General features: G+C 37.9%; 1 protein-coding gene and 1 long non-coding RNA gene across 2 annotated transcripts; both read left to right on the top strand.

Moving 5' to 3' along the window:
* The first annotated feature begins 15453 nt into the window (after positions 1-15453).
* On the top strand, positions 15454-68172 carry SHC3 (SHC adaptor protein 3). The gene is made up of 12 exons (XM_005423569.2): positions 15454-16463; positions 31765-31835; positions 43883-43946; positions 46596-46715; positions 49821-49874; positions 54016-54067; positions 58015-58141; positions 59203-59356; positions 60337-60433; positions 61296-61490; positions 63606-63901; positions 66941-68172. The coding sequence occupies exons 1-12, from the start codon at positions 15924-15926 to the stop codon at positions 67067-67069; spliced, it is 1899 nt and encodes a 632-aa protein (XP_005423626.1). The 5' UTR covers positions 15454-15923; the 3' UTR covers positions 67070-68172.
* Positions 36055-39025, top strand: LOC115948166. The gene is made up of 2 exons (XR_004082017.1): positions 36055-36629; positions 38511-39025. It is a non-coding gene; the product is annotated as an uncharacterized LOC115948166 (long non-coding RNA).
* Positions 68173-72089: the final 3917 nt, after the last annotated feature.

Below are 72089 nucleotides of genomic sequence, written 5' to 3'. Positions count from 1 at the left end.
CCATGAACGTTGAGAGAATATTCTCTTTTCCATAAAATATGCAGTAAAAAATCTGTCTCACAGCAGGATCAGCAATGCCCTTTTCCCAAGTAACTAACCTTTCCTGAGCTAAGCCCTGAAATGAACCTATCATGGATATGACCAGCATTTTATGACCTGGCCATGATAAATGGAGAATTAGTCCTATGTTACTCTTCTATTCAGTTAATCATTTTTCAATTTTGAAACAGCAGAGGGAGATTATATTACATTCTTTATTGACATTAGGAAAGCTATTTTCTCCTGAGTAATGTCACACAGTCCTTAACATCATACAAATGTGACGTTACCTAGGAGCTCAGTAATCTTGGTTCCCAGCATTAATAGTGTTTAATTATATAATATGATTTATTGCAATGTTGATTAATTTCCTTCAAAATGTAAGGCAAATGTTTTACAACAATGGTAACCATTCGTACTACATCATTGGGACACAGGACAATTTTATGTTCTTTTGATTAATTACATCTCATGTTGTCCTGTCCTGTCCTGTAGCAATATATTTTTGTACTAGAGTTTCAGTGAAGAGGGTGACCAATGAAGAGCACAAAGGACAATCTTTGCCATTTTCAATTTCCTACTTTATGTGCTCTCCAGTGCCCTCCTTAGCTTTAATAAAGGTGGAGGAGAGGAGGAGTGACCTGCTATCCAAACTTCCATGCTGTTTCCTGAGTGTGTCTGATAGCAGTGCTTTTGAAAAGACTATTCTCAACTCTGAGAGCTTATCCAGCCTCTCTAAGTCTGGCAGTAGGATAAAACACTTGGTGTTTTTCAACAAATTGCTTAATGTGTTTTCTTGAGGACTTTGCTATTTTCAAATTTACCAATTATTTCTAAATTAAATTTGTCCTATTACAACCATTAATATATATGTACAGATATCTGTTTTTATTTTCTTCTTCTTGACTGCCTAGATACAATTTTCTCTTTTCATACTGGGAGGACCTTAACTCTTTTTCTCACATGCATCCATTTTTCTCTGCAGATTTTTTTCTGTAGAATTTTGTGTATAAAATATATATATTTTTTAAATTACATTATTTATATATTTAAATTACAGGGGTTTTAGTTTTTAAATCACTTTTGGTTATTTTTCAGTTTCTTTTTTGGTTTGTGATAAGAAACGAATTAATTTCCCTCATTCCTGTATGGTTGAAATCTGTGGAGAGTTCTGTTTTTGTGTAAAAATAAAATGAGTTTTTATTCTGATAACATTTCAAACACCCAGATTTGTCATTAGGGAATTCTGCAGCTTTCAAACCTTTCTAAAAGACCATTATTTTTCATTATAAATGAGAGTTAAAATCTTTTGTGCCTATGCTTGGATATAAGATTTGAAGCTGTTACATCTGCTACTAAGAATGATGTAACTGATCTGGTATTTAAAAATGCCAGAGTGAGTAGGTAGTTGTGGGAGATGATATGAACACTTCTAGCAGGTGCCTTGCTTTCCAGTAACCGTGGACCTTAATGAATGTTTATAGATACTTGAATTTTTAGCATTTATGGGTTGTTTTTTTTCACTAGAATCTTGTTTGAGTTTCACCTTTGTATGTGGTATACAAATATTCAAGGAAATAAACAATTACATGTAAAAGTAGTTATTTAACAGGCATATGAGGCATCAAGCCAAAGATAGAATTTGTAGTGAGTTAACATGGTACAGGAATAGCAATGCGAAGGTGGAGGAATCTATTTTGGAACAAGGAGTTGTTCTTGTGCTTTAAAAACCTTCAGGAACTTATAACAGGCTTTTTTGAGCTTCACAGCTAAAATTGCTTTGTAGATTTTACACCTTCCAGTACTCACTTTATTGAGATACTTTGTGTCAAAAGTTTTGTACCACAGATACTACAAGGCATTGCATTTGTTTTGCTTCACCAATTAATGAATTATTTTGTTTGTTGGCTGCTGTGAGTTTGGATTTTTTATCTGGTAGTTGTCATTGACATGTGGGAGATACATGCTGAAAAGAAACCAAAAAGGTCCTTCTACCTTAAGGCTAATATTTGCTACTTTTACTGCATCAAAAGGAAAATATTCTATGAGAAAAAGTATTTTTGTGTCACTCTAGCATTAGTCATAAGAGCCAAAGCATTAACCAAAGGCTGCATGCTACACCTACAGTGTAGCATTTTGCTCTTCTGTGCTGGTACTGTTGGAGTCCTTTCCTCATTGCCTTGAATGCCTTGAATTCAGCACTGGATGCTGCAGTCTTCTATTGTGGTGCAGGTCACGTAGCAGTGAATGAACAAGGTTGCATGAATAATGTGCTTTTTATTCAGCGATTGGATAAAAATTAATGCCCTCAACACCTACGTATATCCAATCTCCACTGCTTCCTGTGTGCTTATTCTTCCAGAAGCTTTAATTATTTATCCTTGGAGAGAATTTGACAGTTACAAGTAGTCACGACTCAGCAGATTAACCATACAAACACCAGAACCAATCTCCATGTCAAGTACACTTGAATGTCTCATGGAATCAAATGTTGATTTTGAAGTGATGTGACTCCAAATTAAGAGGCAAAAAATTGGCATCCCTAACTGCTGCATATTTTTTAATCTAACATTGTCTTTAATTAAATTAAAGTTGGTTTAATATTCTTGCTAATTTCAAGAGGTAGTTTGAAGTGTGTGATATGTTCTAAATATTGACACAGGCATTCTGCAATGGAAGTATATTTTCAGGAGAGAATTGGGGGAAGTAACATTAATTAATAAGCCAAAATATGTGCATGGTTTCCCTTCATGCAGTATCGCATGGTGATGAGGAAAAAATGAATTACATAAGATACCTGCAGCATTTGCTGCTTAATCTTTACCAAATATGTTCAAATTAAAGCAAAACTACAGGCATAGTAGGAGTCAGTATAGCTATGTACACTAAAAGGAGAAACAGCCTTGCAAATAAACTGTAACTTCTTTATACTAGCTAGAGACAGAGAAAGGGAGAAAAGCATATGTGTGCATATGTGTATATATATATATAAAATTAAATCTATAAACATACTTGTCTCCTTGCTTTGAGTGCAAGAAGATCACCAAAGAAACAGTAAGATTATTTTTCCTGTGACTTTTTTTAATGCTAAAAATATGATGTGGCTGTATTTTAGAAGGCAATTCCAGAAAGGCCAATATTAGACCACCTTGCTGCAGCTTGTTGAATAATGCTACTGTATTATCTGACTGGACTGCATGAATCACAGCAGGTGGGAGCAAATCTGTCTGCATCATCAGACTGCATAATGTAGGAGTATGCCGAGCACTGGTAGCTACTAATGATTGATTTAAGCCTTAAGAATTACCCAGAAAGACTATACCTAATACTGACCTTATTTCCCCATGCTAGGGGCAGACTCAAACGAGTAATGTGCAGTGGTTTTCTTTTGTGCTTTTGCTTACAAACAGTAAGCAATTGGGTGACTGGTTATAGCAGTAATTCGCCCAGAGTTGTGACAGCCTCTCTGAAGTTTTAATAAACACCAGCTATTTTCCTTGAAAGTAACTGACTAGTTTAATGAAGAATTCACTCACAGAAGACATGTTCCTTGTGTTAAACAAAAGAATAGAGGAGACACTAACAGCAGCTCCTTTTTACCTTTTGTTCTAGGAATTGTTAACTGTTAAGCTTACTTCAAGCCAGTTGGTAAACTGCAAATTGCGCAGTATCATATTTAGTTCTATTGAAATGAATGTGCAGCTGAACATCTGGATCAGTGGTTGAGGTTTGCCTAACTAGTGAGAAATCATGTGATGTTTATTCTGTCTAGGAACAATAATCATGATCATGGTGGGATGAATATCTGAAGGATTAACTGAACTCATGCTAATTGCTTTTGTATGTGGAACTTGGCAAACTCAGATGAAAATTTTTGAGTGTTAGCTTGAGAGTTACTAGATGAGATAACCATAATAAAAGCAAGTGTGCTGAAGTATGGTGATGCGCCGAGGTACTCTCAAGTGCCTCTTTTAAGAATTTGTCATAGGTTTATCCCAAACTGCATGAAGATATGGGTGACAGGCAGCTTCACATACTTTGTGAGGTAGATTAAGGGTGTTATGAACAATCTTGGGATTTTGGAGAAAGGAAAATGTGTAAAATTTCAAACTTTTATTAGAAAATCGTTAATGAGTTTATGATTCTTAATCACAAATGTAAACACTGCTGTGTGGCATATACAAAATCTTTTTCCTCCAGTTAAATGACAGCAAAACAACTCCTGCTAACCATGTGGGTTATACTGCCAGTGTTTTGACATTTATCTGTGAAGTTTTGTGATACTGGTAATACCTCAGATAATATGTAAAGCACGTTTATTAAAAATATTAGCCTTTAAGAAATACAGGCTAATACTATGATGCCTCCCTCTCTGGAGACATCAGTATAATTTTACCTTTTCCTCTTCCTGCTTATCCCATGAGTGCATTGTTACTTAACATCTTCCAAACCTCCCCTTCTTTGTAGTTTTTGGCTGAATTTGGTCAGTGGTTCCATTGGCTGTCAATGTAACAATGATAGAGGATACTGAGCAGCTGCAGAGGTTACCAAGGAATGGAAAAGAGGCTAAAGGGTCATGAATCTCTTAGTCATGGTGTATACGTAAAGGAGGCTTTTATGGTAGATGTTTTTTATGCTAGGAATTAATTGTAATATTCTTTGGCCGAAGTTCTATTCAAAGTGAACAAATTAATGATAGTTTAGAATATCAATATCTTTCCCAAATGAAAATACTTAACAGCTATTAAAAAGTATTTTCATTTGGTGAAGTTCAGTTACATCTCTAGTGATGCCAGATGAATATTCTGCTGGTTTAACCCAGTGCTTATTTATCAATAGGATTAATGGCATCTGTGGTACTGAGAAGTTTCAAGTTTTTTTAATCTTGAAATAAAAATTTAATTATAAAAGGGAAAACCTGAAACAGCCTCTTTATTTTTGATTATCTATGCTTCAGGAATTTACCTGAGAGGTTTTTCAGTCATCCTTTTGATCTATTTGCAGTTTTCTGACTACAAGATGTTTTTTTAGGCATAATTACAGAAAGACCAGCCATATGATCCTCCCTACACTGCTGATATTTCATGTGCATCACCTTTCCTGGCAATAGATATCCCTTCTTTTCCTTAAGTGATGGAGAGATAATTTCTGCTGCAAAGAACCACCCCAAACGTGAACCAAGATGGTTTATCAACTGATGAAATTTTATATACTGCTTTCTTTCATGAGTACAAAAAGCTGAACCAGCAATAGGAATTGGGTTGCTGATCATTACTATGTGCTTCTGAACAGATGAGACAGGCAGGACATTTCTGCCCTTTTAAATTGTGATCTTACTTTTTGATGAGATACCACACTCACTTCTTGCTGCTGTAACACGATGTTGTGGTTTAGCCCCAGCCAGCTACCAAGCACTACACAGCTGCTTACTTGCTCCCCTAGAAGTGGGATCAGGGAGAACTGGTAAGGCAAAAGGTAGGAAACTTGTGGATTGGGATAAAGACTGTTAAATAGGGAAGGCAAAAACTGTGCACACAAGCAAAGCAAAACAAGCAATTAATTCAATGCTTCCCATGGGCAGGCAGGTGTTCAGCCATCTCCAGAAGAGCAGGGCCCCATTAAATTTAATGGTTACTTGGGAAGACAGACACCATCACTCCAAGCATCACCCCCTTTTCCCTTCTGTTCCACTTTATATCCTGAGCATGATGCCACATGGTCTGGAATATCCCTTTGGTCACCTGTCCTGGCTGTGTCTCCTCCCAGCCCCACATGCCTCCCCAGTCTCCTCAGCAGCATGGATATAGGAAAAGCAGAAAAGGCCTTGGCTCTGTGTGAGCCCTGCTCAGCAGTAACAAAAACATCTCTCCATTATCAACCCTGTGTTCAACACAAGTCAAAACACAGCCCCATACTAGGCATTGAGGTGAAAATGAACTCTACCCCAGCCAAAACCAGCATAGGTGACCTTGCAGAAACTTTTAAGTTTTTCATTCTCCTTATTCCATTTGTGAGTGTGATTTGCTGGGAGGTTGTGTAGCTAGCTGTTGATGCTAATGCTCTAGAGAGAATTAATGTGCTCTGTAGAAAGGAAGAGCTCCTTCCAGCTTTGTTTGCATCTTGGACAGCAGAGGGCAGGTGTTAGTTTTGTGTGACTGAAAGCTTGTGTGGAATGGTTGTGTGTGCACATTTCCATCTGCATACTTGAAAGGGTTAGGAAGATGTAGTATAAAGCAATTAAATAGAGATTATGCTTTTTTGTGTATATAGGAAGTGTTTTTTTAGCAGAATATTCTTTTGCTTTTTCTTAAAAAGCCCAACTATTGTTTTGGCCAAAAAAAGGTAAAAACAAAATTTAAATGGTATTGGCAAGGTAAGAAAGAGTATCAGTCCAGGAACATTACCATTTTTGCATCACTATATTGAAACCTCCCAATATCCTCCTGTTCTGTCATTTGACTCTCATCGTGGTGGTCTGTATATGTATTCCATTACAGAATACATATGTATTCTGGTATAAAATTTTATGTAGCAGATTTACTTTTGCCTTAATTGTTGACTTTTCAATTTAATTGCACTTAAAGATTTTTTTGCTTCATGAAGTCCTCATGCTTGTAGCTAAACAACAGATTTCTTCTGGTTTAGATATTCCAATCAAGCATATGTTGGTAAGGTGCTGTTCAAAAGCAGGCTTAGTATTTGCACACTATTGGATGCAAAGCTGTGTTTTTACTGGTAAAGTTTCTTGCACTTGGTTAGAGGACCAGCTTTAGTAGGACAAAGCATTGCTAAGACACTGTCTTGGTAGTCCTAGACAGATAAAGTGATGCTAGTTTTCAAAATAAACCCTTAGTTTAAGGATAATTGCAGTTCATTGTGATCATTAATAACTGTTAGAATAGACGTGTAACATGTTGCTTCAGTGGCACATGACAATTTCATAACAGTATGGATCCTTACTCTTCCATATGCTAGTCAAAGTGAATAATAACAGCAGACAATCAACAAGTATGCAATGCTAACATTGACTGTAATGACAGAGTGCAGTCAGTCTCAGATGTGCTGCTGCTTAAGCTTGAACTAACTGGAGACAATAGCACTACTGTTGCCACTGGGTAGTAAGGCTGTTTTCAATGCACTTGGTAGGATTTTTCCTTCTGCTTTACTTACTGTTATAGCAGACCTGAGGCTGCCTGTGGCTTCAGCATCCCTTTTTCCTCTCTCTGTTCTGGAGCTGTGAGCTGTGTTTGTCTCTGCCAGTGGTATTTCTCCTCTACCTCTTCATCCTGGCACCAGGGCTTCATTGGAACCCAATTCAAAGTGGGCACTGGGCAGTTCTGAGATTGGGCTGTTGATGTAAAATTTCTCCACAGACCCTCATAGCTGACTATTTTTCCCCATTCCAATATCTCCTCTGACCTGCATACCCATCAATTACTTCTTGTTTGGCCAGTGGCTTTGGTTTCTGCTTGTCTGTGCAAGCACTTACCATGTTTTTGCTCCAGCCTTTCTGCTGTACGTCCTTGCTACATGTCTTTGCTGTTACTGGAATGTGGTCTTAGTGCGTATGCCCAAAGTCCTTAGGAGAACTGCTGACCCTCGGAATACCAACAATTTTCATACCACCTCAGCCTTAATTGTACTGAAGCTTGTCAGGGGCTTGCCCTGCTTGAGCAAACAAAACACATTTTCTGAGGGTACCTAGAGGAAGTTACTTTTGCTACAACAAAAATATACTTTTGCTACAACAAAGAAATATACAAAGAAATGGCTGCTGTGTATGACAGTAGGGTGCTAAACACATGTTTATCTCCATTTCTCTGCCATTCTAAACATCTTTTAATCTTGGAGACCCTTTTAGAGTTCAGGGTGCTTGCCTCCCTACTGCTCTGTTTCAGTTCATGGAGCTTAAAACAGAATTTCTCAGTCTTCACATCTGCAACCATTTCACTTTGTGCCTTTCCTTACATTACTAGCAATGTAATTTGTAAACTTCAATCCATTTAAATAAACATTTAAGCAGATGTTTAAATCCCTCCATCCAGCCCTCCCTCATTATCATGTCTTTCACCGATTTGCCATCCTGCTTTCCATATGTATTGTTGTATCTAAGGTAGGCCAACTCAAATGCAAGGAAGAAAAGCACCCCGACTAAGAAAAGAATGCATCCTTAATACATGCAGGCATGTGGGCATGCATACCTGCACATATACACTTGTCAGCAGATGCCTCTTCCATTTGACTGTGCCCAGAAAGAAGTGAACCATTACTTCAGGTCAGATAACAAGTGGCATGGGCATAAACAGGTATGGTGATTCATATCATCTATGATATGCAGAAGTAGTCCTTCTTTTTAATTCACTGGGAATGAGTGCTGTGAGTGCTGCTGTGAATAACCCTCCACTGGTGCTGTTATCCACTACTGCAGAACTGCCAGAATTTTTTAGTACTGAAGCTGATCAATAGCAGCTCTGCGTGTAGCTCCATGTTTGCCAAGAGCATCTGTATCATTTGATGACACAAGTTAATGGGTACTGTTTCAGGGTGAAGTGGATGCGAGTGGGTATTAGACGCTTGTCCTGCCCTGTGCAATTCATTTCCTCCCCCTCTTCACTGTTCATCCACTGAAGTGATTTGGAGTCTAGAACTGATCTAGCTGAAAGTAACCCCCGAAACTCCCCAACAGTTTTTTCTGTGTTATTCTTCAGCCAGGTGCCAAACACAGCATGCACTTTGTGGCAGTGTGGCAAAGGTGATGCAGTCTGAGCAGCTCTGCTGTCCCTAGATTTCTACACATGCTGCCAGAATTTTGGTTTGATGTGTGACCTAAGACAAAGATGGTAATTTATACTCTCTGTTGGTGTTTGGTTCTTACAGTTTTGATGATAACCTTTTAATTAGGGGAGGGGAAACTAATGTGTTTGGGAAAGTCTGTGTTTTTTAATAGACTGCTGTCTGCTCAGATGAGGTATAGTTAGCCCTTCCTGATGCCAAGAGTTACAACAAAGTGCGCTATGCCTTTTTTCACATATCCTTTTCGTTGCTGCTCTTCTTGCCAGTATTTAGCTATCCTAACAAATGAGTAGATACTAGAGCATAATTTTCTTATGGTGGTAAGGAACATATTTATATATATACTGTATAAGTAATAAATAATTTTTTCATGTTTTTTAAAAGCGCAATATAAATAAAGCCATAATTTGCATTTTCATAAAAGTAAACATGCTTTATGAGTGGCAAACAGCCTAAGAAGTCTCGTACAAAAAGTCAGACACAATTAAAATTCCCAGACTTCCATTTGGATTTGGAAATGGAGAATTTCATTAATTTGAAATGAAATTTGACTCCTCTTGGAATCAATAGGAAATTTGTGAAGTCAGATTTCATATACAGGAGGTTTTAAAAATCAGCTTTGCAAACCACTTCTAGGAAAATAAGATATGAAAAATATAAAAATAAAATACTCAAAAAACCTATCAAAACTTAAAAAACAGACACCTTGTTACAATGTAGAAAAGAAAATTATTGAATGATTAAATACATTTCATGAATGTATTGATGGTTCATTCATGAATGAACCAAAAAGGTGCTAGGTTAACAAATAAGTAAATAACTAGCTTTCAATATGAAGAAGAAAGCAAAAAACGTTGTTGCATAATTTGTCAGTGAGCTAGGTTGTTATTTGCTTTCTCCTCCAAATCACAGGTTTTTCTGATTCTTTAAGATAGAAACACTTGGAGATACATGGACATTAATGCCTGTATGCCCAGAGGAAGCATCATTTCCATCCGTATGAATGGATCATGGAACCATGTTATGGGCCTCTCATGACATTACTCACAATGCAGTACATTTTGTACACCATGCCACAGTTTGTGGACAAAAAAGAAAATGTGACTGCGATGTATTTCTTAGGACAGAGACTCTCTCTAGGATGAGGCTCCAGCTGGAGTGAGGTGCCTGGTGCAGAAGATGGAAGTTTGGGACAGGGAGAAAGAGAAAAAAAACATAGAAACAGGATCATTTAGGTTGGAAAAGACTTGTTATATACAAAGGTTTGCAGAAGGTGCAGGCAGCCAAACAGACATGGCAGAGCTTTAGATTGTTTTTGGTTTTTAGGATATTCAATTCTGTTACACTGCTGCTAATTATCTAGTTTCAGTGTCTGGCTGAAAGAAAAGAAATAATTAAAATTGGGGGATTTGTAAGGGTTGATTTAGTGTTTGTAGATTTTAATACATATCACTGTCTGATCCTTTCTCACAAAAGCTCAGTGTCCTGTTCAGATTTGGGTATTATCTCAGATCTGTCTTTTCTGTGAGCTTTTGTAGCGTGTTGACTTTTAAGAGTCAGCTCAGGCACTACAAATGGAGCAGAAGGAATTGCAAGTTCCGTTTTCTTCCAAATATTTAATGTCATATTTCAATGGGTGAACATGTCTTACAATAAAATTGTTTCAGTATTTCCAACTAACAGAAAAAACAGCCTCCTGAACATTGTTTAGGGTCTGCTTCTGGCTCAAAATATAAGCATCTGCTCAAAAATTTGTAGGCACATTTGAGACCTTGATTTTATACTTCACTGATGTAATTTTAGTTGGAAGTTGATCATTAATGATTAATAATCACTGATCTTGAATAGTAATATTTTCAACAGTATGATTTTCCAGAGAAATAATTTGCAAAACCAGATAATGCTCCTATTTCCTGGTGCAGCCCACCCTTAGCAATAATGTTGCCACGGAAACAGCAAAACTCTGATCCAGTGAAAGAGCAGGAGTGAGGATGAAAGGGAGATGGGGACAATTTATAGTTTTTTGGTTTTTTGGTTTTTTTTTAATAAATTAACTAGAATTTGTTAGAATAGTTTTGGTTTCAGGTTGGGTTTTTTTTTTGGGAAGGGGGTGTTCCTTGATTTTGGCTTGGTTGGTTGGTTTTTTTTTCTGTAATGGGAAGATGGCACCCTTTACCTACATGCCTTCAGGTTTTTTTGCATAGGACAGTAAGCTGAGGTTGAACTCATTATGAAAAAGAAACCTAAGCGATGTGAGCCCAGTCTATGCTTTGATTCCTGAAAATTGTTTTGAAGTAGAAGTATATAGTCCTGCCACTGAACAGGAAGTACAGTGCCTTTCAATAATTCTTGCCCCCCTTGAAATCACAGTAGGATGTAACTCAGCTCTGTGTGCAGGTAGATTAGAGAAACAGAGGAATACAGAATATGATATGTTAAGTATGTACAAACAGAACATACAGAATTATTTAGCAATATAGTTTTTAAAATTAAAATTCTTAATTCTTAAGAAGGTTAGATCATAATGCCTTTTAGCTTATCCTGATGTTATCTTGCTTTTCTTTTAACTACATCATCTAAGCTTGTCTCATATAAAGAAAGCTGAATGAGGCTGATTAATAAATACATGGGTAAGAGATTTCTGATATAAGTCTATCTTGTGTTGTGCAAAGAATGCTGATATTTTCTTAATTATCAAGAGAAGAAATGTCCCCACAGGATATTAGAAATCTTTGTGTTATAGAAATGCTATATTTTTATTTGAGGAATTGCATTTGTTGATATTGAAGATTCACCAAGAACATTTACTCAAGCAGATCATTAACACTTGTGTCCATCATATTTCAATGTAAGGAATAGCATCCTGTTTGCTGATGGCTTAATGTTACATCACACCAACAGTAATTGTTTAGGACTCCTCCTAATTGTCATAAGGAGGAATGTTAACTATGATGCTCTATGGCTATATTTTGTGAAGTATTAAAACTCTTAGCAACATCTATATTTATGCTTGTCTGACACTCAGTGTTTCTTATAACTTAGCTAACCCAAATTTCACTTGGAAGGTTTTTTGGTCCAAAGTTAAGGTCTTTCTCATTTGTCCTAAATTCAGTTTAGCCTGCAAGCAATTTTACTGCTACCAGGCAACAACTCTGAAAATGCAAATATTTCAGCAGAATTTCAACAGTTTCTAGCACTTATTTGTTGTAGAGTGCGTACTTGACCACAGTGTGTTACTGGAATGACGTATTTTTGCCATCTCTGATTATATGTTTAATATTTCTCTGAATATTTCTCTGAATATGATCACTGAAAGTCAAATCTTTGCATTCTGTGAAGTTTTTTACTATAGGTTGGGGAACATAGAGGTGATATTTCCTGTGGTTCCTCTTTATGGTGGTCACATCATCCTACCTGGTTTGGCTTGTGTATTGGCAATGTCTCCTACATTTGCAGCAATTTAAACCTTTTAAATCTCAGCAAAATGTACTTTCTCTAATCATGCCCCCAGCATAATTTCTTTTCTTAACCTTTATGGTTAATAAAAATTAGTACGTTCTGAAATACAGGCTGCAGAGGTAGCTTGGACATAGAAGTAAAAAGGTGGCAGCCAAGAATAAGCCCCTAAGAGCCACTTGGCAGAAGTAAAGGACATGAAACAAGAACTGAATTAAAGCTGAAAAAAATATCAGGAAAAAAGATCAAAAAAGCAAGAAGGGTCTAAAAGCCAAAATTACCAGTAGTTTGTAAGAAATGCTGTATTTTGTCAGAGGCAGTGTACACTCCCTCACTGTGTATGTATTTCTAGGGTTACACATAATTTTTCATTTACTGACATTGAATTTCCACCTGCCATTTTATTACTGGGTCGACAAAGGAGTAATTGTTCCATGGCCATTTATTAATCATGTTGTAGTGTCTGGCTCACAGGCCTGCAAAAAGAAAAAAGAAAATAAAAAGGCTCATTTTCAACCTGGTTGAAATTCAACGTGCTGACTTAGCACAAGTTGCTAAATAGAAGTAAGAAAAAAATAGTGCTCTGAATGTCTTGCTGTCTTACAAGATAATAGCAGCAACAAGCTTGTTTAAGGCAGGCACGGTAAAGTCAGTGTACAAACTCCAGACACAGTGCTGGAGATGCAGAAGACATTATAAATGCTCTGGCAATAGCTAGAATGAGCTAGATCCTAATTTATATTGCAGTTTATGCCTATTAGACAGTCTCCTAATTTCATTCATTATTTCCTGGAGTTGGATTTGAACCTGTGCCTGCAGGGCAAAATTATGTACTGTTTCTAGTCTCTGGAACTATAAAAGGCAAGGTTTTGAAATGTTCAGTTCTCCTACCCTAGGACTGGATTTGTAAGGGAGACAGTTTCCTGATTAGACACTGAAATAGGCACTGGATTTCAAGCACTGGGTAACTCAGTGGCTTCTACTCCTCTGCAGTGTCTAATGTCAGATTTGCAGTAGAGCTCTGCATCCAATGGATGCCTTGCAAGCATTTCTCTGTCCAGTGAAAGTTTCAAAATTAGACCTTTTGCTGGTGTTCTGGGAAGCTTTCATCCTCTCGCTTTTCCTTTACCTACCATTCCCTGGAGTGATGATCATACTGCTTTTAAATATCTACTGTGCTAACAGGGTAAATGAGGGAGAAATAAGTATATGCAATTTTTTTTCAAGGAGAGCTTTGGGTTTGTTTTTGTGGTTATTTTTATGAGGGGGTTGTTGATTGGGTGGGTTTTTGTTTGGGGTCTGTTTGTTTGTTTGTTGTGAGGTTTTTTGTTTGTTTGTTTTGTTTTGTTTTTGTCAGAGGTCTCTGAAGACAAACCTGTAAAATCTGTGAATCTGCGGGTGCACAGAGAGCAATCGAATATCAAACGAAATGTGCACATTCATGTTTCTATGCTGGATGTAAATGAATTGGCTGAATGAACACAGTCGGGGAGGAACGGAGATCCGACTCCAGTGTTTTCCTCACCTGCTACTTCTGTGGACACCCCAGGCATTTCTCTGGCAACACCCTGTCTTCTGCAGGGGCTTCACGACCCACTCCCGTCTGCTGACACACCGGCTTCATTTTCTGGTGTTGCAGCAAAAAAGGTGCCGCCTGTGCTGAAAATGGGATCTTCCACTATTTAGCAAGGCTTTGCTGAATGATTCATCAAAGCCGGCTGGTATTGGCTGGGCTGGTGAGCACCCAAGGGATTGCCTGGCAGAGGCTGCAAGGCCTCGCTTCATTCACAGAAATGTGGGGATGCTAGCCAACCCTTTCATTCACTTGCGCAGCATCTCATTCACATTTTGCAGTCCTGCTGGCCGCTTCTAATGAAGAGAGCCGTTCGGGAGCAGTAGGGTTTTCTGGGCAGTAGAGACACGTAAAAATAGGCTATGGTGTGTATATTTGCTGTTGCTGTGCTAGGAGGATGACGAGAGGAATGAATGCTGTGAGGATGCTGTAGCAGGTTTGCAGCGTGGTGATGAAAGGCTCTTCTGCAGATCAGTTGAAAACTGCTTTACATTGACTAGGACATTGCCATTCATCACTGCTGGGATAAGAGGTGCTGACTTAATTCAGTATGTCATGAATATACTAATTAAATACCTGTATTTAAGCTGACTGTTCCACTGTGTTTGCAGTTTGTATACTGCAGCCTTTAGTCGGGGGAGAAGGAAGGAATTCCATAGGCTTTTTTCCTTTAAGTTGTGCTGCAGTTAGTAATTTATTTTAAAAATTTGCACTATGCAGCTTCTCTGGTCTGAATTTGTTTATAATGCAGTGTGTTGTCCTACATCCAAAAAATGTTTTGCAAAGCAGATTGATTTATAGGAAAAAGCCATATGACTTGTGATGGGCATTGTATATCACAATGCTGTACACATTTGGACTGCTAAAGAAATTGCAGGAGGAATGAAATACCTGTTTTCTTCATGTTTTGCTGCTTCTCCAGATCAAGTGTTTGTGACTGACATTCATTCTTAATAAAGGCTTTTCTTTTTTTTCTCACTGCAGGGTGTCAGTTTGCTGCTACCTGGACTTTTTAATATTCTTTCAGGGTTTTTTCAGTTTTTCAGAATTGAACCAAACATTCCAGTGAATTGAAGACACTCTTCATGTCTTTCTTTGGACTGAAAATCAGTTGTGAAAGAAAAAAAACGTCTATTAAGCCTGTTTTTGGACATCAGAAAAATAGTTTTCTTCACACATAGGTACTTACATAATTCCTGCATTAAAATAGAATGCTCTTGTGAAGTAACAGGGAAGAAGGATTTATTTCTCTGTCAAAATTTGAATATAACAGTTTCTGTGAGGGACAGCATTGACAAAAAGGCACTGTTGGGCTGCTTTTGTGGAAAAATGTATATATTCTTTAGTTCTGTTCATCTGTTCTGAAAACCTTTAAGGTGTCTGTGTTCTGCTGCAGGGGCAGGAGAGGGAGATTATATGTATGCAAATATTATCCAGATATTTGCTGTCTAATTGTGATTTCTTTATAGATTCACAAATATGTGAGGTGGAAGAACATTTTAACAGATGAATAAAGTGTGGTGTTTCATAAAGGCTATTAATTCAGTTTTAAAGGTAATTGCCTTTGGTACTAAAAGGGTGGTGGGAGGGGATAGGAATTAAAGGTTGGGAGGAAGTATCTGTTTGAGAAGATAGGAAAAGGGAATTTGAGAATTGATTGGTGCTAGTGTGCTGTAAGTGGGTGGATGTGGTTTTTTTTTCTTCTTCTCTCTCCTTTTTTTTTGGCTACAGGAAGTGATTTGCAGTGTTCACAGCCTTTTGTTGAAAAGGGTCCTTCTCATTTGTGTGAGTCATGCTTTTGCTGTGAGCGAGTTGGCAGCTCTAAGCAGGACTGAGATCTCAGTCACAGAAAACTGTTACTTCACCCAACCTTAAGAAGGAACCAAAAGAAATTTCTTAAAAATATACAGTTTTTCATTTTTCCTTATACTCTTTTTCTTTTTTACCCTAAACTCTTGTTAACCCTCTGTGCCGTTATGAATTGCTTGCTATGTTAGTACAGGCATCTCCTGCATTGGCATCAGATTTGCCAGAACATATGCAGGAAAGCAGATAGAAGGGCATGCTTCAACGTACCAAGTATAACCGCTTCAGGAATGATTCTGTGACATCTGTTGATGATCTTATTCACAATTTGCCTATGAACAGCAAGGTCTCAGCAGTTGCTACAACTTCAGCTTCACCTTCGTACCTGGTCTCACCAGAGGTTCTCCGCAAGGACCAAGAAGATGGACCCAGCACCCTGTGTACCCTCATCCATAAAGTGTCCCACTTGAAACTCTCTAGCACGGGCAGCCTTTTGGGTATCAAAAACCTCTCCTCTGCAGTAAAGGAGCTTGCTGTCTCCAAATTGCAGGGAAGCTCGAGTGCTTCTAGTTCAGCAGCAGGGGCTTCAGACAACACATGTAACCTTGTCTCTGCCACTTCGTGTTCTCAGCAGGACGTGAGCAAGATGAGTATGGGGAAAAAAGCACGGTCAGAGGAAATGCACCTGGGAAGTGAAGATTGGAATCAAACTAGCAGTTTTGTCAATAAATCCTCTCGAGGATGGCTGCACTCGAGTGAGAAGATCCTGGGACCTGGTGTGACGTACATTGTGAAGGTTGGTCTGTTTTCTTCCATTCCCTGTTTTTATCAATGAAAAATTCTCTGCTGCTTTTGCTGACAGGATAGTCAGGCTGAAAGGATCTCTATTTGTATTTTTTTTTGGTGCATAATACATTAAATGTAAATGCAGGAAAGAAGGGTTGGGAAGCTGTGTTAATTTGTTACATTAAAGCAAACCTACAAATATTGTTCTACAGCTGTATAAAAATCTTGTTCTTAAGATAAAAGCTGATTTGATCTGGGTTTTTTAGCCTTCTTCTGAATTTAGGTTTTCAGTGTTATCTAGCATACTGTATATATCTTGGATACGTAGGCTTTCAATATGTCTGGTGCAATATACAGGAGGAAAGACAGACTCCTAGATGTGAGGAGAGCTGTTAATCGTGCATGAATTTTTCAGTTTTAAAAACCTCTAAAGGCAAGTGTTTTTTTAAAGTGAAATGATATTTGAAATCTTAGATCAGTAAGGCAGGGAGCACAATTCTTATTCTGTTTCACAATTTGTTGTGGATAGAGCAGGAAAATGCAGCTTGTTTTACATAATGAGCATTCAGCCACTTTAAGTGTTATTGCTCTTTTCAGTTCATTGATACAGCATGTCAAGAGCAGAGGATCTTAAGTTTACAGGGTAAACTTAATGTTTCTATATGCTTTGAAAATATTTTGAAACCACCTGTTAAAGTAGAGCCTTCAAGATAAGTGTATGTGCAATGCTTTTTGTAGTTAGGCAAGAGTCTGGTAACACGTTTCAGCATAGTGTGCAGAAAGTGTAAAAATGACATTATTGTCCAGGATTCATTCTTCAGTTGCCATATTTCATTTGCCAAGAGGCTTTTGGATCTTAAGTGTTAAACTGTTTTGCAGCAGGCTATTAATATTACAGGTCTATTTTTAGTGTCATCTTATTTTAGGTGTAAGATTCACAGGTGACTTTATTTCAGGATGCTTTAAAACTGAGTGACACTCTTGTTACTTAACTCTCACTGCTTTTTCTCAAGTCTTATTATCAAAAGCAGAATGCATTTTTAGCTGTTGGGAGACTGGGAAGCAGTTTTCCTTTCTTTGTGTTAGTGGTGATAATAGATTTAGCAGGTGGTGGTAGATTGAGTAAGTTGGCCAATTCAAAGCACTATTTAAATTGTACTGTCTTTTTTACCACTCTGAAATTTAGTGGGACTTCAAAGGAGTCAGTGCTACCTTTCAAGCCACAAACTGCTGTTCTGTTACTCTTCAAGAAATGTCTCAATAAAAAAAAAACATTGATGCTAGACATAGTGGTCTTGAGGTGCTGATGTCCTTCTGCACAGAAATGCTCTGGTTAACAAAAGGTCATTTACCATTTTTACATTAGCTCAGGCAACTCAAACATTTTACTTTTTATTTTGCATAGGATAGTACAAGCCCAGTAATGACTGTGTGAATACACTGCTGCTGTTAGTTTTACCTGAAGTGATCATTATGAAAAAGAACACACACAGCATTCAATTTCTTAATCCTTTCAGCAGTTTACCTACTATATGCTAGAGGAAGCTGATATCTTTGAATTGAAAAGAGAATTAAAGTTATACAGAAGTGGACTAACAGTTAGTAATTTACCCATTTCTAACTGAGATAGTAGAATGAATATTAATTAGTGCAATTGATGTTGGGTACAGGAAAGTGTATTTATACACACTATGTATATCAGAATTTTCAAAATCAATCAAACAACTTACTGTTAGGTGTTTCTTAGTAGTTTATTAGTCATTAAAATATATGAAATCTAGTTTTTTCTTTCTGTTAAAAAAATAGGATGATTACTTTAACTTTATGGTTTCTGGCATAAGAATCACAGAACAGTGCTCTAAATGTAAAAACAAAGGTTGAAAATAGATACCAAAATAAGTGGTTAATGAATGAGTGAATGAAAATAAACTGGTCCTGATTAGTTCCTAATTTGCCTGCTTATTAACTATCTCAGTTTTCCTTGGCAACTGCAGCATTCATATGGATAAGAATAGAAGTGCAGTTCCCAAATCCTTAAACATTGTTTGCTACCAAGGCTTTTATCCAATCAGACCATCAAATCAATACACAGATAATGTATACTGAGGGGAAGCATTCCTTGTATACCTCATGGCTATACTGACTGTCTGGGAGACTCGTACCATGTTTAATTAGTACCATATGCCTTTCAGAAAATTCCATATGCCATTTCTTAAATGAGACAAAAATTAGATTTGTTGTTAACCAGCAAAGCCTTTTATTTTTTTTTTTTTTGGCAAATGTGCACTGGGTTACGATTTTCTCATTAATCCACATTTAAAAGAGAAAATTTGTCATGGGATAGTATTAGTTGTAACTACTGGGCAGTTTGATAGCTCACATTGGAATCTTCTGAAGTAAGAGACAAAAAATTCCTATGTGCAATATATGAAAAATCTGAAATTTCACTGCTGTTCCCACATTTTTACATATTACTCATTTTAAAAATAGGCAGTGTAACTCCAATGGTTAAAAAGGGTGCAGGTTTGTGGTGAACTGTAGCTATGTTCTGATCTCCATGGTCTGCTGCAATGGAATTGTTTTCAACCATAAAAGTGCTGGTGCTTTCTCAATCTTTTACTCCCTGTGAATTTCCTGTTGCATTTTTATATATTATAACATAAAATGTTTCACAAAAACAACCTCAAAAAGAATTTTAGTGATGAATTAGACAATGATCATAACCATACTGGGGATATAAAATAGTCAGGTACTGATATCATACTTAATACTACTGCTGGACTGTTTAACAAATAATGAATTAATGAAAAAAAAAAGCAGTAGTTTGCTGTGCTGAAAGTCTTTAAAGAGCTCAGTGCTTTCCCTATAGTGGGACTGATTACTACAGGAAGAGATCATATGTCTTCATGTTGTCAGAAAAACAAAGGCATAGAATAAAAATAGTGTTAGAAAACCTGAGTAATGCAACAACAGTTAAATGTTTCAATGTAATCTGTTGTTTCAAATGAGAAATATCTACTTATGAATATCACTGGCTAATATTATAGACATTTTGGAGTTTGTTTTATTTAAATGTGAGCACAAAAGTCAAGAGGCAAATGCATTTTTGTTTTCAGGTAACTTGTGGCTGGATTTTGTAACAAGTGTCAATGAGTTTAAAATACTGTTGTTCAGCAGTTCAAAACCAAATAAACCAAAAATACTGTATAATTTTATATATCTATATGAAGTGTATCTGAAAAAGCCAGTAAGATTTAAAGCCAACACAGTAGTATAGAACAGACCTAAGTAAATCTAGTGTTAAAAACCAGATAGAAATATAGTATCTAAGAGAGAGGAAGGAAGAACTATTTCATCCAAAATAATCACTGCAAGTCAGGCAAATAATATTTCAATAAAAAGGACATTAAATTATTATTATATTTCAATATAAAGGACATTATTCTTATTATAGCAAAGTATTCAAAGAGTATAATCCTGAATGATGTTATTCCTTTAATATTCTAACACTTTCATTCTTTGTGAGGAAGTAACAGCAGTTTATATCTGATGTGGAAAACAGACATCATTGTGAAACTGTTCAAACACATCACCAAGTAAAGGCTACAGTTCTGCAAACATTCCTGCATGGCACTGTTTACGGGAGCATTCTCATTGAAATAATTGAGGGTACCTTTGGACGCTGGAAGTTAAGCGTGTGCTCAGGAATGAACTGAATTGCTGAGTCTCTTTAGTGACTAACCCACACTGCAAAGCACAGCCTTAAATGGAGCTAACAGAGTAGAAACTGCATCATATGTCGCCTTCCCCTAGAAGACTTCAGGGCTCTTTGGAAAAATGTTTCTCTTTTTATTTGTTTTTTCCTTTCTGTTGTAGCCAGAATTGATTTGCTCTCACTAAAACCCCCCCCCAAAAACATTACAGCAAAGCTTTTTCATTTCTCTTTTTGACTAAAATTATCTTCTTCATAGAAAAAAAAATTTGCAAGTTTGTTTGGGTTTCTTTTAACTTAATTTCAAGTTTTGTCAATCAAATTGAGGTGGTGCTGTTGGTTAATCACTGAGCATTTGGCATAGCCTGACTAAGAACCCCAAATCACAGTCCTAGAGCATCCTGTTTGTAATGAAGTTTACATGTTTAAGAAATGTATTGTGTGTTTCAACCATATGGTAATAATAGGATGAAAAACTTCAGAGTTTTTACTTCAGAGTCTGCTACCCTCAACCCGGGTACACAAACAGTGCTAACAAAGACTAATGAAACTGGCTTATCACTGGGTTTTAAAGCTGCATGCATGCAGATTAGGGGAGAGAGAAGTAAGTGACAAAGACAGCACTGGTTTAAGTAATTAATCCCTCCGATTGTACCATATTCCTGAGAGAACAGTCAATATCCTTTCCATTTTCCTTCACTGTTACTTGAACTATGAAAGAAGGATGTTGATGCCTGTTGCTCTGTTGAAAACCTTTCTTTTGATCTTCATGGGCCTGAACTACTGTGGGTCTGTTTTACAGCCCAATAATAGGAAAAGAGCGTTTCTCACAGAAATTAGATCAGATTCTACGAGCAGAAATCATACCATAGAGTCTTTAATTATAATATTATTGTAATTACATGAATCAAGTACTATTACTGTACATTTGCACTCTTTTTTTCTTTCTGCAGAAAGCAAAGCATGTATTGATTTCAGAGTTGAAGGATTCAGCTGTCAACATGAATGTCTGTTCTCCAGTACATTTGGACTGTTTGCATGGAGTATTTTTGTTTAAAACAAAAATTATACTCTTGCTAGTTATTCATCCTGCTAGTTATGTATGTCCTACAGTTTTAAAATCCCTAGATGAATTTAGCTGGTCAGTAGGAGGTAAAATTACATTCAGGCAGAATTCCTTCTCTGTTTTTCCTTGGAAATGGGACTGTTTTTTTCTTTATTTGTCTTCCAACAATGTTTACAGTAAGAATATCATGTGCCCAATGTAAATATCTGCCATTACAGACACAAAGAGAAAACACAGATGAATAAAGATCTTCAGTGAAAACTCATGCCCTTTTGTGTTGCTGGAGACAAGGCATTCGTTTGTCCCAGTGACAGGGTGTTTTTCTCCCCTAGCCAAAGAGAAATCTTGTCTCCACTAACCCAACAGCTATACTTGTGCTGCAGCCTGGCTTCATTTTACAGCTGAAAGTGCAAGTGAATGCACAAATATCAGTTTCAAATTTTCTTGTTTACAATGAGAAAAAGCTTGGATCTGTTTTGGTGTAGTGTCAGAGACAACCAGCCTTCCCAGATACTTATGCTCTTTCAAGATGATTTACTCCCCCAGGCAATGGAAATGGCGCTGAGCAAGCTTTTTTTTTTTCTAATTTCCTAGAGGGAGAGGGGTTCAGAATTGCTTCTCTGCAATTCTGCATAGTCATGTAATACTAATTTCATTTGAGCCTATATGTTTATGACAAAGTGTAATGCAGCTCTACCTTTGTCAGCTGCAGGCAGGTCTGAGGCAGAGCCTGTCCGTTTGAGTTGTGATGGGAATAATGATGGGACTCGGTGCAAGCACATTTCCAGTCATCCCTAGTTTTTCTGGAGGGATTAGGCACAATTCAGTCAGGATAATCTAGAATGTTTATTTATTAAGTTAGATATTCACCTTGGTTTTCAAATAAGTTTTCATAGGGCCAGCTGAGATTTCAGTCTCAAAAGGCTGAACCAGACAATCCAAGTCACAGCTAAAAGTTCAAAGACTGAAAAAATCTGTGTCTGAAATTAGACAGAAATGGCAGTCAAAGCCATTAAAAAAAATTGACAGGGTATATTTACTGCTACAGGGTTTTTTTTTTTGTTTGTTTGTTTTTTTTTTTTTTTACCTCAGAATAAATCCTGAAATTAGAGACATAAGTTGAACAAATACCTTAAATAAAAAGGACATGACCAAAAGAGAGAGATTTTATCTTAAGATGTTGTCTAAGCTTGCTCAGCGCCATTTCCATCCTTTGGATATATTGTTGTACTAAGATACTTTTATTTACATTTTTGGCTCTTACTAATTTAGGAATTCTACATGAAAGAGAATGTCTCATGGGGCAGCAACATCTTTCCTGACTGACATTTGACACTGCTTACTTGTGAAAAAGTGATTAAAAAGCATAATAAGAAACAGGATTGTCTGTTTTTTATAGACAAGCTGCTTTCATGAGCCACAGGACATTTTAGAAACACCTGTAACTTCCCAAAGAGTTGGAGTGTTTCAGAAACACTGCCTTTGTCGCTGAGTGTAGGGGCCACGTTTTGTGACCACATGTTGAACACAGATGCTACTCTTCTACTAACATTTTTGGTAAATTAATTGTGTGGAAAAGCTAAGTAGCAAGCACTAAGTAACTGGAAACATTGTATGAACTCTCTCTTACAATATATTTACTTCTGCCAAGGAAAGGAAAGATGGAAAACATGGAAAGTCAGGGCTGCTTGGTATTAGGCACCTACTGGGAGCTGCAGGTGCCAATCCTGAGCTGACCCTGGCCTTGGGAGTTTCAGGAGTGGTGGTAAAAAGGGGTCTGTAGTGAGCCTGCTTGGGGCCGTTGGGGACCTGGTGGTACCCCAGGCCTCCCAGAGCTGCTCTGCCTCCTCATAGCCTTTATGCTGCAAGGAAACTTTCCAGAGATTTTTTCATTATTTGAATCCAGCCTTGAAAATTTCTCCCCTTATCTCTGTTTCCTGCACGGGGGGGTTATCTTCTGGGCACTTTTTCTGAGAAGACAAAGAACTATAGCTTCAGCACAGGAGAGTTAAATATTGATAAAGACTCAGAAAAAAGATCTGGTTTAATTGCTGAGCTCTTTCGATGAAGACCAGAGGTACATATGGCACTCATATAAAAAAGTACTCCCTCTCCCTCCATGCGTGTTTTGGATTTTCAATTTTAACACTGACAGGTCCTTCCTACATCACACCTCCAAATGCACGGTTTAGAAAGCAGAACAGTATATGCATTTCAGATACTTAACATGGGTTTGTGTTTAGCATACTGGAAAAGCACCTGTTAGATCTTTTGTCTTCTGAATCTGTGCTTTAATGATACACCTCATCAAGAAGTTCTACTTGCTAATGACTCTCTTACTCTCTAATGACTGAGGAAGAACAAGTTCTTTAATAGCTAAATATATTTACAGTGTCCATATTTACAGTTTCAAATGTCTAATTATGATTTCCAGCTATTGAAGCATATTGTTTTGGCTGCAGAAGCTTTTGTGTGTTTGTGTTAAAGGAATTCTGATGCAGAACATAAGCTACTGGAACTAATCTGCATGGCGCTTTAAAGGGAAGAATATCTTAGTGGATATTCAAGGCAGCAGCAAAACAACCTGGAAAGTGTTCACTGAATTAAAGTATGCAGCTGTGAAAATGAAGCAATTCATCTATGCTACTGCAGTGCGTACTCTAAGTGGTTCTCACTGCAATAATTGCATTCACTGTTATTATGTATTTTTAAAATTAAATGTAAAAAATATGGAACTAAACCTTGTGGTTTTTTTTCTTCAAATGTAGCTTTTTCTAAGGGAAGTTTTTGTCCCACACAAAAAATTGAGTCTTAATATAGAATGTGTTTACATTTAAAATAATAGAATAAATCACTGTCCAGTGTGAGCTTCTGATTCTAACATTCCTGAGGTTTTGCATGCAAAAACATTTATCTGTAAGATAAGAACATAAGAAATATTGTTCATGCAAAACTACCGATATGGGATTTTTCTGAAATCTTGTGAAGGCTCTGTTCATTTAGCATCTCTACTGCATAAGTATTTTTGGGCATGATGTTGGCAATCTTATTTCATCCACCTTCAAGTAAGAAATAAGAAAAAAGTATTTTATTTGAAGGTGTTTTGTTTTCAACCCCATTTAAGATGGAGATGAGAAAATTGTCAGAAGTGAAATTTGTTTCTTGGTTATATCTTTCCCCTCTCAAGCAAGAAATGAGACCTCAGAGTTGACTTAAGAAATTGCTTTTTGAGATAAGATAAAATATCTTCTTCTTTTCCTAGCTGAATCTTATGCCTTTTTTAAGAGATTCTGAGTCCTTACTGTTGAGTTGATTGTGAGAAGCTGCCAGAATGCTTTTACAGGGTAAGACAATTCATAGAAAGTGTTGGCTATCATTTGCCACTTAAGAATTGTTAGCCTGAATATATAGAAACATATAATCTATTTTTGCTACAGAAACAAGTTAATGTACAAGAGGAAATGGAAGGTGTTGGCCAGAGTTGGAGGTATTCTTGGGAGAACTGTGTTCTCATCCATTGTTGTAGAAGCAAACTGCCTGTTTTCAAGGGGAATGCAACTGACAGTCATATTCATCATCATTTCTACTAATATGAATGGTTCTCTCTTGGTTTACTTGCCTCATGGAGGATTTTGTCATGATAAATTTGCACTGAGTGTTTGAGGCTTATCTTTAGTTGAACCCCAAAGAAGATTTTCTTTTCCGTTTACACTCAATCAATCCTTACCTAGAGTTTTCCATCTGGATTGGAACATGCATTCTTTAAGGAGGAAAAACCTTTGGGGGATATATTGATTCATTGCAAAGCTCTGTACATGATTACTTACCAATATAAAAATTACCAACTGAAAAGTATGAAAGCACGGAAGAGAGCCTTTCTGTTTTTCATGGCAGCATATGCTTATGACACATTTTTGGTGCTGGATTCTGATAGTGCCTAAATATAGGGCCTTTTCCTCATTCAGAACAAGGCTGCCAGAGCTTCTTTCATGCAGAATTGCTGCTTCCACAACCAGGTTTGCTGTTCTACACATAGCAGGAAAGCACAGGGCAGAGGTACAGACTGGGGGCTTTGGCATATCCTGCTAGAGCACAGTCACCAAGTGCCCCCAGAGACCTGCATATATGTCTGGAGGTATGTCTTGCCCCAAAGGAAGGGAAGGACAGGAGGCTGTGGCATGGCTGGGAGACCATGTTAGCTAAGCACCCATGTTAGCTAAGATTTTAATATGGTGTTACGTGATAGTTAAGCAGACGATTTAAAGGCAAATATATTTATATTCCAAACTATTCAGAGTTTTCAGAGAAACTGAAATCTCTAGCAGCTTACTTAAAACTCTGTGACTAGTGCTTATGAAAATTTACTTCTCTCTGAATATCTAGCCTTGGTTCTGCCCACAGCTTTTTCTAATATTATAACTTACTCTACATCAGAAATGTCACAGAACAAATTTTCCATTCCATTCTTCAGCTGAAAGTGCCTAGGTAAACTAGCATAAATGTGAATGGTTTTGTGCATGCAGGACCTCCTTTTGACCACACTGCTCTGTGTTCAGCTGATGGTAACCAGCATTTTCAAAGGCTGCCTCTTCTGCTCATCAAATGCTTTGTATTTTCAACAACACCTGAAGGGAGAGGGTGTCCAGACTTCTGTGATGCCAGAGTTTGGGGGAAATGTTTGCCATGATAATGGCAGAACAATGGTTCTCCACCTACCAGGAAAGGGTTTCGCTGACCTTTGACAACACCCTCTTAGCAATGGGCAGCTCTTAAGGTAAAAAAGAAAATTAACAAAGAAACAAACCCCCACAAAATAAAGAAACGAAATCCCACAAAACAAGAAACAAGCAAAAAAGCCCACAAAAACAGAGAAAAAAGGGTTTTGCACATTGGAGCGCAGGTCTTGCTAATCATTGAGTCCAGAAAGATTTTCCAGATTTCCAGATCTATGTCCCAGTTACGAAGCTGAGCCACCTCTGTGGTTTAATGATATTATAAGGTGCCTTTACATATACATTTTTTCAGTATGGATGCAGTGCCTCTATATTTAAAAGATTTCAAGTGCTAAGTCAAGTAAATCATATAAATAATACACATAAAACTACACTATGGTTTCCCTATGAAGTAAAGAAGCAAATGTATGTTTTGATAAGCTATCTTCCCTTTTTGTGCCCCTGTGTTGCTGATTAGCAAAGTTAAGTAATTTTGTGGTGCATGTTTCAGTCAAACTAGTAAGGTATTCAGGGTAATAAATGTTCTTGTAAAGCACAATTAAAAAACTAGAAGGCATTGTGGCACTTGCTATTTTTCTCTAACTTAGTTTATTTTATTAAAGGGAGTACTTTTTGATTACAGTTTAGACTTGTATTTTTGTTCTAATTTCTAAGAAATTAAAAAAAAAAATTTTGTCGATTTTTTTTCTCTACTTCAGTGATTTGGAAAGTGGGTATTGTAAATTCAGTTAAACTGGAAATTTAATCTAATATGATATCAAAGGGATTGAAGGATAGAGTTTCATCTTGATTTGCTGAAGAGAAAAATTCATTTTGTAAAATACTTATCAATCTTGCAGTCTCTGGCTATAGCTTGGGCTGCTTTTTGCTTAGGCTGCTTTTGTGTTGTTTTTTTTCTTTTCTTTTTTTCCCCCTCTTCTCCTTTTCACACATCAGTATTGTTACTAAAAAATCCTGCCTGTATCCACAGTTACATGTGGACAAACTTACTATCTTGAAATCAAGTCCTGGGCTGTTACTATTTTTGTACTATGGCCTGTTTGTTAATGGGCATCAGGATTTGAATCATAATATGATTTAGGGTAGATAGCAAACCTGAAAGTAATTCTTCAGTTTTGTGGTACATTGAGGAACTCCCAGTGCACATTTCACAAGCTCCTTTAGCTGTTAGTGGTGATACCTGAAATTCGAGGGAGCTATCATTTTGATGCATAAATAAATGTGTGTTGCACTAGTAGCAATGGAATCTGAAATAAAAGCTATTATTTTTAAATAAGGGAGTCCTCAACCATAGTTAACTAGCACTAGTCAATTCATACTAACTACTTGTTTACTTCCATGGCATAATGTAATTCTGGACTAGCTCTTTGGTGAATGAGAATAAAATGTAAAACAATAAAACCCTCAAAACCAATCAAACGAATTCCCCCATCCTTTAAGAAATGAAAAGAAAGAAAATGTAGGCGTATGACTTGAGATACACGTGAGAACCAGATGTGGCAATTAAAAAGATACTCACTTTTTCCCTTTTGCACATGCCAAGTAAAAGCACAGCCTAAGCCCGTGGGTGAGAAAATTGCAGTGAATTGCCCAGCTTATTTTATTTCTATTTTTGAAACTTAGATCTCCATACAACACCCAGAACTTCAGGAATCAGAATCTAATTTTTGAGCCCCCAGGCTATTATCTGCAGCTGTGCAATGTTAGAGCATACTTTGGATACGTCAATATTTGAAGGGACAGGCTAATTTTTGTCTAGTAATACAATTGTATGTCTGTTTGCTGATGTAACCCTGTTATTTCTCACGTGACTTGTATGAGGCAGGTACAAGTTGCAAAGTAGTGAACCACTCAGATCTGATGGTGGTCATCTGGTTACACAGATATAAACCAGTAAATCTCAATTTGCTAAGAATACCCATGCAGTTTTGATGAGCTAATGATACGCAGGAAGTTTGGATTCAGAGGTTAGGAATTCTTATTTTATTTGAGAGTAGGTGATTCTTATTTTGAGAGTAGGAATGCTTATTTTATTTGAGAGGGTAGATATGCTATGCACAAGGCAGACACTCATCTGCTAGACATGTATGTAGGTTGGACTGCTTCAGTGCTGTATGGAGCTACATCTTGATAGAATAATAAAATAAGTCTTGCTACATTTTTATAAAAGTATTTCTTGCTGTTGTTACTGCCAGCTTCTCAGTCCAACAATGGAGAATTTCTTGTATTTTGAAGAGCTTGTTAGGAAGCACCAAACAAGGTTGTTCATATTTCTGGAGCAAAGGGCTTCTCTGACAGTGACTACTCTCTTTTCTTTCTTTTTTTTTCTTATTTTCTCTTCTTTTTTTTTTTCTCTCTTGGCTCCAAGTACACAAATGCACTCAGCCACATTCGTGTCTGTTTCTGAGAAGTGGTGAGAGATCTCAGTATCTTCTTTTACACAGGCTTCAGTTAAAAATTTTAGTTGCCGTACAGGAATTTTCTGAAGGAGACAGGTACTTTAGGGAGTACAGAACAAGTCTTTGCATATGGGACAAACCAGAAATCTGAGACCTATAGCCTTCTCTTACACTAACCTGTCAAAATTGTAACTAATAAGGATATTGGAACCACATGGAACAAGAGCTACATGGTTCCATCGGTATGTGGCACTCTGCTTCCAGTAAGGTACTGTTTAGTATGCAAAGTACAAGTTATGAATCTAAATCCTCTGAATGGGAAGGTATTCATTCATATGAAAAATTTTTTTCCTTGGGACATAGTACCTTTCAGTGTACACAAGCTGGAAACTCATTCAAATATGAGAAAGCCAACAGAAAGCAGAATGTTTTCTGAGAAAGCTTGGAACTGGTAGTCCCAAATCCTCCTACTTCAAGGTGGACTACATCTCGATATATTTGGTTCCTGAGCAATGAGAAGGAGGATGATAGCAGGAGCTCATAAATTTCAGTGCACAGTAGATGATTGGTTAGAATATACATTAAGTGCTGGGTGAAGAGGAGCTTTTTTTAGAAGTAGACTGTTTTATAACTATATTTTAAATGTTTCATGGAATGCCTAAAGCAAAAGATAGTGTTTCTTTTTAATCAGGGTATTTATTTGTTGAAATAAATGAATAATTTATTTCCTTGCTATCTTGGTTGTATGTCTTCTTTCTGTGGATCCTTGTCAGGTTGTACTTCAAATGGATATTTTTAGACAGCAGTGTTGGTCTTGGGGAATAATTGAAGCATAGCAGTAGGTGAGTTATATGTCCCTGTAGTTGGCCTTTGGACCTTTTGAATGTCAGTTTTTATAGTAATTTCGTTACTTGAAAACATGCCATGGTGATTAAGTGTTCACATCTTTTATCCCAGCAAATCAGTTGCCATCTTTGCATTGATCAGTCAGGAATACTGCAAGCCTTACTATGTTGTGTTCAGCTGTCTTTGTGATATACATAAAACAAGTACAGGGTAATTTTTCCATCTGACCTTCCTTCAGTCTGATCTTGTCTCTATTTTTGTTAATGCAGATCAGGTAGTGTGACTCAAAGGGGTCTGAATGCACGTCTTCTAAGTATGTTTATGGGTTTTTGTCTACTTATTCGTCTGTTTATTTTGACAGTGGCTTGTATGCACATGTTTTTGTGTATTTATTTGCACGCCTGCATGTACTTGTCAAAATACCTTGCAGAGTTTGCTTCCAAAATGCTGGACCTGGTTCTCAAACTTGTGCAATTACTTTGTTTTAAAAGACTTGTGGCAAATATAGGTAAGTGAAGGAACAAGTGCAATCCAAGAGTATTTTAGTATTGAGAGGTCTAAACTAACAAGTTGATGAAAAAATGAAATTTCTTTAACAAAAAATCACAGAGATACCTTTGAATAGTCATACCATTTATAGCATATTTAATTACAAAAGCATCTCATATGAAATAAATAATGGGGCAAAATTAATCTATTAAAGCATCGTGGACTAAAACAAAATGTCACAGAAAGAAAACAGGAAAATATTGATCATTGCTGTTTATTGGCATAAGTTAAATTATTCCAGCTGATAATCTCAAGTGCTGCTAAAGAATTTAATCTCCAAGAAAATGAATTATCCTCTCAGATAATTAAAAATAGACTTAATGGCCTAACTTCCTTCATCAGAGCATGAAAATGTAGTTGTATATGTTTTAAGTACTCAGGCACAAGTATATGTAAAAAAAGGAATTTATTTGTAGTAAGGTACAAGGATTGTCTAATCTTGCACTGATAGATGACAGTTTGAGAGTATGATCTTTAGCTTGAAAGCTCCATGTTCCAGGATCTCTTTAGATGAGACAATTTTTCAAAAAACATAGATTTGCAGATTTCTAAAAAATTCTAGGAAATGAATCTTGAGATAACCCTTCTCAAAAACTGTGTGCTATAATAATGCAAGTTCAAACAATTTAATGTATAAGAGCCAGTTGATGTTCTAGCTAATTTTATTCAATGTTGTGATGATTTCATAACATTTGATAGAAATAAATTAAGTAACAGTGGATATGTGAAAACAAACTAGATATTCCTTCAGCCTGTAAACATTTTATGACATACATATTTCTATGGAAAATCTTAACTGAAATTCTACATATTACAGTTACTGATCCAGTCATTCTCTATTTAAGAGATTATCTATGCTGCAAAAATAAAATTCCCAAACAGGAAAAATCGTGGCCTCACTTGATTTTTGCACCAGTTTCATCCCAAATAGATTGTATTATGCTATGAAGATAGAAAAACTGATATAAAACAGATATAAGAGCTGATATAACAACAATGCTACAATAGCATCATGATCGTCATTATCAGGCTCATGATGTAAAGAGCACAATTCCCCAGACTTTCAAAAGTCCAGTGTATGGCTAAATACTTGACCTACATGCAAAGATACATGGGTTATGCCAGTCATGAGGGAGTTTCTGCAAAGGCAAAATCCAAGTATCTGACAAGAGCTTTAGCTTCAGTAGACTTTAGCATATGCAAGTTATGCCCACTTTTGGAAGCAAATCTAGAAGATTCACCCAAGTTTTTTCTCACTCCTAGTGATAGATGCTGTTGAATTTCAACACCTTTCATAATGGTACTCCCTTTTTTCCACAGAGATGCAGGGGAGAAATCTTGGTCAAAAAGTCTGATGTTGTCTTAATATTAGCTAACCTTCATGTCATTCCTTTCTTGAATAACCCTGTTAAAGCCATTTCCCACCATGGGTTATTAGTATATTGTATTAGCATTTTCCACCTTTTTACTACTATAATAAATGAAAATACTAAATCACATCTATCCCTGAGGTGTTTATTAAGAAATTTGGTTGCTGGTGTTCTTTTCAGCTTTCCCTGTTATAAGTTGCCTTTTTTGTTCTGATGAGACTTAGTTCTCTCCCTTTTAAATAACTTTGTCCTGTTAACCAATACCAGATAAATGTCCTTTACCACGCTTCCTTTCTCATTAACGTTATTTTTTACTTTGATTGTACCTAAAGCGGACCGATTAAGATAGAAGACAAAAAAAAGCACAACAACACATAATAAATTGAGTGTATTACAGTGATCAGGTTAAACATAAAACTATATGTTGAATGAAATGTGACACTTAAATAAAACAAAATGTTTATGGAACAAATCTGTGACATAGAACAGCATAATCACAACAACCTACTTTAGGCATAGGATAAATCAAATGGAAAAATAAAAATTGCACATTGCCTTTTAATGGTGAGTTGCACTTTCTCCCAGAGCTCAAGCCTAATTATAATACATTTTCCAACTGTTTCTTTTTCCTTACAGTACTTGGGCTGTATAGAAGTCTTACGGTCAATGAGATCTCTTGACTTCAGTACTAGAATGCAGGTTGCAAGGTAAGATTTCATAAACTACGTTTTTTAAAGTAACTTCTGAATTATGTCCCCAGAGTGAAAAGGTCAGAAAGATGGCAAAACACATGGTAAAGGATTTTTGAACACCATAAGTCCACTTTCAAATTTTGCTTTTATGTGTAAATCCCTTATGTGGTATTAATACAGTTTCAGTAGGACTTAAAAGCTATTTTCTCTGTGGATTTTTGATATGCCAGGAGCTACTTTAGAAAATTTTTGCCCGTTTGTTATGCCAAGTAAGGCACTTATCTGGGTACCAATTTAATGGCATTTAAGCCAGTGAGAATTAGAATATGCTTTAAATCTATGATCTCAAGATTAATCTAGGGAGCTGGTTTGGAGCCCATGTTTATTGGTTTTATAGTAATTTCTTATGAAAAGTTTTCAGATTATAAACTATCTGCGCAAAGAATATAAACGAAAATATATCACAATGATACCAGAGACAAAAAAGAAAAAGAAGAATGATTTCTTTTTCAGACTGCATGTAAGAAACAATAAACTTGTATTAGGTTCTTATGACAGTTCCTCTAAATGTGTCGTGGTATTTTTGTAAGAGCAGTATATAAGTACAAGACTAAAGAAGTAAAAATGCCCATGATTTTTTTTCCTATGAAGAATATTTTCTGAGAACTACCGGAATGGTGTTTTGCAGGTATTTTCACTTGAAAAGCTGAGTCATTGATTTCAGCGGAATGCAACATTGATGTCTTCTAGTAACTGGAGACCACTTTTTCAAATTCTGGAATTGAAATTATAAAATAAATCCTTTTCAAAGAAACACATATAAAGTGATATGACTGGATACAGTGCTTGTATTTCAACCCTTTGGGGCATCTTACAGTTGACAATAAATAAATCTGTCATACATCATACCATAAACAGTTAAATATTTCTTTTATTAAATGAGAAAAATAACTTGGTTTTAGGCTTGGATGCTAATCATATGGTCTATATGCATTGACTTTGAGTTACACCTGCATACAGCAGCTTTGAATTAGGTCTTGTAAGTCCTCACAAAAAGATAACTGTTAATTTGTCAAGATACTGCACTGATGAGAGGCATAGAAGCCAAAGGACAGGTAAATGACAGAATCCTGTTTTCAAACAATGGAATTTTACTACTGTACTTTTAAAAACATACCATGTACATTTCTGACGTATTTCAGCAGTGACCTTTGAAAATTATTTCATATCTTAGCAGACTTGTAGTTCTAATGCAGGTGGTACATTTATGTTTACCTCATGGAAATTCAGTGATACTGGCTTATGAAACAGTTGCTATAATTATTTGGCTTGTTTTCTGTATCTGGAAGTCAATTCATCTTAATTTTTCTGCAGTTTCCTTCACTGTATGCCTTCATTGTAATAGTGTTGTACTTTTCTTACTTTCTAGCTTAAAGGCACTACTCTGACATGAATACATAAGCATATTTGGTGATCTGAAGCAATATGGTCTATGTAAACAAAATATCTTTGCCTTGTGGTTCCTGCAATAAAAAAGTTGATTGGCTTCTACTGTGAAAAAAACTTGGAATTGTATTTTTTTTCTGTTGAAGTTATAGCATATATCACTGCATGAAATCATTTTGTTATTCCACTTTCCTCTAATTATAACTAGAATATTTTTTTTTCAAGCAGGAAGCCATATCTTTCTGGCTCACTTTTTATTTTGCATTTACGGTTTTCTATTTATCATTAAACAATGAAATCCCATCATTTTTGTAATGTAGTTCCTGATCTAAAATTTTTAGGTTTTTAGGCAGCTTTCGAGTTGGGACCTAGGATTTTAATCTGCATTTCATTAATTCATCTGGCTCTAGAAATCCCCTTGTCATGTCCTAGATTTTCAGTGCTCACATGCTTTGCTATGTAGCATTTCACATAAAAGCCTCTTTTTTATTAACAAAATATTAAGGAATTGCCAGAATTCACACATGCTAGTTAATTTTCTGGTGTGTTTTAAGAAACATAACATAGGCTTCAAGGTATGTACTGAATTAATAAGACTGATGTTCTGATATTACAGGCACCAATTCCCTCTTAAGAAGGCACCTGGTACCAAATCGTCTGTGCAACCCTTTGATTACAAATAAAATAAAAGCACCTGAAAGTTACATTTATGTCTACTACATCATACATATATTTTTAGGTATGTCCATTGCTGATTTCTCTGCAGCTTGCCATCAGTCAAAAAAGCCTGTCCTGGTAGCCTGATGTCTCCTGATGTGGTGTGGCCAAGGCTTAGGTCTTTAGTGTTAGCTGTGACTGCAACAGCCAAGGAGCCAGGGTCCATAGCTGAAGTAAAAGCTTCTCTATGTAAACCCCTCTGTGCTATTTCCTCTCTCCAGAGAAACAGATGTCACAGCAGCTGCGATCCCTTTCTGACCCACAACTTTATAGATTGATCCTACTGCATGCATCACACCTGTTGGATCTGTTGATTTTTCAAGACCTTTCAAAACCAGTTATAGAAGAAAGTGATCTGTCTTGGACTGATATGACTTCCAGCATTAGGCAGTATTTACTAAGTATGATTAAAAAAACTAGAAAAAAATGAATCAAGTTACTCGATTTATTGTGAAAACCTGGGTGCTTTTCTTCCTAATAAGTAGGCATCATGTTTGACGCATGGAAAGCACTTACTCCCTTTCTAGCACTGCATCACGTGCCTGTCCCTGCCTCTTTTGTTAACCTTAGTTTTTCTCCATGTTGTAGAGCTTGAACACAGGAAGTCAGTTATTAGGAATCCTAAATTTGCCTGTTTTCTGCCTTCAAGTTATTGCATATGTCACTTTATATCTCTGTCAGCTTTGAGGATGAGCAAACCCCCAAAAGTTAAATAAGCAGCATCAATTCCCAGAAGAAAAAAATTGTGGGTCTCAGTAATGGGAAGGTAAGACATGTAGTCTCCTGCTCTGCTTGAAAACTCCTGGTGTTATTTTAGGCAAACTGTTAGTCCCAGTCACAGACAACTCTGTGATTAAATGAATTAGTGCTTGTAAATGGCACTTTAATTGTTGAGTGAGCACTTAGAAATTACTTAAAAATTGGACTGAGATTTCCACTTATCTGGTGAATTAGAGGTAAAGAAATTCATGTGAAAAGGTCATGTAGATAATTTGAATGGCTTTGAAATCACAGCTGTTATAAGGCATTAGGAAAGTATATACATCAGTGTGCATGCATGGACATATCTGACAAATGAAGAACTTTGGCTTCAATTTCACGAACTGCATCAAAGCCCCAGAGTAAATACTTTGGTCAGCAGCCTTTCCTTTCTTATTGCAGTCCTGTAAAATATTGACTTGTGCCATCTAATGCTGTCTTACCTATCCTATCCTGTAACTTGTATATGTTTTGCCTTTTCATTTTTTGTACAATATAATGTTAAATCTTGCAGCAATACATTTATCTTCATGTGAGAGCAGTGAGCAAACACTTTCACTTGGCATACTCTTCATCAGATCTTAATAACCTTGGTGGCACCTTGCAGTGATATTACTGCCCTAATTTTGAGTTGAAGGAAAAATGAACAGTTATGTAAAATTTCTAACAGTTTTTTGCCTTTATCATTACACATATTCTCAAGTCTGAAGATTCTCTCCTTACAGGGCAAATAGAAGAACTAGAGTAGTATTAATCAGTTGTATTGTATTTATTCTTTCCTTTAATGAATGTAATGTCATGTGAATCTTTGAGCAAATAAGAGGATGCACCAGACAACGGTCAGTCATTACACATAATGATAAATGAAAGCCAGCTGAATTCACGTGTTACATCTCTGATTACCCAGTGATAATTCTTGTAACACATGTGAAGTCAAGATGACTTTCTTGGGCAGCAAGACAAAAGCATTTAATTTTCAATGAAGTGGAGGTACAGCAGACAAGACTACTGAGCTTACCATGGGTGGCAAGTAGTTGAAGTTCATCTGAAACCTACCATCATCGTCATAGAAAGGGGCCACTCTTAAGCTTCTGTGACCAGGCTCTTTATACCTTCAGGCGTTTTGTAAAAAAAAATGTTAACAATCAGGTAAAATTCTTTTGCAATATGTGCAGTGTTTGCAGTTCATGTAATATGTTTGTTTGCTTATTGTTAAAGCTATAGTAGAATAATGCATCCTCACTTTTGTATTGTGTGCATGAGTGACTTATGCACTGGTTTGAATTAGATGTTGCATGCACTGTTTGTTTTACATCTGAGTCTGAACTACAAGGATGCATGTTGACTAGCATTTAATTGAACAAAATCCATTTACTGCATGCAGCATTATGAAGTCACACCTCCCCATGCTGAGTAAAATGTTAAATTGCACGTTGTTTTAATAGCAGTAGGTCAGAGGACGGAAATACCTCATATCAGCAGTGGACCCAAATCCAAACTCTGATCTCAGTAACTACGTTAACTCTATTGGGATGAACAGCTTGGAAAGTATTCCTTTCCAAATTTGAGACCTGAACTTTATTCATAAAATTATTAGACCAAATCCATTTATGCCAATATCCCTGGAGAAGAGATGATAGAAATCCAAATGTTAGAGTTGTATTTGAGTCCAATGCTAGACAATATGAAACAGTTTAGTTGATGTGGTGTTTCACCTGTATCTGTGTTGTTTGCAGAAATGGACAGCAAGCATCACTGAAAGAAAGGGTGGAAGACATTGAAAAGCAAGAATGTGTCTCCTGTGATTCTTGAAGGGTGATAGGTAATCTGTTATCTGCAGTGAATTCTGCATTCAGTGTCCTCCTTAACATGCTGTCATGCTTAAAGGTGAGTGTGTTTTATCTCTGTCTTCTTCCACAAGAACTCTGAGGGGTAGCATTAGGAGATGGCAGAACACATAGACCATTTGCAGTTGCAGGAGGAGGTGGGCAGAGCTACTTCAGAGTCAAAGCTGTGGGAAGCATGAGCTGCTAGCTGCTGCTTGGTTCACCAGGAAGCAGGAGTCTCAAAAGTGGACAGAGACATCCTTATAATTCATACAGCATACCTCTGAGTGGGACAATGACAGCTATAGTGCCTGATAGATTGAGAATAATTTACAATTGCTAGTTAAGCTGTTATTAGCACAGACATGTCGTAGAATATGTTTTTGTATGCCTAAGACTGGCATCTTTCCTTTTCAATGCGGTATTATTTGGAAATTGTTACCTAATATTTGGAATAATTTTACTAAAACATGATAATGCAAAGCCAGAATGACAGCAATTAACTGAGCTCCCCCAGTCCATGTGCCTTTTTAAGAAAAAGAGAGCCTCTTGGAGGATGGGGAAGGTAGAAAGTTGGAAGCCAAATAGTCAGGGAAGCAGTTACGGATATCACTGTATCCTGAATTTTCAGAAAGATGGTGACTCCACATGGGTCTGCAGAAGCATGACCTGAAGCAGAGTGGTCTTAACACATTTTAAATGCAAATTGCAGTACAAAGTTAACAACTGACAGAAATCTGGAAACGAAAACACTCTCAAGTTCTGCTAACAGCACCTGGCAGCTTGATTACACAAATAATTGATGGCATGAGGAATTTGTGTGTTGTTCACATGACATGTCCAGTCACACCAGACAATTCGTCAACGCTGAACAGTCCTTTTTGGCAAACACAGCCCAGATACTTATAAAGTGTCATCTGTCTTACATAGAACTTTTGTAAGATACCTCTCCAAAGTCCTGCTTTGGACATGAAGTCAGGTATTAGAGAAAAATATTGTTAGACTAAATGTTTTCACATTACTTCTGTGAAGTTTCCTATGTCTGCCTTTGAAATATCTGCTAATATCTACTCTTTGAGAGAAAATACTTTAGTAAATGAACTGAGGCTCGGCCCAGTTTGGAGATTACTATGATCCTGATTAAGCAACAGAAAACAATTTTAATGTCTCTCTCCATTTCTCTGACCAGGACTATGATAAGTAGCTAGAGACCAGGCTGAGTGGAAAAAAGCCTGAAGGTCATAAAAGATGTTAAGGGATTGGGATACTTAGCAGATGTAAACCTTAAAGTACCTTTTTTTAGATGCATTTGTTGTCATTGACTATATTCTTGACAGTTAGAGGGCTGTCTGTAGGGAAGGTTTTGTAGCTGTACATTCAAAACCAAGGTTTCATATACCCTTACTTTATGTTCGTCAAAGCTCTGTAGGCATGCAGAGTTAAGAGCGATAGTTAAGGTATGACAGTAGGATAAACAAGTTTCACTCTATATTTCTTAAAATAAGACCATTGTTCAGAACTGTTGTGTTAGAAGAAATCATCAAGATCAGGTAGATTTCTATGTTGCTGATGAATGAGACTGGGTTTTCTGAAATTTACTTGCATGTTATGGAAGAAGGTATAAATTTTAAAGAAGTTGTATCAAATATTCCTTAAAAAGTTAGGTCATCTGTAAATACTGAGAACAGAGCACTGAACATACCAATGGATAAAGCGTTTCTTTGCCAATGAAACCAAAAGAGTCCTTCAAACTGCATTGGTTTCTCTTAGGAGATTGATGGAAGTCTCACACTGAAGATGCAGGAACATAAGAGTAGCTATCATTAGATAGATTGCATACTACATATCTAATGACATGTGGTATTCAAAGCCAACCACAATAAAATTTATTCATTAAAGCAAAAATTAAGTTGGCCAGCTTCCTTTTATTTTCTGCTTTTAGATTTTCTACATGTGAGAAAACTCCATGTGAAGAAACAGAATGGGCAGCTGACAAAAAGAAAAAGAAGAGTCGTCTCCATGCTCTACAAGTGGCACCAGCTTGCACAATACATCTGCTTGATGTCACCTTATTCCACAAAAGTTTACTTCCAGGTTTCCCATGAAGACAGACTTCACTTTGGTCAGGATGGTAACAAGTGGCATCGTTTGGTCTCTGCTCCAGTTTCTGTGGGGGTTTCCCCTCAGGGATGCTGCTGCGTGGTACTCTGGATGCGTGGCAGTAGGTGCATCTTCACCACAGTTAGCCTCCCCTTTCTTTCCATACTGTTGATTCATTCTCCTTAGCTACTTCTTTAGCCTTGCATCCTCCAGACATGGTCAATCTGCTGTCAAACACTGATTTAGTCTTTGGAGGTTGTCAATGTCCCCTGTGCTACTTCAGACAGCGCATGTTCATTTTGCCTGTTTTGCAGATGAACAAAAAGTATTTCAATTATTAAACAGACTTCTCAAAATGTATTTTTGGTCTCTGTTTCTTTTTTTTTAAATTATTTTCTCAGAAGCAAGTTATTTTTAAATTTAGTACAGACTTTGTTTCTCCTCAGCAAATACTGCTACAATGTTTGGTAATGATTAAAATTGACAGGAACTTAGTACTGTTAAGAAATAACTGTGAACCTTCTGAACAGTTCTTCCATTTAAAAAGTCAGTCTTTTGCTGCCTGTTTCTCAGCCTGTGAAGTCCTAAGCTTTTGAGATGGGGAGAAGTAAACTTGGGAACTACAGGACACTAGAATATCTTAAAAATAGAGTATTAATAGGTTTTAAATATTTTGAAACAAAACATTTCATACTAAAATGTAGTCACATTTTCTTATCTCATTATTTGAGATGGTTTTACTTTTTTCAAATATGCTGAGAAAATCTGTATTTTTTCTATGTGTATGTAATTTCCCTCAAATATGAGTTCCAGAAGTCTGGGATTTAATCAATTAAATAATTAAGAACAGGAACAGCACAATCAAAAAATGGAGAGTATTTTCATGTGATGATGTTTCATAGAGGAACACATTTGAACTTCCAGAGTGGACTACTTTGTATAACAAGAGTAAAATATCACTAAAGCTATGAACGATACTAGGGCATTAGCCTTTTTAATGGAACTAAATGGCAATGTAAAATGTCCTTTCCTCTTTCTCAGATGTCAAGCCACTTTAAAGCAGTATAGGTCAATCTCAGAAAATGAATATTGGTGATTTTTTACTGAATGCACTTGAATGCTGAAATTATATTCAAAATACGCAACATGTTTTGTGCCAAGAAAATGACTCCACAGTATGACCATGTGCAAAGCAGAAAATACTCTTGGGCAGATTTGGAACTCAGCATGTGGTCCTTACTGCAGACAGCACAATAACTAATTTTACAAGAGATCAGCATAACTCTACACTGATTTTTATCTGAGCCTAGCTAATGAAGCAGGATGCGGCTTAGAAAGGTGTAATATCTGTCTATGTCAAATAATTTTCCTATTAGAACGGAAACAAATGTAATCACATCCAGCTTTCCCAAATTGTGCAATATCTAGCCATGCAGATATATACGGAACTTTTGGTTTTGCCTTCCTTAGGCAAGGGTTTCCATGCACAAGTTAGGTGATGGCACTCTCAGCCTAGTGGCAATACCTGTTCCTGGGCTTGATTTGTATATCAGGTGTTTGTGCTGCTGAGGCATTTTCAAATTTGATTTGCTGAAAAAAAGTGGTTACATCTACCCTGTCCTTCCTAGCAGTGCAAGCTGAAAAGAAGTTTTTAGGCCATCCTTTCAACATCACTAGGCAATCTGGCTATCTGACTGGGGAACTGTCACAGAATCATAGAATGGTTTGGGTTGGAGGGGACTGTAAAGACCATTCAGTTCCAATCCCCTGCCATGGGCAGGGATACCTGTCACTGGACCAGCTTGCTCGCAGCCCCATGCAACCTGGTCCTGAACGCTTCCAGGGCTGGGGCACCCACAGTTTCTCTGGAAAACCTGTTCCAGTGCCTCACCTCCCTCACAGTGGAGAATTTCCTCCTAATATCTTGTCTCAACCTACCATTTCAGTTTGAAGCCATTCCCATCATCTTATCACTAAATGCTCTTGTAAAAAGTCTCTCTTCACCTTTCTTGTAGGCTCTCTTCAGCTGCTGGAAGGTGGCTGTTAGTTCATCCTAAAGCCTTCACTTCTCAAGGCTGAGGAATCCCAGTTCTCTCAACCTCTTATCATAGAAAAGGTGCTCCATTCCTCTAAGCATTTGGGTGGCCCTTGGATAAAATGCATATTCAGTGCAGTGACAGATGTTTAGTCGTCCTTATTCTTCTTATTTTCTTCAAATACTGCTTTTAGACTCCTTAACTCCCACGCAGGAAAAGTACTGTGCCTTCTGTTGCAGGCATGCAAAGAGTTGCTGCCAGGACACTCTGACCTTGATTACACAGAATTGCTCTATGAATATGTTTTCTGAAGTTCCCAGCATTTTCACTAAAAGCATTGTTAACTTGAACCCTGCAGTTGCTTGAATAGATTTAGTATTCATAGAGGTTCAAAACCCAAAGACTCCCAGTCTTCCCACAGCCTTTGGGAACACTGAGTTCTGTAAAACCAAGATATTTTACCAAAAGGAAGACGGATAGCAGGAAACTGTATAGTGCTCTCTTATGGAGTGAGAGGACGTGTAGCCCAGTTGTTTTTTTTTTGTTTTGTTTTGTTTTTTGTTTAGGGGGGGAGTTTTGGTTGGGTTGGGGTTTTTATTGATTGGTTGGTTGGTTGGTTGGTTTTCTTTGTTTATTAGGGTTTTTTTTAAAGTCTTCTCTGCTCTGCCAAGACAGAGCATGCAAGGAGTAGTCAAGGCTGCCTTGTGAATCCTTGCCCTGAGTTTCAGCTTTTTCACCTAGTTATTTCCACTCCTATCTCAAGTGGCAGTTTCGATCAACAAGGTCCTTGAATCAGATGAATCTGTTGAGTAACACAATTAATGCCTGGTTATCAGGAGCTAGCAGATAGGAGAGGTACTCCTACAAGACCTGCCCTAGAAAAACAACAAGATTGCACACGGTTTTTTTGGGTGCGGTGGCCTGAAAATCGCCTTGTCTTTCTCTAAGTTCTGTGCTGCCACTACAGAGAGAAGATGATGGGGGCAAATAGGAAGAGAAAGGAAATGATAGACTAATTTATCCCTCAAGCACTTATCTCAGAAATCCAAGTCCTTTCTGTGAGAGGCAAAACCTACAAGGTATCTCAGTGTACCAGCTGAACCACTGGAATAGACGAAGAGGTGACAAGTGTTGATGATCTCTGTGAGAGCAGCTTGCAGTCAAAATGCCTGGGAAACTAAGACACACACCTGGTGAAGCAAGAGGCACGGGTCTGAAAGAATGAAGTGGGCTGGAGACTGCCACTGGCCTGAACTTCCCATTCTATTACCTCCAAAGGATTTGCTTCAGCAAAAGAAAGAGATGGGAAACCACAAGTTTTAGCTCAGTAGCCAGTGAGGATGACTCTGTAAAAGATGATGTCTGCTTGTTTTTCATGAGTCAAAGAAAAGCATTTTTAGTGAATTTTTCATTTGAGAGGTGTACTATTTGCTTACCCTTGTCTCAGTATTATGGTGATCACTGTCTGATGCTTGCTGTGCTTTATTTCTGAGATGCATCAGACATGTTCTTTTAAACCAACTGCTTTTTACTTGCTCTGTAAGAAAATCTAGTAATTACTTTAACTAAAACACTTGTTTGGAGTAAAAAAAAATGTGGTGAAGGTGGGAGCTAAATACAGGTGTTGAACTGTGAAATGGGTTATTGTAGCTATAATGGTCTGAATGCATATGCAAGGCAGGGTTTGTAGTGAGAGGCAATTTTATTAGATAAACAGATGTAGTAGGGGGAAAAAAGGCAAAAGTTAGGGAACAAACCACCTCTCCCCTAGACCTGAAGAAAACATAGTGTGCTTGGAAGATTTTTTAACCATCTCTCACTATAAATTTCACGCTTCTTCAGAATGGCAGGACTGTAAACCTGCTTCAAGGTGTGTTCCACCCATCTCCCCAAACGAATAAAACGTGATTCTTCCGGGTGATTCCAACTTTGAACTGGGTCCAAGCTAAAGGCATGACTATATATCAGTTACTGATTACCACCTGATATAATCTGTCACGTTTGCTAAGCCATTGCAAGTTGAATGCTGATATATATGTATGGCATTGTTCTCCTGACTCACTTGTTGATCCTGTGCAGAGTTGGAATATACAGCACATAGCATAAAGTTAATATCATTTATGTCTTTATCTAGATGATGTTTCAAGGTTTTGATTATTTTGGCTGTTCTTTATCTTGTAGTTCATTGTTTCCCATTCTTTTGTTTTCTGGTTTGGTTAGTTGGTTGGTTTTGTTTTGTGTTTTGGGGGTTTTTGCTTAAAATATTTGTTATTTGCATGGTTTGGGCTCTAAATATAATCTGCTGTTAGTCTCAATACATATAAGAAATAGTTAAACAAAGTTGGGAGTCACCTTTGCTCACTCCTGTGAAACCATTCTGTCTTGCAGTGGGACAAGCCTATTAAAGCCTTGTACCTAGTGGTCAGAGGGAAGGCCTGTGTGTGTACAGGAGCAAATTCTAAAGACTGACCAGATTAACCATTCAGATAATAAGTTCCTAAATACTGAAAGGAACTGTAACATTTGTTTGGAGCAGCATGATTTCAAGAGTTTTTGTGATGTAGAGTTACTCTTCCAAGAAAGGGTATAGATTCAAATCCATGTTGGACATACATTTCTTTCAGTTAACCTGAGTGTGATGGGAAGAATGAAGCAATGTTAAAACTGAAATAAAATATTGTTTCAGGCAATGATATTCCCTGTAATATAAATGTAAGACCACTAATAAACTACTCAGACTGTATTGAAATAGTATAAATTAAAATGTTGTACATCCCATGTACTGTATAGAATGTCCATATTACCAAGGGTTCTGATACTGTCTAAATCCTGGTGGTTTTGCTCTGACTGGAAAAGTGCATAGTATAGTAGTAAGAAAAATAATGCTTTCTAACTCTCACATTAAAAGAAACATTTTTTTTAAAAGAAGGTGTTAACCAATGTACAAAAGTGAGACTGGAAGGATGGTATTATGAGCAATATTCTAATTTATAGTGAGAAAAGGTCTTTTTAATAGTGTGAGAAAACATTTTCGTTTTTAGAGGAAAGCTAACTGACCTGCTAACTATCCTCACTTGTGCACAGAAATACAGTTGAAACTGTTCTCTCTAGTGCACTTCAAGCGTAATGTAGAAACCCACACTTTCTTTTGCCATAAAGCTTTTTTCTGTCTCTTCAGGGAAGCAATCAGTCGTGTTTGTGAAGCCATGCCTGGTGCCAAAAGAGCCTTCAAGAAACGAAAGGTATTTTTTTTCTTGTAGTGCAGTTGACTGTATTTTGTCTGTACAGCACAGTGGAGACCAGGCACAGCAGGCAGGTGACTTTAAGGCAGCTTTGAGAATTGCAGTTGATTAATCATTTAGAGTATTGGCTGTTTTTACTCACTGTATGTTGTCACTTGCCCTTTTGGTCAGGATCTGCTTTTGTACGCATCTGAAAATATAGGTACATCTAGGATGAAGATTGTGCCTTTATGTTCCTTCCATAGAAACCTCCTCCTTTTACTTTCTTTCTTTTGTAGATTGCAGGTGGAAGAGTTAAAACCAACAAATGGGATGCCTTTCCATAAAATGCATGAGTAAATGATGGAAATAGGTGCTGGAAGATACAGCAGAAGCCCAAAACATACATAGTTTTGAAAGTGACTAGATTTGTCCTTGAAAGATAGGTATACTGATGACATGTAAAGAGTTTGGTTATCACTGATTTCTGGAAATGGAAAGAGCATATGGGGTGATCCTTTGTTCCCTCTGCTTTTTCCATAAACACGTGTGGCTGATGCTCAGTGCCCAGTGCTGATGGTGAGTCCAGCGTGTACCTGACATCATTACTACCTTGCTTTTATTTTTATTTGTGTGCTGGGAGTTAGAGTCTTCATACAGGGAGAGGAGGAAGCCTTGGCTCAGCTCCTGCACTGATGGCTCTCAACAGTCTCTTCCAGAGACCTGCAAGCAAAGCTGGGATGTGGTGCTATTTCTAAGGGAAGAAGCATAGAAAGTAGTTAATTATAGCCCTTGTGTGTGTTCTTGGGCAGAGGAGGAGAATGTGCAGGTGAAGGAAAAGGTCTGCCTGCTTCACCAGCTGCTCCACCATCTAGGCAGAGTCTCAGCAGAAAGGAATACCATGAAATGCCATTTGTTTGCAATGGAGAATCATACGCTGGTAAAATCAGTCATATGTGACATGTGTCACAGTGTGATTGGAAATTGTGTCAGAAATTAGGCTATAGTTGCACCTCCACCAAATTTATCTCATTGGCATTTCTTGGTTCTCTGGCGTTTTATTTTAAATTTGAAAGTAAAGACAAAAGTATCTTTCTTCTTGGAAAGCAAAATGACACAAAATGTAGTTGAAAAAATAAGTTAAACAGAGTTCCAAGTGACTAGTGAAACACCTTTCTGTATTACAGATTTTAAAAGTAACATTGCTTATAAGTTTTTGAAAAGAGCAACAGAATTTCAGATAAATGTCAAAGACATGTGTCTTTTGCTGGTCTGTACATTCATGATGTTTCTGCCACTAGTGGCATATCAGTTTGGTTAAGGTGACATGTACTTCCTGAAGCCAAATTTTCACACTTTACCTGCATTATGGGTTGGTAATCCTTAGGCATGTCTCGGGAATCATAAAGGATTAAGGAAAGAGGAGATACAGGGATACTCAAAAGAGTTAGTTCAAAAGAGAATTTAATGAACTACTAGCTCTGTAACATGAAAGGGTTGAAATAGTGCAGCACATGTTACATAGGAGCAGTATGTACGTAGTGTATTTTTAATCAGTTAAACAGAAGGGAAAGAAGATAACATGAAATGTATGTAAACTTGCAGGACTGCAGAAGCTCAAGTGTGTCCAGACTGCTAGGAACAAAACCATCTAAGCTTGCAGGCAGCTTAGGACAAGTGCAAACATAGTGGCAGAAGACACTGTCTCCAGTAATTTTGTGTTTATTTACTAATGACCAGCACTAATATTCACCAGTGCAAGCAGAGCAAGTTAAAGGGCTTGGTCTGTTACTGCTGGGCAGCCTTGTTTTTCACAGGCTGTGGTTACTTGAATGTGGCTGCTCTCACGCACATATGTGGTTCCCAATAGCTGTCAAAGGTGAGAAGTTTATGAATTTTGCTTTGACAGCATAATTTCTATTGCTGCAATATCTCCTAAGAGCTGGTGAAATGCCTATAAAAGTTATCAATACTATTACATCCCCTGTATTACATTCATAGACTTATTCTCTGATAATGTTTAGATGCATATTTTACCCCAGCATAAAGAGGTTTGATTTGTCTATATCTGGCTTTAACCTACTCTTAGGTCTACAAGCAAAGTCATAGAATGGTTAGGGGTTGGAAGGGACCTTTAGAGGCCATCCAGTCCATAATACTCTGTATCCCATTTTGTGAGCCTTCCATCGGTGTCACTGGAGTCCCACTTTCCATGTGGCAAGGGGGTAGAACAGTCAGTAGATGTAGAGCAAACAGCAAATTTCAAGAGTTGAAGCTATTTTTATAGAACAAGCACATTTTTGTTTTAAGATACTGACTGAAGGCATTCATCTTAAGTCTGCTTACTTGGTCCCTTGGTGATGATGACACTGGTGCTGTCTCACAAAACCCCCATTTTTTTCTTTTTGGTGAAGAGTATATGAAGAACTGCTTGGCTAGTATCATTATTATTATTATTATTTATTAGTAGTAGTAGTTGTAGTAGTAGTAGTAGTGGTATAAATGAGAAATAATTTCCAGAGGAAAACAGCTGTTGCAAATTAATGATCTTTGAAAAGTCATAAACTTTTTAGAAGCCTTTAAGATCACCACTAACCCTGCATACAATGAAGGTCATTAAAAAAAATAAATCAGAGAACAAAAATCTGCTTTTTCCCCCCCTCCTCACAGCCACCAAGCAAAGTCCTTTCTAGCATCTTGGGAAAGAGCAATCTTCAGTTTGCAGGAATGAGCATAATGTTGAATATCTCCACCAGCAGCTTAAATCTAATGAATCCAGATACAAAACAGGTGAGTGTAACTTCTGTATTAACTTGTGAGGCTTTTGATGAACAGCCTGCAGCACAATTATTTGCTGTCTGCCAAGTACTCAGTTGCTCAAAATTATTCCTCAATAATGTCATAAAATGAATGAACTCAAAATATAATCATAGTGGAAGTTAGCTTATTTCACTATTCAACACAGCTTTGGTAAATTATTTTCTTCTTGCCATGTTTCAGGTAGATTGGTTTTGCTCTTAAAAGACCTGTGATGTGAAATACCATTGTCTGGTTGTGGGAGTTCTTATTGAATAAAATTACAAACTTTCAGAGTCATAAAAGGGGTGTGCTTGGAGCAACAACTAAAATACTGAATGTGTGTCCCCAATTTTGTTGTTTTCTTCCCATTTAGAGTCTTAGAGGGCAAACTGTTCCTGAGGCTCTGCCAAAAATACAGCCTCAGGGATTTTGCAGTGCAGTGAAAGGCCAGTCTTTTAGAGAGACAAGGCAGATTTTTAAAAGTAGCTCATTTCTTCTTCTTCACTGTGCCGAAGGTACAGACAGACTTTGGGGAATCACTGCAGTGGTTTGTGAATGATGTATGAGATGAGAAAAATCCTTGCTCAGGGTATATATAAAAAGGAAGCAGACAGACATGCGTAGCCACTGCTGTACTATTTGCTGTGAGCCACATATTGCATTTGGACATGCAAATTTCTGCCCAGATACAGAGAGAATAGAAGTAAAATTTCTACTGATGTCTTTGGGGCCTCAGGGTTAAAAAGTAAGAAAGAATATATATACCATTTATCAAAAAGCTTGCTGTTCATTACTATGTTTTCATTCTTATCTCTTCATTCCTATCCTTATTTGAAAACACCACAATCCGTTGCAGTGAGCACTGAGGCTGGGGGAGCAGGGCTGTGGCTGGCTGCAGTAGTCTGTAGCTTTACTATGGAATATGCACAGCAGTGCTTTTCATAAGGACAATTACTCCCCATCAGAAGCATAAGTACATGATGTTAATTAGCTTTACCAAGGAAGTGCCAAACCCTGCAAGTCAGCTTGTCATCAGCCAATGCTTGGGCAGAAATGTAGTTAAACTCATTTATTTCAAAGAGTCATCCCCTACATGTTTTGCCTTTTCTCTGAATTGACAAAACTGTTCATCTTCCTCTTATATCATTCTTTTTGAGGTAGACACTTCTGGGTGCTGCAGGCCTGGGAAATGTCTGGTTTCTCAGAGATCACTGGTCTGGCTGTGGCCTTCCCTTTTTCTTGTTTATGCCAAGGATTTGATTTGCAGATAAGCATGGCCCAGCAGCTTTGCCCTTTGAGGCCCCACACAGGAGGATGGCTGCAAACTTCTGTAATAGTGTCTTTTCCCCAGCAGATCTGAAAGGAAAGAAAAAAGACAAGCCAGGGTTGTTGGCCCTTGTGGTAGAAGGAAGGCAACTGCATGTACCCCTGCACAACAGTTCAACATGATTTTGTTTTGCTTATTTCTTTAAAATGAAGGTTGGCATAGATTAAAAGGTTTCTGAGCTGTATGCCAACATTAGCGAATTGCTTTATTTTAAGCAATGCAAGGCATTGATAGTTTGCTGTATCTTTTCAGTATTTTGATATTTGTAGAGATAAGGTGGGGAATACTCCAAGTTCAAACTAAATTAGCTGTGTGGAATTAAAAAAAATGTCTGACTTGAACTAATGGTTTCAAGCACTTTTCAGCTTCCTTAAAATTTGGAAAAAATTAGTTTAGCGACAGTCTGAAATAATTTTTCTTTTACATGCTAAAATAGAAGATTAGGTTATTTGCACATGTCAAGATACTGATAATATGAAATTGCATAACAGAACTTCACTACTTTAGTTCTATTGTTGGGATAATCTACATTCTATATGTATTCTATGTACTATATATTCCATTTTTAGTCCTTTAAGAGAAGGAAATCCTCACTGCTGAGTAGCAGAACGCTAATTTACAAGTATACTCTTAAATAAAACTAACCACATCTTTGGAGGATGTTGTGGGACAAGCAGGGCTATTGAAGATGAAGTGCTCTTTACACTTAAGAAACACTACAAATAGTAGTCACCTCTCTCTGACTTAGTGAAGCAGCAAGATTCAGAGGAAGTTTTGTCAGATTTTTTTCTTTCCAAGGAAGGCAGTTGATAGTTCAGGTCTTTAAGAAGCAGGTTAGGGGAAACAGCATAGAGAATAGTTTTCTAGCCTATTTTGTTTTTTCCAGAATGGTTTTTTGTATGTGGCTCCCTCTCCAAAGTGAAGAACTAAGATCCTAATTCTTATTGTCAGATGCTCTGAGGCACTTAACAGTGGCCTGTCCCATCCCAGATGAATCCCTTGGCATGGCTTCTGTGACTCAAATATCAAGTGAAAATTTCTTTCAAATGACCTTTTCTTTCTTGGTTGTTACATGATTTCATTATTAAAAGATTTTGTACATTGATTCTCAGAATAGCAGAGATGTTCTGCTTTTATTAGAGGTTCAGGACAAATTGTCTTTTCCCAGAGAAATATCATATTAGTTCAAATTGTACATAAGCAATTTGAATTTCAAATGCCCTGGAGTGTGCCTGTGAATTTGTCCACAATACTATACTGCAGCTAGATTAAAAATTCTGTTTGCATATTGTAAACATGTTGATGTTTGAAACATAAAATGATACAGTAGGTATTGGATGCAATGTTAGGAATCTTAGCCGGTGTAGAGGTTGGCATGGTTTCATTGATTTCACCAGAGTGGCATCAGCAGAAAAATGGTTTGATGAATAGGACCTTTTGTTTCATTCATCATTATCTGTAATAAAGAAAGTGAGTTTTAGCAGATTAAAATTTCTCCAAAGACACTTTCTGACGGGTCTGTATGATTTACTAGAGTTCTGAGTACATTTAGCAATCTTGCAGTATCCTGATACATTTTAAAGAACACTGGAACAGAAACATTTATCCTTAAGTTTGTTTATATTATCATGCTGCTCTTTGAAGTCCCTGTAGGTAATTTTGATCTTGATTTTGGATTTTCACCAGCATACAAGCAAAAAAACTGAAATCAGAATTGCAAACTGTAAGAAACCCATCTGACTCACACTTATTCTTTCTGATCCATACAGATCATAGCAAATCACCATATGCAATCCATCTCCTTTGCGTCTGGAGGTGATCCGGTAAGCATTTCTGTAAAGCCTTCTCCCACACAGAAACTTCTTTATGAGGGCTGTGTGACAAAATTTAAAGCACATCTTACTAAAAGAAAAATACAACCACAACTCAGCTCCTGTTTCTTCTTTCATAAATTTTTCTTGATTGTTGCCATCAAGCTCTGTTTGAGGGGAATGGCTGACAAACGTTCACAGATCCTGCCCTTTGGATGACTGTAACAAAAACTATCAAGGGGCTGTAAGCATTCATATAGTAACTGATAAGCAGGGCTTTGTTTTTCAGAGTAATGTAGAATAGTTATATGGGCATTGTATGGATTTTTATCCTGTTATTTATCTTGCACTTTTTATAGCAGTAGAATATGTTGCAGCTCTCAACTGTAAATGTGAATTGAGAAGACTGTGCTAAATTCTGCCTGCATGTATATTTGCTACAGTCATGCATGTTGAAGGCAGGCTTTCAGGAAAAGCACAGATCTTTCTCGTCTGTTTTACAAAGCTTTTAGATATACACCTACAAATTCTATTAATTTAGATCAAAGGGCAGATTCCTGCTTATTGTGCTTTTCCTTATTTTTATAACCTGTTCATCCAAGGATATATTAATAAATGGGCTTCAAAAGTATTTGTCATTCAGGAAGCAATGGGGAAAATATAAATTAGTGACAGAGCTCTTACCTAAGAGGTTTGAAAGCTTTTAAACTTAGATTAATTGAATTAGTACCTTTTTCTCCATCATGTGATTATCTGTCATATATCAGTCATGTACTACAAATAAGGCAATTTCTAGCCTGCTTTGTGAGTTAATTCTCTCAGTTAACTCTGCTAAGGTGAAGATGCTTGTTGCTTTCTCTGTTCATTGTGTTTTTGTCCAAAAACATAAAGACAAATTCTAGTCTTAGTATAGCTTCACTGAGCTCAATACAATTGCAGAAGGGAAAAGGACACAATATCACAATAATTTGGGGGAAAAAAAATGGATCAACAGCAGCTTGGAAACACAACAGATTGCAATGGATGCTGTAAATGAACAATTCCTGAAGTGGGCAGGGGAGTGATTAGCACAGTTCCCTGCCTCCGTAAGAAGATTCTTTGCTACCCATCTGCCATCCCAAATGCTAGGTCCTGGAAACACCATTTCACACTGCCCACTGATGAAATGATTTACTAGGAAAGAGGAGAGGAACAGCAGTAGAGTTCTGGATTTGGAGTAAACAAGCTCTTCCAAATGTTTTAAAGAGATAAAAATCTCACTACTGAGACAGTGAGCTACCAGAGAAATAAAATTGCATGGTGCAAGGGAGCCTACAAGGTACAGTGAAATTATAAATTTGTGTTCCCAATAAGACTACTGCATGAATTCATTCTGGTGTTGGGATGAAGAAAATGGGTATGACGCTTGGATGTAGAAAATGGGTATTTTCTACACGCTTATCTCTGGTCTAGTAAGGAACAACTTTAACTCACAAGTTTGTGCAAAAAGCAGCTAGTTCCTTTGTCCTGGCTGCATGTTGAAGATGACAAAATGCAAGGATGTGGTTTAGCTCACAAGTTTATTTACTCATCAGAGTGCCATCTAGACATAACTTTCATCAGCCCTTAATGATTTCTACTTGGTAGTGGACTGCCACCACCAAACTGCATCTCCCAACCACAGCTGGCCTCCAGACCATAAATGTGTCTCCTTATATGACTTTAAAATAGGTTGGAGAAAAGCCATAGTGACCTAGGAAACTAGATATGTAGTGCCCATGTTTCTTCAGGAAGTGATTCCCTTATTTTGAAGTTATTTTAGAGTTTGGTTTACTAGGAGGTGAGACTATCGCTTCTCTACCCCGTCAACCTTTCTGCTCTGGATGTCTGCCTCCCATTTGTCATAGCAGTTAGCTTTACCACCTTCCTCCCACTCCCTTACCATTAAATATCTTATTCAAAATATAACCTCTGGAGAAGTGTTCCACAGTCCTGGAGAATGGCTTGAATATATACTTCTGCAATATTTCCCTTTGCAATGAGTCAGTTTCTGGCTGTGTCAGAATATGGGAGTGTAAAAACCTCTGTACCAAATCCTTTTACGTGCCATTTCAGCACCATTTTATTTCACTTCCAAGGCTGTGCTCTCAATCCACTTTAGCTCTATTCAGCCCCTCCTATGATACTCTAAACAATTTTTCTCCACAGTAATTTCAGGTGGCTGTTTCCAGGCTGCCAGAGAAGACATCTGTTTTTTGGAGATATCTGCTGAAATTTTGGAGTGGAGGATGCCATAAAATCTAATAAGGCAGGTCTCTCAGAGGTCCCTGAAGGCAGTAGTTTTTCAGTTTCAGCAATACCTCCAAATTTTAACACTTCAATGCAATGTCTTCAGGCTGAAAATTATAGCTCATTCATACTTGTTTTCAGTTCTTGAATGTCAAGGATCACTTTCCTGCATCAGCCAAGTCCTGTATAGTTTTTGGATGAGGGTCTTCTCACTTAGCCACACTGAAATGTGCCCACCTTAGGTCCTTAATGGTTTGTCATAGTCAGCTTGAATCTCAGAGCTTTAAATGAAATAAGGAGTAGGTGTTTTCAGACTGTCACACCCACACTAGCTATGAGATAGATCTGTGATTTACTCAGGCATAAATGTATCCATTAGCTATCACTGAAGTAGTAAATAAATTGATCTGTGGCCCATTTTCTAGTCTTTCTGGCCCTGAAATAAATAACACAGTGCATTTTGCACCCACACATTCACTCTCTTCCCTTGTAGTGGTCTCTTGGGATTGATGCCAAGCATGTGCTGGTCCCTCAGAGAGTTTCAGGGCATGCTGTGAGAAACTAGTGCAGTGAGACAAGGGCTCTGTATTATTTGCTACTGTAGACATAGTCACCTTTGTTTTCCCCTTACTTGTTGATATGCAACCTTACTTCCACTGTGGTCACTGCCCAGACACTGTGCCACAAGATGTGTAAGAAATTACGAGACAAAATGGTAGACGTGTGCTTTTTTAACTGACCAGCCTCCCTGCTGCTGTGTCTGAGTGCCTTCCAACGATGCATTAATTGACATGGTTACACATCTGTCACCAGAGCCCATGACTGTGCTTCATCCTTTCCCTTGCTCCCTCCTTAGGAAGGAAATTATGTAGACATTCAATACAGTGATTTGTTTTGGGTGGCTGGTGGTGGTTGTGTGCTTGCACTAGAAAAAGCTGTGCTGAAGAAGTCTATCTTTTAACTGAAGATTGATGTTTATTATGATGTTAGATCTTGGCATAATTGGCAATAATCTTGGATCAGTCACCTGAAAAGGCTTTGGGTACACAGTCAGCTGTAATGTATCCTGTATATCCCTTGGGTTTAGCCTACCTGACTAGCCAGGCATAGTCAGGAAATACCAGATCTAACCAGGACTTCCTGATTGCATCAAGGCAACATGGCATTTTTCAGATATATCAGCAGGCCTAAGTGTTTCCTGGAAACCCAGGCCTTTCTGTTTAATCTGCATAATAATAGAAGTCTGCACCATTTGTGCACAGGACCATGGGAGTGGCAGGAGAGGATGTCTGTGTGCTCTTGCCAGAAAATCCACCAGGCATGTGGTGTGGCAGAGAGCAGCCTAAGGGCTGAGGGAGGGTGTGCAGGGATACTGCTTGTCAGAGCTGAGCAGTGGCTGAGCGCTCTGTGCCATATGGCACTGTAGTCAGTAAAGCAAACACCTGCTTGTCATACATGAATAAATGCCATTGCTCAGTATTTCTGAGGAGCAGCGCTGTTACTGCCACTCTTTCTGCCACAGAACCAGATGATTATTCATGTTATGAACCAAAATCTCTGGGTAGTTTGAAGATAAGGACTTGTAATTCTGTTCCCTCCTAAATGAGGCCTGGGCCAAATCCTACTGAATATGTTTGATTGATAGAAGAGATTTTAAAATTCTGCTGGATTGGATCACATTCTGTAAAAAATAAAGTGGTAAAAGGAAATAAGTACCAAAACCCATAAACTTTTATATGGGATTTAAGTAGTATGCATCTGTAGAGCAAAATATTCATTTAGGGCTCTGCCCAAAGGACTGTACATACTCTAGACTGTGATCTTTTGCTGTAATCAGTGCAAATATGCTTTTGCATTCATTGTAGGTATCTTAATTTTTTGACAGGATACTTCAGACTATATTGCATATGTAGCTAAGGATCCTGTTAATCGTAGAGGTAAGTTATAAATATCTATTTGATGTCTGTATTTCTTTTGAAAAACACTAGTTATTCATGGTTTAGGTCAGATAACACTACCTCCCCCCCCTGAAAAACATGAATGTAGAATGTAGCCTAATCAAAGGATGGACTTAGACAGAGACATGGAAAGATAAGAAGCAGCAGTTTGTTTCTCAAGCTTGTAATAAATAGGTCTTGCCTCTAGTTCATACCCAAATAACACTTTGATTCTCTTCATCTCTTAAATCAAACACTTGCCTTACTTGGCTGTGTAAGCTTCTAGGCAACAGCCAAGTCTTACCAACACCCAATCACTGTGCAAGAGCTAAGCAGTCTTCTGATTAAGTCATCTGATGAGGCAGCTGTATCTGTTAGGTCTTCCCAGTACATGCCTAAGTCTTCCTGGCAGAATCAGATTCTTTATCAAATAACTAGCTTTACAGCCAGCTTGCTGTAGTTCTCTTTCTCAGTAAAGTTTTATTCAAGGTTGTATTGCTTTAGTAGCAATCAGTCATGGACAGGGCCCGGGCCCTGCTTGTTGATTGTGTTCTCTAGGTCTTAATGCAACATACAAAGCATTTTGTAATGTACCTGGGAATCTATTTACTACTTGTAGATTATAGAGAGAAAAGAACAGACTATCTCCAAAAAAAAAAAAAAAAAAGACATTAAGTACTTCCAACAGGAAGTACTTCTTCTTTCTGGAGAATTCAGACACTTTAACTCCAAAATGCTAATCCTACAAATCCTCAACTGTCCACCTTACCATCAGCACAACTGACCCAGTAGCTTCCATATGTAGTCATCTTTAATGATACCTGTAGAATCTGCTGTGTCCATGTGCAGAGATGTCCAGACTTGGGGGTATTGGCTCATAAATAATACCTGCACTAAGCATACTAATATGCTGAGCGTAAGTGAAATACCTAGAAAACTGAAAGGGAACGGGAGGTAGGGAATAGTCCAGTTCTTTGCAATGCTTGTTCCATTACAATATCCTGTTGGAGAGGCACCAGTGTCAGACTACGGAATGCATGGTGCAGAGCTGCTCTCCAGCCCACCTGCTTTAGCAGTAGCTTTCCTCTAAATCCAAGCCTGATTTAGCTGTTCTGAGAGATCTCAGTCAGTGTAGGGGCTAGCACTGTAGACCAAATATTTTCTCTGTAGGGTTTGGAGGAGCCCTGTGCTCTGTCTTCTGTCATGTTCCTTCTGCACTATGCTCTTCCTGTACTATCTTCCTTCTATCTTACATCCTTAGCTTCCTGTGACTGTTCCTTGTTGATCTAGGCTATCCTAAACTGAGACATCATCTAAGCACCTGGTATTGTTGTATTCCTTTGGTTTATTCAGGTCAAGTAATTTCTTAGTTTTCTTTATAAAAAGATTGACTGTGTAGCATTCCAGCTGCAGTGCACATCCTCCATCCTTCAGATAATTTCTGTACCTCCTTCCTTCATTTGCCTGCAGCTCTTTTAAAAAGGTGTATGATATCTGCATAACAGGGGCTGTCACTATGGCACATAATGCACCTTCCTATTTTTTCTTCCTTTTGTCCTCTACGTCAGCTGGTTCCTTCTAAGCCCTTTTTGCTGCAGTGAAGCACTGTTACCTCATATGAAATTCTTTCACGCTGTGATCTTTAAGCCTTCAGCATTATGGTTTTCCTGTGGGTGCTTTTCCCCACTCGTCTGTATACATCAGTGCTTTGCAGATCAGTGACTTTGTATGCCCCCTGTATTAAAACACATTCTTTAAAAGGGTCTAATTTACCAAGGGACCTGAATTGCCCTCGTTTACCATCACTTGCCATTCTGTCATTCTTTGGGTTGGTCTGCAAATTACTTTAAAAGGGGATTTGTCTTTACCTCTGTATCTGGCGAAAATGTTACTGCTGCTGTTACTGATGCTACCCTACCACCAATGGTGTAGTTTAGCTTGCATATTAGACTCATTTCTTCACAAGGATAGAAAAGCTATCTTCGTGCTTTGCATTCTGGATCTAGCAAGCTCAAGGCTGTCTATTTTCTGCTGTAACATTCACAAGAAATCATCTCTGTGTGAGCCAAACCTTCTCATCCTTTTGCAAGAAGTGTATCTCCTACCTGCTGAAAGTCCATTCACGTATCCAAGGAAACAGGTTACTCATTATGTCACCTACTGAAACTACTTAATGACTCATGCTTCATTTCATCTCCAGAAAGTCTTAGCAGTGAGCAATATTGCCTCCTTAAATTTGCACTCTAGTAATGGAGTGCAAACATTTTAGCTTTGTTTGGCCTAACTACTTTTGGACCACGTTTTCAGAGATAAATGTGCACCTTCCATGGGGGCTGATTGTTCAATGCCAATAGCAGTGTTGCAGAGGTCATAAAAAAACGAATGTCTCACTGCTAGTCAGGGATGTCTGCCTCCATCTTTGGACACATGGAGGTCCTGTTTTTGTCTGCTGAATCCACTTTCAACATGTAGCTAGGGGCATTTTCCCTGGACGAGGCATTTCAGCTTGGTGGCTGGCACAGCAGATGCTCTAAGGTGAGAAGAGGACACCGCTGTGTCTGCATGGCACTGTCACTGGTGCCATTTCATGCTGAATGAGGTGCTGCTGCTGCTGCTGCTGAAGAAAAGACAGCAGACATTCCATACTAGCACCTTCAGGTTTTTTGGCCCTTTTTCTGGCCTCCCCAGAAGTCTATCCAATATTTCAGTCTCTGAAAAGGTAATATCTACACCTACTCAGTCTCCCTGTATTACTTCAGCTAAATGTCACGACCAACCCTTATTTGTAGGACACTGGCATCCAATGCACTTGCTTCCAGTGAGTTGGACCCTGGGCATGTACTAAAATGCAATTTTTCAGCTGAGGAGTTTATATTCAGGTTATTAAAGCAGTCAGGGATGAACAAATCGGTAGCTTTGAGCAAGAACCCACTTTCCTGTGGCAGGACTTGGAAAAGAACCAGTTTGAAATCCAGTCCAGGCTATAGCCAGTAGACAATATGCTTGTCCAATTCTGATTATGGAAAATTAACTCACCTTGGCTTCACTGGATATCACTGAGATGTTGTTCACTGAGATCTTTAGCTTCCACCTTTTAGCACCCATGTTCCCACAGTGTTGTGTTGCAGGAACTCCACAAGTTCACCTCTTTATGTTTTCACATATGATGAGACCTCCAAGCCATTCTCTGATTTAAAACTAGGACAGATATATCTGCTCAGACAGCTGAAAAAGGCTTCTCAGTGTTTATAGGAAGAGAGTTTGTGTTGCTATTCTCCCCCTTTACTGCCACAGTGGATTCAGAGAAGCTGTGCATGGGGAAGTGCTGGAGCTAATCAGGGTGCTGGCTCTGCACTCCTCAGCAGCCCTGGAGTTTGCTGGGAGTGTCTCCCTGCAAACAAACAGGAAAAGGCTCTAACCTCTGTATTCCTGGAATAAAAGATCAGGGTTCATTATCTGGGAAGTATCTGTGTACACTGCTCCTCCCTCAGACAGTAATTTGGAAAAACAGAGCAGCTTGTGAACTTGGGGTGATTAGATATAAAAGTGAAGTAATTAAACTCAGGAAAACAAAAAAAGCTTTTATTGTTATTATCATCTATTAATATTTGTGTAATTTCAATTTAAAGCTTAGAATTCTTACATAATCTATTGCATTCAGGTAATAACAAGTGAAATTTTATGAGTTTTTTTCTGTTCGTGGGCTTGTTAAAATAGCAGAACAGATTAGGGACCTTTTCTATTGCAGTTACACATCAGTCCAATTTTATGTAACCTTTAAAAAGTTGTGATTGCCTGAAATTCACTGTTTCAGAATTGGGGTTTATTGAAATGTGCACATCACTAATAGAGCAACTAAGCTTGACAGTGCAGGTGTTTTGTCATAGGTCTTTGCATCCCACCATGACATAAACAGTGATTTGCCTGTGTCAATCTTTTTCATTTAGCCTGTCATATACTGGAATGCTGTGGTGGCCTGGCCCAGGATGTCATCAGCACCATAGGGCAAGCATTTGAACTCCGATTTAAGCAGTACTTGCAATGCCCCTCTAAGACACCCACTTTATCTGATAGGTGAGTGCTATTGCAGAAGACAGCCAAAGGACCTTCTTTAGCTTTCAATTTACTTAATAAAATGTGGACAATGTTGCTGGGCACAGACAGGACTTGAATACTTAAAAATTATTTCTGCAATATTAGCAAAACAGTGTTACAGTGTTTACCTGACGAACATGGAAGAAGCACAGTCAGTTTAAGATAGGCTAAATATGGATTTCACAATGATGTTGAAATGATCATGTGTTTTGTGCTGTAGTTAGTAGGCAGAGATGGATGGCCAAGAATGGTTGTTATTTGTGCCATTTCCTCGTTACTGTCACAGCAGCTGTGTCAGTTTAGATAGGAGTAGGTCAGACAGCTGGGATTCCAAAATGACTAATGATGTTCCAGTATTTCTCATATTAGGGTGATGTTTCTAGGAATGTGATGTATTGCAGTGAGGTTTGACTGCATTGATATCTGGAGGATACAAACTCTCCTTGTATATGTTCAAAAGGCTGGGATATAGCATTTTGTTTTCTTTAAAGACATGGATTGCTATGTGCTTTCTAACATTACGAGAAACCCTAGTGAACTTTTACCCTCTGTAATCTCTTATATCAGAGCAAAACCAGTTAGATAGGGAATATACAATGCTACTAGCCTAATCTGGAAGCATGCTACATTCACATCTCCTGACTTTGTGAGGTTCTTGCAGAATTACATTGGTGGCAGAGCAGTCATAACTAAAGACAAAGATTTAGAGCCTAGTCAGTCAATCACGTCATAGTATTACAAGTGCTATTTTAAGATTAGATAAAGTTGTTTGTTAATGCAGTTTATAATGGTCTTTAAAGCCAAGTTCAAACACACTCTTCTCAGCATAAAGAATTTGGCCCATTGCAAAGGAGGTTTATGTCAGTTTGTCCAAACAGAGAAGATCTGATACATGATCCATCATTGCTTCCTGACTTAGAGCGGTAGCTGAAGTGTCCCTACAATATGCAGTAGTGATCCCCTGACAGGCAGCCTTAACCTGCTGAAAGTGTCTGTAAGTGCCTTACAAGAGGCAAAAGAAAGCACTCTCTTTCTTTTAGGATGCAGAGTTTTGAGGACCCATGGACGGAGGAAGATAACGAGGCAACAGAGCATCCCTATTACAACAACATCCCAAATAAAATACCTCCCTCTGGCGGATTCCTTGATGCCAGGCTCAAAACAAAGCTTCTCACTGCTGCAGACACAGCTCAGGTCAGTATAATTTCGTTTCTACTCTCCTGCTGATTGATCCAAAATTTTTAAAAGATGTGTTTTATAGTGGGTAACTTGGGATTGTCTATAATTCACAGCCCTTCCTGTGTGGCCAGTTTCCATCTGAATGGCCATTGCAGATTGAGGGGGCAACACATTAGGCAGGTTCAAAACGAATTAAAGGTGGTGAAATCCTCATGGTGTTAAAAGATTAACTGGGTTCAAGGAACAGAAATCCACAGGGGGCTACTACATTTGCAGAAACCATGTCTGCTTCAGAGAGTATCAAATAGTGCACATTAAGTGGGAATGATTTAATGCAGAATCATTTAAACAATCTAGTGCAGCCATTACTAACAGTTCATTATGTTAATGACTTGGGAGTGATCAGTATTCAGCCAAGTTTCTAGGTAGGTTTTCCACCTCATGTTGAACTAAGGTCAGCTTGAATATTTCTACCAGCACTCCTGTTGAAAGTTTGACTGCAGTATCAATGTAGACCCCTAAGAGGTGTTTTCAGATCCAGCATAACTTTGCTTAAATCCAGAGGGGTCCTGTCTGTAGCCAACATGCTCCCCTCAGTGCCCAAGTCCCCTCATCCCCTAGTACCAATGTGAATCTTTCAGCTTATGGTGTTGGGGCTGTCTTCTGGTCCCACGTGTGTTTCTGTGGAACACTTTTCCCAGTAACAGGTTGAATCACTACCTGAGTACAAACTAAAGAAATTATGCAGTATTTGGTATCATAGGGGGTCACTAAAAGCAGAAACCAGGGAAGAACACCTGAAGGTCACTGGTAATATCTTACTCTTAAACAAATGTATTTAGGATATATATATATATATTCTGAAATTATGATGAATTGGAAAGGAAGAGTGAGGGTACACAAAATATGTCCAAAGAAATTGGCAGAGCCACTTGTAATGTGTCTGAGCATTTTAAAGGCAATTTAAAAGTTCCTTGCACATGTGTCCATTCTAGTCTGCATCAGGAATGGGAGGAGAGCAAATTTATTATCAGAGCCATCACTTAGGAGACAAATTCAGTGAAGAATGGCATCACAGGCCTGTTAAACAAGGTGAGTTTTGCTACTTTTAGCTATAATACTGCAGGTGGTCTTGAAGGGCAAAGCATGTGAAAGTCTGGTGCCTCAAAGCCTTAAGGCAATGAACAGAACTTGGTTGATAGGTTCCCTTTGTCTGAGTTTTAGTGTTGATACCAGTGAAAAGCATTTGATAATTACCTCTGGATAAATTATTAAATGCAGACCTTCATGAAATATTTTCTTCTGTAGAGCAGTTCATGAATAGAATTACCCAGACTTTCAGCTTTCTAACTTTCTACATCTTAAAACCCATGTCTCCTGCATGATGTGTTCTGAAAATGTGACCCACTAGGGTATGCAAAATAGAATTTTTAAATGAAAAGCCCAAAATAAAAAGTTTAATTCAAAATGTGAAGCAATTTTCTCTACTCAACAAATAGCAAATAGTGTATAATGTTCCTTTGGTTGTCTTTGAATTTCAAGTAATTTCAAAACACATATAAAGATTTCACCCCATCCAGCTTTATGTAATAACTTTACTGTGTTTCTAGGGGCACTTTTGTTCAAAGGCCAGAATATATTTCCTATTGTTAATCTGTACACATTTGAGGATTTTATACTTTCTCTCCCTCTCATGAGTCCCCAACAGAATATAATTTTTGAAATTTACAATCTTTATTTTCAAAGATTTCCTTTCCTCCTGGGAAATAGCCCCACCATACCTTCACTGAAACACAGTTCTGAATCCATTAATTTACACTTTTTCTACTAGATCCAACAATTATTGACTTTATATCTCCCTATCCAGGAAATTTTAAACCTGTGGTGATGTAGTGTGATGGTAATTCGTCAACACTGTTCTGTCGATTACACAAAAAAGTCTTGACTTTTCTAGGATCTCTGGATATTTGTAGTATGTCAGAAGAGAAATCAGAAGTAGCACCAGCTGGAGAGCTGCCAATATATGTAAACACCCAGAATATAAATAGAGAAGATCTATTGGCACTTCAGGCAGATGCTGAAAGTGCCTTCAGTGGAAGAGCAGAGGATGCTGAAGCAAGCAGCCCAGGAAAAGATCTGTTTGACATGAGTGAGTTCCCTTCCTATTCGCTTCCTTTCTAATAAGTGATCAAATATATTTATGCATCAGTTCTGTCTTTAAAAAAAAAAAGTTTTTGAAATTTGGTGTTCCTGGTGTAATTATTGTGAATTTTGATATCCATTGTGGTTTCATATTGGACTGAGCTAAAATAAGAGTGGCTGAAGACTTGGAGCTAGTCTGTATAACATCTGAGTTAAGGTTAATTGCAGTCCATGTTGTCCTTAACATCACGGGCAATTATGTCAGACGATAAATTAATCAGGAAGCTTGGCATACAGGAAAGTAAAGGAGGGTGATGTGAAGTAAAGTATGGATGAGTGGAAAATTGTCTTCAGCCTGTCCTGTGAGTATGTTGTGATGAAGTCAATGCATATGGGAAAAGCTCTGAGCTACAAGAAATGTAGCATGGAAATTAAAGTACTTACTTCTTACTCTGGATAGGCCTACTGTCCTATCTGTTCCAACTTTGAAGGCAGCTTTTCCTAGATCAGAATCATCACCACAGCTCCAAAACCACAGCTTAAGCGTCAGACATAGTTTGGTAGTGGTGCTGCTAATACACATTGTTTTCAGCCTTGAGAAGATACATAAGGTGAAGAAATAGTGAAAGCATTTGATGCACAGAAAAATTTCTTGGGTTTTTTACTCTTCCTACCTCAAATAAATTGCTTATCCATGCTTAATTTAATTCAGTTCACATAATTAAAAGGCAATGAGACTAAGCAGTTGGTGCCTAAAAAATTATTTGCAAAATAAAGTATCTACATTTCTGTTATCTTAGTGTAGGAAAAACCCCCATTTTCCTGGCATGTTTTTGCTGAGATATGGCTCTATTTCCACAGCTCAGTGAGATGTTCAATTGAAAGAAAGGAGGAGGGAAGAAAGTTGAGAGAGTACCTATCTGTGAATATAGATCTGGAAGGAGAAAAATCTGCTGTTCGAAATCAGGGATGTTAGCTGTTATCAGCCATTGGAATATTAGAGAAAAGTAGTATTAGAAAATGTGCCAATTAGCCCTAAGATGGTGGTTTGTTGAGATAAACATATGTTGGACTCCATGCAGACTGCGGTATAGTGAAGACATTTGTAAGCTACTTTTAATAGCTGGCTGAGATATCGATAAACGGTGACAGCACAATATTTTTCTTTTCCTTTGAGCTAAACTAGCCTCTGTGGCCCCATGCAAACAGGGCTTTATACTCCTTGCATCTGAACAATCTGTTCAGAGCTGGTGTATCACTTCACTGTGCTGCTCTCCAGATGTCCTTTTGTAAGCCTAGGGGCACAGAACAACATTTCTTTTTGATATGTACTGGTGGGCCAGATGAAGGTCTTGCAATAGCAAATAGCTTCCAAGAGGTCAGTACAACATGTAACAAAGCACCCTATGCACCTATGTAAGACTGTTGGGATCCATAATGACACTTCTTTCTACTCAACTCTACAGTTGCACTGAGTTCAGGAGTTAGCTGATGTTTAAAATATGCTTCCCCAAGGCTGGTTTTAACTAGGGAAATGGTGTTAAATGTGTTAACCTGTGTCTGTTTTGTGAAGTTCTCTTCCTGGAGGGAGGCTAGGAGTAGGCTGTGTGGGGAGGGTGAATGTTCCCTACTAGACATAGCCTTGGGCTGGAGACTCAGTAATGGATAATTTTTAAATGAATAACTTGTTTGAACAGAGACCAGATATGAGTATAATTACGTTAGGTACCCCTATTATGTAATTTATTTGAAATTAAACTGTCTGAACTACCTAGAAAGACTGAAGGAAAGATTTGCCTGCTACCAGATTGTATAAATACAGCTGTTGACAATAGCCACTACTGAAATAAACCAGTACCTTTCAAAAAATCCTGCCAAGGTTCAGCCTGATTTTTATCAGTATCATTCCGTGCATAATACACGTTTTAAACACATTACACTCCTCAGTCTTAATATATTATATTAATCAGTAAGTCTATTAGTGTATCTTCCCTTACTTTTTTCATAAACAGAAGTGGTTGTAATGCAAAACAAATCCAGTTTAAAATGACCACAAAATTACCATTTGCCTACATGATTTACATCTGAATGATCCTGGTCTTGTTTCTATTTTCATAACAAGGACCATTTGAAGATGCTCTCAAGAATCAAGCATCTGAGGCTATGTTGAAGAAATCCACCTCCACGGGATGCACCAGTCCTCCTTTATCCAGAGTAGCTGTCCGGACTGAAGCTGAGGAGCTGAGTACAGAGCCATGGTATCAAGGAGAGATGAGCAGGAAAGAAGCAGAACAGCTATTAAAGAAATGTGGTGATTTCCTTGTGAGGAAGAGTACCACGAATCCTGGCTCCTACGTGCTGACAGGCATGCACAAAGGACAAGCCAAGCATCTTCTTTTGGTGGACCCAGAAGGAACTGTAAGCACTGACTTCTCACTAATAGATGAGGCTTCTGATTCTACTCATTTTCTCTAAATGCCTTTAATCTTCTTTACAGCTTATTCACACCTTACCATAAGCACCACCTCATATCTCTGATGTGCCATCACATCTCTAATTCTCTCCCTGATGCCTAGCAGAAGACCTAGCACATGATTTCTGCACATTGCAGGGAGCCTTAGGGACCTGAATCCCAAGCAAGTTGACACTTTGACCACTGTTGTGGTCTTGGTCAAAAGTGCAACTAAGACACTTCAGTATTCTTGCTAAAGGAACGATGTTTGGCTAGCCTGCTTGGCTTCTCTGTTACCTGGGATGTGGACCAGGCCCTCTGTGTTTCTCTGCATGTATGCCCAGGAGAGAATTGGGGTAAGCCTGTTCCATTTCTTTGCTACAAATAGACTCCCTCAGCTGATGAAGGGACCATCCCCACAGCAGGATGGAGGGGGCAAGGGAGCTCTAATTTTCTGTAGCTGTCCTGTCCTGCTTCTGCGGAGGCATAAACTCTTCAGAGAGATTGAAATCATTGTCATGAGTTTTATTCCTGGCTCCTGGTAGCTGCAAATAGGCAACTCCTTTTCCTCTAAAAAGGACAGCTTTAGGTAACCAGCCCCAAGGTAAGTGAGAAACTCCCGTAAAGGAGTTGGCCTGTTGGCATCTGAGCTGAGAAAGCTGTGCCAGGATTACATCAATCCTGCAGAGTCCCTATTGCAGTGGTGAGGAGCGTCCATGGTACTTGTTGCAGTTAGTTACATTTGCCACATGAGGCCAGTCAAAGAATGATTTTGCACTTTTGAGGTGCCAGTTGCCTAGTCCTGGGTTTGATGGGTACACCAGCCCAGGGAAGTGGCTTAATGCCTCTTGAGGGGCAGCCTCCTTTGCTAAAATTTGCCAACAGTTTTGTGACTCGTGCAATAAGGTAGCCTAATTCTCTTTTCCTCATGAACCCACAAACAGCTGTTACAGGCTACTGCACGGGAAACACTTCTCTGTGACCTGGCAAGTTCAGGAATGCTGTGTCCCACTGGGAGCTCTGCTGCAGTGCTGCCTGGCTTGGAATACTCAGGTCCTGTGGTGACTTCCAGGGCATTTTTTTCCTGTGCATGTTGGAGGGGCTCCCTCATCTTTGCTGCTCTGCCTCTAGTGCATCTCTAATTTGCTGACCTCCTTGGTTAGGGACCTGCTTGTTGTCTGCACGTATCCTTCCCTCAGCCTGCTTGTATGATCATGGCCTAAATGGCTCTGAGATGCCTGGCTCAGGAGGCACTGTTCCAGAACACTGATTTTATGCAACTGTGGTTACTTACAGACAGCTGCGCTGTCTGTACGATTTGTGGGATCTTGACACAGCTTCTGAGCAGCCCTATTTGCAACTTGTCAAAGTGGAGAATCATCAATAACATGCCAGTCTGTGGCCCGCTGCCACAGCGTGCCAGTGGCTTACATTTCATCTGCATGGTCTCAGCGGGATTGTTCTTGAAGACTGATTCACACAAAGGCTGCCTGAAAATTAATTTCACACACAGTACCCAGTGACACGTAACAAGTCTTAAGGGTGTTTCTCAGAGCAGAGTTAACTGTCCAGTTGCTTCTGCTCTCATCCAGCTAACAAAAGAGTAAAAATAGGAAAAGGACATCCCTCATTCAGACAATGGATGCTTAAAATGGAGGATTGCAGGATTTTTCTACATTTAGAATTAGACCTCTGGTGATGGTAGAGTGTCTAACTTACAGTAAGAACATCTCAGAATACAGATAAGTAAAGTTAGTGCTTTTTTAAAGATATCTTTTCATTTTAAAATTATAGTTTAATTTTAGAGACAGTGACATTTCAAAGCAGAATGCTTCAGAAATTGGGAGAGCCTTTTGGTTTCCTTCAGTGATATAACTATGTGTAGACTGACCAGAAAGCATCATATACCATCAAAGTTATTTGTTTCCTTTTTTTTTTTTTTTTAAATCCTGTGACATACTGTTTTAAACTTCTAGCAATTTTTACAGAACTTAATGTTGCAACTGAATTATTTCAGGAGAGGTGTCCACCACAGCATAAGATGACTTCTGAAAGTTTTAACACAAGTTTTTCTCTCTTCCTGAGAATAGATCAAGGAAAAGAGACAACATTTCTTACTCAGGGCAGTGCTCACAGGCGTTTGCTTGAGGCAGTGTAGAGCCAGCCCAACACAAAGTTTTAGTGCAACATACTTGCACTAAAGTGCAAGGTGGATCTGTGCTCTGCCTGTAGCAGTTGTATGCCTAACTCATTTGCAACATAGGAAGGAAATGTTTTGTGAACATGTGGCTAAATAATTACAGATTGCTTTGTAATATAGATTAGGTTTTGGGTTCAGATAATTTTGACTGTTTTATCCTGCAGTATCAGTTTTGGCCTATCATGGGTGGAATATTGCATACCAGCAGGATGCTGCTACAGAGGGCTGGCATGTGGGTTGGAAAAATGATTTTTCCTGCCCTGAAGTGTTTCAGTTCTGAAGGCACGGGGATGTATGTGCAGCATAGGACAAACCCAAGCTAAGCACATATGGTGGATGGATCACTTTCTAGGAAGGGAATTTTTGAGTAGTGGAAGAAGAAAAGCACAAAAATGCTGAAGTGTACAAAGAAGCTGTTTTCTGACATATGTGGCATGATAGCTCTTTCTAATTAAAAGGTACAAACATCTCAAAGAAGTACGTAGTCCTTTGAAGAAGAAAAATCTGACTTACAGTGAAACAAAATCATGAACAGATGTTTTCAAGCAGACCTATTCAGAAAGAGTAATAAGAGTAGGCTGGCCCATGGAACTGCATGCAAAGTATCTATTTGGTGAAAATAGGGGGAGTGAGAGAGAAAACAGAAGCCACACTGCATAACCGCCAAATTTCCACCAATTTTGATGGAAGAGAGACCAGTTTCTAAAATATGATTTTGTCATTTTATTCTTAGATAATTTTAGTGTTAAGCTAAGGGGAAAGTACCTTACTCTTTAATCTGTCTTCTTGCATCTTTTTTTTGAAGGTTCGTACAAAAGATCGTGTCTTTGACAGCATAAGTCATCTCATCAACTATCACCTTGAGAATAATTTGCCTATAGTTTCTTCAGTGAGTGAACTCTGCCTGCAACAGCCTGCTGAAAGAAAACACTGACTCCAGATAACTCTTTTAGTTATTGCAACTTGCAAGCTATAACTGGTAGAAATTGCAGATTTGAAAGGAAAATGTACATTAAAAAACCCCCACATATTTACATACATTTCACAAGTATGTTTTATTTAAGTTTAAGAAGCCCCATTTCATATGGTCCACTTGACCATTTTCAATCCTTTATGTGACATGAAATCACATCAGAAGCCTTTCTTAAAAGTAATTTCAACAAAATTGTTCAGATTCTCTAATGTGAATGTTGATAGTGTATATACACATTATATATATAAATACAGTATATATTTATATTTTTCAAGTCAGTCTGTTGACAGTATAAAACTATCTTCTGTGCCATGTGTTTTTACCAAAAGAAAAGCAACAAGTATGATTGTTCAGATAAAAAAATAAATTCAGCAGTCTCAATTTCTTGAGAAATTTAATATTACAAATCTTACTTCTGATTTTACCTAAGAAGCACAACTATGGGGATTACAGATGGATTATGCTAGTTAACCATGGAAGGAATCTGAATTCAGTAACTAGTATTCCAACTCAGAAATTTAGCATAAAATGTTTTTTAAAAGCATTATTCACTGTCACTGATATCAAAAGGATTTTATCTTTCTGACATCAAGTTTGAATTCTTATATGATGCTATTCAAATCATTTGTATCTTACTTGAACAATGATTTGGTGTGATCTTTATGTGTATGAGGTGTGTGCTTAGATTTTTCTAATGATATTGTAACAGTATACTGTAACTTCAATTTTTTAATTTCAGTGCTAAGGTTATTTATAAGTAGTTCTCTGCTTATGGTGAAGATCTAGGTGTCCTTGAACTAACAGTCTCAAACGAGATGTTGCATACTGATTAGACAAGTTCAAGTAACTTGTGTTTAATAGGCTTGATATAAGATGTACATGACTGTTCAAAGACATATCTGAAAAATCTTTTCTTCTTGTAAGCAGTGAAAACTATCTGAACTCAGTGGTCAGTTTTGCAAATGATGTCACTTGCATTTACTTGCCAAAGCATAACTTCATTTTGGCCTTCAGCAAGTGATAGGTATTGGAAATATACTGTTTTTCTCTAAACATCAACTTTAAAAAATACACATACAATAAAGACACATTCATGGCAGCAATGCCCTTGACTTTTGGTACTGGGAAATGCTTTAAGGGATGTTTGTACTGTTCACATTTAAACATTATATAAAGTTATTTTCCCATTCTATGAATCTTATTATGAGTAAAATTCAATAGACTCAGTTCCTGTAAATGCAATGCTTGTGCCAGAGTCAAGATTTAGCCTTCAGCAATCCAAGGTTTTCTCTAGCACCAGTCTCTCAAATCAAATCTTTAGACTTGATTCATAAAAACTCAGCAGGGTAAGTCTAGGTTAAGTACCTGCCTACCCCACAGTATACTTAAAGTTACATTTGGTTCTAAGAATTTGCTACATTTAAAAATTTGTTCATGTTAAAATTTAGAAATAACTTTCTTGTACCTTCTGCTTTTAAATATGGTGAAGTTGCAACTTGAAAGTTTGATTTTGAGTAATCTGAAAACTGAAAATTGTTGAGACACCTAAGACTAATCATGCACTTATGTAAAAATGCACTTGATTCTGTAACTAGGACATCCAGAAGCCAAACTAAGACATTAGTGAACCAAATGCTTGTGATTAATTTTACTAAAGGTAGCTATTATTTGATATTTCTAGGTCTGAATGGGAGCTGAGAGCTAAGGACAGCAATTAAATGCTGAATTCAACCCAGATCAGTAAGGCACTGAGTTTAGTGGAATTCTTAAAATTTTGTTTTACTAGGCTGGGAGTGGCAAGGAAATAGGAACAGATCTTATATGCCAAAGTAGTATCCACCAAAATGACTTTGAGAGTCTCACAAAATGGCTTTACTTACCCATGTCTCACCATATTCCAGTTTAAATTTTCTCAGCTGCCCCTTTTTTTTCATAGATAATGCTTCTTATTCCATGCTCTAACCTTCCTGCAGCCATGACCTGGAAAGTTTTCACTGTGATGTCACTACCTATAAGAGAAGGTGTCTTTTTATCTTCAAATATTGCATATCATTTCAGTAAAATTCTGTTGCATAACCCTCTTAGATGTCTTCAAGAAGCCCACCTGCTCCCTATGTCCATTTTGGATTCCTAAATATCCTGGAAAAATGTGACAAGATTTGGGTGTATGAATTTAAGGCACTAAATATACACCAAAATAGATATCTTAATTTTTTTACTACTGTCCTAGCTGTAGCTTTAATAACTTAGCAGCCACTTAGCTGCATGTTTTGGAAATTAAAGCTGATGTCAAGGAGACATCAAATGAAACTGCTTGACAGAAATACTGAATTTCCCAGACAATATTTCACAAACTGTGCCTCCAGGGGAATGTGGCTATTTTGAGCTGCTCTGTCAGCACAGCCAATTTGCCCAGCTCAGCATATCATCTGGTGATGCATAGGGTGCACACATCGTGCCTAGATGCTCTGTGGTCTGAGATGGCAACAGCGCCGCTACACTGCGACAGTGCCCTGCGCACATGGTGGGCTGCCAGCACTTTCTGCCCGGCCACACATGAGCACACAGCGGCATTCTACACCACTGGGAGCCACACAGTCTCACAGCTGTCCAGAAAGGGAGAGCATGTGTGCTGCTCAGTACTCCATTTGTGGATCCAGCCATGTTTTTGTCTCTGTTGCTCTGGTAGATTTGGCTTTCCCCTTTATGAAAAGGGCAAATAAACTGTAAAGCTGTTTGGATCGCGGCTCCAAACCACTTGTCATTAGACCAACTGGTTTCACCAAGGACTAATTGAACCTGCTAGAGTTGCTGGGCTCACTTCTGTGAGGAGCCAGCACTGCCACCAATTTAAGAGAAGTAAAGGTAGTAAGATATATTTAAATGCTGAGAAGTTAGCTGAAAACCTGACAACTGACAGCAAAAAAATGTGAGTCTTTTAATGTTCACCTTTGGTTTGGAGTACCTCACCTTTTTTATTATTTTTTATGCAATCTCAAGGACTAGATATTTGCTTGTGGTAATTCAGTACTTGACTTCAAGAAGTGGGATTTTACTGAATGAAAAATATTTCTAGACTCAATAGAAATCACTGAGATTAAGTGATATTATAGTATCTTTTGATGTTTTTCCAGTGAATAGCTGAGAAGTCAGAACTGGAACTCTAAATATCCTGCAAGACTGTCTACCTTGGTTTTGAGTCCTATCTGATTAACAGTTTTGATTTCAGTCATGTTGCAACTATAGGAATGAATGACAATGACTAAACAAGAACACTTATATGTTAATCAGATGATTTTGATTACTTTTTATTGTGGATCTAGACTAATTATTAAGCTAACAGAATTCATCCAATGTTGCTGGCAGTGATAGGCTGCACATCTAGGTACGCTCATGTTCCCAAACTATTCATTATTTCATATGCTTCAGAAGCATTGAAACCTGAAAATATGGTCTGAAAACTGAATTACCTTCTGACAAATGGGAGTTTGCTCAGAGTTAGAAATTGCAGCTTCCCTTTCCTTCATCAAGAAGAGAATGTTCAAACTAACCATACCTGGCTGGCCACCATATGAGAGGATGCAATTTCCATGGCTTAATGTCTGCCTTTTTGCCCAGTTATACAGCTGTTTCACTCCACTTCATTTTCTACAGGGTTCACAATGGTAGGTAACACTGGTTCTGCCAAAACCTGTCTGCCAGACATTCAATAAAAGCTTGAACAAAGGACATAGTCCTGGGACCAAGACTTCAGTGCAAAATGTGCAAATGGAACAAAATGTTTAACAGTCTGGTAAATGTCACCTGCCACCAGTAAGTTTTCTATAGCCTATATTCATATTTTTTCCACACTGTGGAATAATATAGTCACATTTCTTATCACCGTGGTCCCCAGCCATCATATGCAGTAAGATGAGGAGAATTAAAAAAAAAAATTACACTGTAGTGTGATTACTGCTGGCACATCAATACCAGATACGAGATATAATGTATTAATAATCAAATTGATGCATATTTAGACATTTGATAGCCAGCAAAGTTTTCCACCTTCTAGAAAATTTGCAGTTATCAGAGGGATATTTGGAATTTGTGAATACTCTGAAAAAAGATTACAAATTCCAATTTCAAGACTTTGTTCTTAGCTTCCAATGCTTATCCAAAGTAAGTAGAACCAAGAATTTATATTAAGTAAACTATAATCCATATTTGCATAAATGAAGTCTAAGATGAAGTAAGAGACATACTTCCCTTTTTATCTGCCTGACAGTTTCAAAATATGTCTGCATAAAGTCTAAATTCAGACATACCTTAGTGTACTGTCAAAACCGCTTTGACTTACATGGTCTCTTTTGCTCAAGCTGAGGTTTTCACTCTTCACACATTCATGTGTGTTCAAAGCTGTCAAAAATAGTTGGTGAATTTCCACTTAATGCTCTGTGATCAGCTGGACTTACTCTACTCACTCACATACGGTGTCTGTGGACCTTGGTCATATCTGCATTGGATGCAGCTGGAATGAGGGCATGCCCATGGAAAAGATAACATGGACATACAATTTGCCTGCAGTTAACCAGAGGCTTGGATAGAGAATGAAAAGCTGTCTTGGGAGAGAAAACTTCAGGGATAAGAAATGTGAAGCCTGGAAACATGAGCCAGTAGGCATTTACGCCACTAATGAGAATGGAGAGTTGTTGCCAAATTATAAGCATGCTAATTGGTTGATAGAGTTAAAGCAGAACCTCTGGGGATACAAAGCCTACTGCTCATCTCTTATTGAGACATTTATGTGCACAAGCCCTGATCTGTTCCTCTGCACACTCCAAAGTAAACATCTCCTAAGGCTTCCAGGGAGAAAATGCAGGGCATTTTTTTTTGTCTCAGTAATGGGGATAATATTTCAGAGCTACACATTTCCAGCAAAAGCACCATACAAAGAGAGAGTGTTTCAACCTTGTTTGACAACACAACAGGTCATGGAAAC

This window comes from Geospiza fortis, unplaced genomic scaffold (assembly GCF_000277835.1).
Source record: "Geospiza fortis unplaced genomic scaffold, GeoFor_1.0 scaffold167, whole genome shotgun sequence".
In the NCBI taxonomy this organism is placed as follows: domain Eukaryota; kingdom Metazoa; phylum Chordata; class Aves; order Passeriformes; family Thraupidae; genus Geospiza; species Geospiza fortis.
This window is presented reverse-complemented; position numbering and strand designations above follow the sequence as displayed.

Excerpts from the sequence above, each read along its gene's own strand:
- SHC3 (XM_005423569.2), top strand. The coding sequence starts at position 15,924 with ATGCTTCAACGTACCAAGTATAACCGCTTCAGGAATGATTCTGTGACA. Across the intron at positions 43,947-46,595 it reads GAGCCTTCAAGAAACGAAAG|CCACCAAGCAAAGTCCTTTC; the intron begins GTATTTTTTTTC and ends CCCTCCTCACAG. Across the intron at positions 61,491-63,605 it reads AAAAGATCTGTTTGACATGA|GACCATTTGAAGATGCTCTC; the intron begins GTGAGTTCCCTT and ends TTTCATAACAAG.